Source organism: Cataglyphis hispanica, chromosome 11 (genome assembly GCF_021464435.1).
Source record: "Cataglyphis hispanica isolate Lineage 1 chromosome 11, ULB_Chis1_1.0, whole genome shotgun sequence".
Classification (NCBI taxonomy): domain Eukaryota; kingdom Metazoa; phylum Arthropoda; class Insecta; order Hymenoptera; family Formicidae; genus Cataglyphis; species Cataglyphis hispanica.
In genome coordinates, this window is record NC_065964.1 from 975,277 (window position 1) to 1,047,365 (window position 72,089).

General features: G+C 28.6%; 9 protein-coding genes across 22 annotated transcripts in view; 5 read left to right on the forward strand and 4 right to left on the reverse strand.

Annotated features, from left to right (window-relative positions):
- LOC126853000 (inorganic pyrophosphatase) overlaps positions 1–7,899 on the reverse strand; it is an 11,612-nt gene extending 3,713 nt beyond the window's left edge. The window contains exons 1-5 of one of the 2 annotated variants that reach the window (XM_050598364.1): positions 7,584–7,897; positions 6,666–6,904; positions 4,393–4,479; positions 4,243–4,306; positions 4,067–4,129 (exon numbers count right to left, since the gene is read on the reverse strand). In XM_050598364.1, the coding sequence (XP_050454321.1) occupies positions 4,067–4,129; positions 4,243–4,306; positions 4,393–4,479; positions 6,666–6,904; positions 7,584–7,770 (640 nt within the window). In that variant the 5' untranslated portion in view covers positions 7,771–7,897. Of the gene's footprint in view, positions 1–4,066; positions 4,130–4,242; positions 4,307–4,392; positions 4,480–6,665; positions 6,905–7,583 lie in introns of both variants that reach the window. The other variant, XM_050598363.1, reaches the window with a different exon arrangement.
- Positions 7,900–10,852: 2,953 nt separating this feature from the next.
- On the forward strand, positions 10,853–15,913 carry LOC126852973 (uncharacterized). 3 transcript variants are annotated; one of them, XM_050598298.1, is made up of 4 exons: positions 11,259–11,354; positions 11,914–11,956; positions 12,040–12,638; positions 12,720–15,913. In XM_050598298.1, exons 3-4 carry the CDS (start codon positions 12,051–12,053, stop codon positions 14,949–14,951), a joined length of 2,820 nt encoding a protein of 939 aa, XP_050454255.1. In that variant the 5' UTR covers positions 11,259–11,354; positions 11,914–11,956; positions 12,040–12,050; the 3' UTR covers positions 14,952–15,913. The 3 variants fall into 3 exon arrangements, with proteins under 3 accessions (XP_050454254.1, XP_050454255.1, XP_050454256.1); XM_050598299.1 differs by having other exon boundaries at positions 11,340–11,354; positions 11,929–11,956; XM_050598297.1 differs by lacking the exon at positions 11,914–11,956 and having other exon boundaries at positions 10,853–11,354.
- Positions 15,914–15,992: 79 nt separating this feature from the next.
- Positions 15,993–21,876, forward strand: LOC126852910 (cilia- and flagella-associated protein 91-like). The gene is made up of 9 exons (XM_050598194.1): positions 15,993–16,026; positions 16,769–17,026; positions 17,127–17,335; positions 19,127–19,472; positions 20,313–20,644; positions 20,760–20,981; positions 21,042–21,346; positions 21,419–21,629; positions 21,729–21,876. Exons 1-9 carry the CDS (start codon positions 15,993–15,995, stop codon positions 21,813–21,815), a joined length of 2,004 nt encoding a protein of 667 aa, XP_050454151.1. The 3' UTR covers positions 21,816–21,876.
- A 2,853-nt stretch (positions 21,877–24,729) lies between these two features.
- Positions 24,730–27,038, reverse strand: LOC126852999 (F-box only protein 28). Its single transcript, XM_050598362.1, has 3 exons — positions 26,748–27,038; positions 26,402–26,650; positions 24,730–25,619 (listed from the first exon to the last, which is right to left on the reverse strand). Exons 1-3 carry the CDS (start codon positions 26,913–26,915, stop codon positions 24,843–24,845), a joined length of 1,194 nt encoding a protein of 397 aa, XP_050454319.1. The 5' UTR covers positions 26,916–27,038; the 3' UTR covers positions 24,730–24,842.
- A 1,945-nt stretch (positions 27,039–28,983) lies between these two features.
- On the forward strand, positions 28,984–41,762 carry LOC126852975 (transcription initiation factor TFIID subunit 3-like). 7 transcript variants are annotated; one of them, XM_050598305.1, is made up of 11 exons: positions 28,984–29,476; positions 29,972–30,143; positions 30,396–30,638; positions 30,751–31,949; positions 32,161–32,766; positions 32,997–33,194; positions 33,283–33,383; positions 33,694–33,941; positions 38,687–38,781; positions 39,465–39,578; positions 39,715–39,860. In XM_050598305.1, exons 2-10 carry the CDS (start codon positions 29,978–29,980, stop codon positions 39,528–39,530), a joined length of 2,922 nt encoding a protein of 973 aa, XP_050454262.1. In that variant the 5' UTR covers positions 28,984–29,476; positions 29,972–29,977; the 3' UTR covers positions 39,531–39,578; positions 39,715–39,860. The 7 variants fall into 7 exon arrangements, with proteins under 7 accessions (XP_050454262.1, XP_050454257.1, XP_050454264.1 ...); XM_050598300.1 differs by having other exon boundaries at positions 28,986–29,476; positions 39,478–39,578; positions 39,715–41,762; XM_050598307.1 differs by having other exon boundaries at positions 28,986–29,476; positions 33,694–33,806.
- A 1,073-nt stretch (positions 41,763–42,835) lies between these two features.
- LOC126852996 (CCR4-NOT transcription complex subunit 11) lies at positions 42,836–44,914 on the reverse strand. Its single transcript, XM_050598358.1, has one exon. It carries the CDS (start codon positions 44,355–44,357, stop codon positions 42,996–42,998), a length of 1,362 nt encoding a protein of 453 aa, XP_050454315.1. The 5' UTR covers positions 44,358–44,914; the 3' UTR covers positions 42,836–42,995.
- Positions 44,915–45,623: 709 nt separating this feature from the next.
- On the forward strand, positions 45,624–50,341 carry LOC126852911 (putative nuclease HARBI1; the record flags this gene model as incomplete). Its single annotated transcript, XM_050598195.1, has 5 exons — positions 45,624–45,675; positions 48,102–48,258; positions 48,534–48,820; positions 49,268–49,850; positions 50,204–50,341. Coding segments are annotated over 5 exons (1,089 nt in total), but the record flags the coding sequence as incomplete, so codon positions are not given.
- A 106-nt stretch (positions 50,342–50,447) lies between these two features.
- On the reverse strand, positions 50,448–52,564 carry LOC126853012 (uncharacterized). 4 transcript variants are annotated; one of them, XM_050598388.1, is made up of 5 exons: positions 52,437–52,564; positions 51,945–52,180; positions 51,722–51,835; positions 51,547–51,605; positions 50,448–51,464 (listed from the first exon to the last, which is right to left on the reverse strand). In XM_050598388.1, the coding sequence occupies exons 3-5, from the start codon at positions 51,822–51,824 to the stop codon at positions 51,027–51,029; spliced, it is 600 nt and encodes a 199-aa protein (XP_050454345.1). In that variant the 5' UTR covers positions 51,825–51,835; positions 51,945–52,180; positions 52,437–52,564; the 3' UTR covers positions 50,448–51,026. The 4 variants fall into 4 exon arrangements, with proteins under 4 accessions (XP_050454345.1, XP_050454343.1, XP_050454342.1 ...); XM_050598386.1 differs by lacking the exon at positions 52,437–52,564 and having other exon boundaries at positions 51,945–52,042; positions 52,113–52,272; XM_050598385.1 differs by lacking the exon at positions 52,437–52,564 and having other exon boundaries at positions 51,945–52,276.
- Positions 52,565–65,385: 12,821 nt separating this feature from the next.
- LOC126853006 (transformer-2 protein homolog beta) lies at positions 65,386–71,051 on the forward strand. 2 transcript variants are annotated; one of them, XM_050598377.1, is made up of 5 exons: positions 65,386–65,549; positions 67,538–68,035; positions 68,432–68,646; positions 68,754–68,851; positions 70,247–71,051. In XM_050598377.1, the coding sequence occupies exons 1-5, from the start codon at positions 65,535–65,537 to the stop codon at positions 70,270–70,272; spliced, it is 852 nt and encodes a 283-aa protein (XP_050454334.1). In that variant the 5' UTR covers positions 65,386–65,534; the 3' UTR covers positions 70,273–71,051. The 2 variants fall into 2 exon arrangements, with proteins under 2 accessions (XP_050454334.1, XP_050454335.1); XM_050598378.1 differs by lacking the exon at positions 70,247–71,051 and adding an exon at positions 69,654–70,197.
- The last annotated feature ends 1,038 nt before the right edge of the window (positions 71,052–72,089 follow it).

Genomic DNA, 72,089 nt, shown 5'->3' on the forward strand with positions numbered 1-72,089 from the left:
AATCCAGCCCGAGCTTAAAAATATCGTAGGATTTCACGGTCGCCACCTCTCGGCAGGCAATGACAAAAACCTGCTGAGAGTATCTTGCCTGCAACGGATGGTGGATGAATTAATTCACTATCTAACGCAGCCGGTCCCAAGCCCGGGTTAAAAAAGAAGGGTTCGGGGACAAGGCCAGCAACCTACCCCCGATAAAAAGCATTTGACGCTCACAGGACCGATAATTGTGCCTCGCGAGGCAAAATGATCGGAAAAAACAGGCTCTAAGCCTAATTCAAGAGGAAGAAGAAGAAGGTTTTATTAATGTTAAATTGTGATTTAAAATGTATCTGTCGCTTTTATTAATTCTACCCGCTGCAATTCTGTTCAAAATGTATCGCATTGAATATTTGAAATCACATCAAATCATAATCTTCATCATTTTTTTTGTATAACGCTTAATAACATAATTGTTATTGAGTAAAGTTTGACCAATCATCACTAATCTTTAGCTGGGCGCACGTCGGTGAGTTGCGCGCCTGGTAATGTGCGTGAGCGCTCAGCTAAAGATCGGCGATTTTCATAAAGTACAGCAGATTTATAATTGCTTTGCATTACACTCGTTCATGTATACACTGTTGCCATGTTTTTCCAAAACTAATTAAGTGGCCAGATTCTATCTTTAAGGACTCTAGTATACATGAACGAATGTAGTGCAATGCAGTTATAATTGCGTTGTATAAAAATGTTTCATATGCAAGTCTTATTAACAATTGTTATCAATGTTTCATACATATGTTGTATTGTTTCATATGCAAGTCTTATTAACAATTGTTATCAATCAAGTTTGAAAATTATTAGATGATTTATTTCATATAAAATAAAATGTGCCAAAAGCCGATTAATCAAATTAATATAAAATAGCAAAACAATAACCATATAATTTAAATTAAATAAAATAATATTAAAAAGTTAAATATTGTTATATTATTATTAAAAATATTATTCTTAGAATATTATATTAAATATAGTTATATTATTATATTTAAGTTAATTTTTTTATTCTTTAATTTAAAAATTTATAAAAAAGTACGAGCTATCCGTAATTTTCTAATTTATATAATTAATAATAAAATTACATGAATAACAACGATTATTCATCAAAAAATATAGAAGTATAGATCGTAAATAATAATATATATTTCTGATGCACTATTTTGTAATTATCCGTTACTAATTTGTAATTATCCGTTATTTTTAGATTAAGGCCACTTAATTAGATAAGAAATTTGAAGGATCTGGATATCTATAATAAGCAAAAAAAACTCTTGCATTTTGATGAAAAAAAAGAATGATATGCCTAAAAAAATTACCTTTTTAAAAAAAAGGTAAAAAAAGGCGCCAAGTACACACGCTATGTGAAAAAATATTATACTTGAATAAAAATTTTAAATAAAAATATTTTCTATAAAATAATTATTTAAATTTCCTACAAAAATAATGATATCAGAAAATTGCGCCAAAAGAATAAAAATTTTTATGCTATAAAATTTATTTTTTTTTATTATTATTTAAATAAAAACAATTTAATCAAATTGTATAAAATAGTTATTTAAATTTAAATTTCCTAAAAATAATGATATTGAAAATTAATGCCAACTGAATAAAAATTTATATTGTAAAATATTTTTATTTTATTATTTCCAATATTAAGAAAAATTATATTTAATAAATCATTATAATTAAAGGAATAATATAACTAAAATAAAGTTATTTTGTAAATAACTAAATGCACAATATACACACATCTAAGGCTTTGGGATATAATTATTGAAGGAAAATTTTTCATAAACTCTACATCGCTTAAGACAAACTTACTTACACTTACCTATAATATTTTTGTGATGTAGAGTTTATGAGAAATTTTCTTCAATAATTATTAAATATAATTTTTCTTAATATTGAAAATAATAAAATAAAAATATTTTACAATATAAATTTTTATTCAATTGGTATAATTTTTCAATATCATTATTTTTGTAGGAAATTTAAATTTAAATAACTATTTTATACAATTTGATTAAATTGTTTTTATTTAAATAATAAAAAAATAAATTTTATAGCATAAATTTTTATTCTTTTAGCGCAATTTTCTGATATCATTATTTTTGTAGAAAATTTAAATAATTATTTTATACAAAAATATTTTTATTTAAAATATTGATTTACACAAATACGTTTAAGATATGTTAAAAGAGCTGTGTTTTTTAATTTTCTTAGCTTTCTTTAGGTAGAGGCACAAAAAATTTTTGAAAATCATCTCAAATTTTTAAATGGAAATCTTATTTTTAAATAGATCTTATTTTTGATGAGCTATAATTATAAAGAAAAACATAAGGAGAAAGAAAGAGAGATAGAGCTAATGACCTTTAATATTATGAGGTAAACTTTGAATAAAAAAATCCAGAAAAACAAGATGAATAATAGATGAATATAATAAAAATAAAAATTTCGAACAAAATTAATTAATTTGATAAATATTCACACAAGGTCAGTTCCTTTAAAAGTCAATGACCTTCACATATATTGTTAAGATCATGATCCTGAGTAACCAAGAAATTTTCGCCGTCACTCATTTGTTAAAAAGTTATTGATAAAAAACATGACCACACAAACAAATGTTGAAAATAAATATTTTTCTTATTTATTTGTAATATTACGTAATTACATATTTTTGTTATTCTAATTTTATCATAGAAAATATGTTATTTCTAACATATAAAATATTACAAAATAAATAAAATTTGTTTAAAAACAACTCATAAATTTTTGTTTAAAAGAATTTATTCTTTTGAAGAATTGAAGCATTTTTTGAGATTATGAAACAAATTTATCCAATTAATAATAACATTAATATTAAATATATTTATTGATAACATATATTCATTTTTTAAATATATATTTGATATATATTTAATTATAACACATCTCCATGATAATCATTAGTATTAAATTATTGTCTGTATATCATTAGTCACAAAGTGAATGCGGAAGCGCGGAAGACGCCTCATTTAATAAAGTATTATCTTTTGGAATCATTTGACATTAATAATATGTTTCCTTCATGTCTCTTCCGGATTTGATACATTTCAATGCACTATATGTTTACTTATCACTTCAATAAAATTTTGATACATTTTGTTTCCTTATGTTTATTAACATTTTACTATTAACCTCGAAAACATGAAGCAATGTATTGTCAATGTTTATTAAATAATTCCAAAAGATACATTGCAAAGGATTTGTGCATCTTTTAAAAAGGATATTCAAAAGTATCATGAACAATGGACTTTGTGCACCTTATTAAATAAAATTATTTTGTTCGAAATATTATTTTTTTATACTTTTTTACCTGTCTATGACTTATTCTGTTTTTCTGCATTTTTTCATTTCAAGATCATGATCAAGATATATGGTTGTCAAATTCGTCTTTACGAAATTAAATGGTTTTAACTAAAGTCTATGGTGAGTATGCTCATCGCTCACAAAAGTTGTTTGTGTTAAAAATAACTATGGAAAGATAAACACATTTTTTTATGATATATGGCTATATTAATATAATATATTAATATAATAAAAGTTATAATGCTGTTCATAGAATAAATATAACGACATATGATTTGACAATTGAGGATTATTTTAGGAATGATACAAGTTTTATCAGCTTTAAATTTTATATCTGATATTAACATTTCATTTATGATTCTGCAATACAACTCTCGATTTTCAACAGTGATTAACATCTTTAAGCAGATAACACGTCAATTGCCAATAAAGAAGTTGGAACTTTTGTAAATGATTACTATACTCACAATAATTTAATTAAAACTATTTAACTTTATGTTATTATGGTTATTAATCTATTTACTTTATTTTAGAAGATATGGAGTGACTATTTATACTGGGATATAATATGTTTCATATATAAATATATTATATATGTATAATATAAATATATAAATATATATATATACAAATATATAATATACATAATATTTTATATTTAAATGTATTATATCATATTTACCATTCATTTGGTTTGCCAAAGGATCATTAACATCAATTACAATAATCTTCCAATCAGTCTCACCTAAAATAAAAATTTTTTAGAATAAAATATATGTATGTGTGCTACAATATTTTATTTGTAAATTATTTTAACAAAAATATTTTATTTTTCTTTTTATATTAATCTCTATTTACCTTCATCAATGAGTGCCACTGTTCCAAGAACTTTTACTTTCAATACTTCGCCTCGCTTCGCAACCTATATAAATGCAAATATTTCTTTCAATATTTATTGTATGTAAATAAAATCATTTATGCAAAATATATGCTGCGATTATTTTTTACCCTGTAGCCTATTTCAAGAACATCAATAGGATCATTGTCACCTTTGCAGCCTGTTGCTTCATCCAAAACATCAGGATTTTCCCATGTCTGTGAATTACATATTAATAGCAGTATTATTATATTTTATATAAAAATAATTAATTATAATACTAATTAGCTTAATGATAATTATAATATTGACTTACTAACTTTTATCAAACTTTTTATCAAACTATGAATTATATATTCTTTTTTAAGAAACTTTTTTAAAAACAATGTTAATTGGGAAATAAAATAGCAATACAACTAGTAAGAATATTAATTAAGTGATCCAAAAAATGATCGACAAAAATAATTGTAGAGTCTCAATTACATATACATACATGCATACGTGGTAGTAGCATGCGTACGTGCATGCATGCATGTATGTGAGCGTGCGTGTGTGCATAAGTGCTCGTCACGTACGTACAAGATGTGTAGCAAGACATCTCATACAGTATACAGTTATACAGGTTATCCCATTGTAAGGAATGAACCGATATCTTCAACGAAGCGTTTTCATCAAAAATGTTTCAGACAAAAGTTGTGTCGTTTCAAAGGGGACATAAGATGGTGTCATTAATTTGACCTTAAATAGTTGCTTGAAGGTTACATGAAGGTTACAATTTTTTAAATTGAACTGCCTACTTTTTATTGCTTATTTTTGTAGCTTATCTCGAGAGCTTTCCAAAAACGTATTATAAAGCTAAATTTTTCATAAAGTACTTTCCAAGTTATAAGGCTTGAAAGTTACAGTACCACGGTATTAGTATTACCCAAGATGTATCACGCGGAAGTTCCCTGGTCGGATTTACACCTCTATATATATATATATATATATATATATATATATATATTTAGAGGAAAGGGCCAGATTCAATTTGGGAAGAGCCCAGATTCAATTTGGAGAGATATTATGACTCCCATGGATTATTGTTCCATATTGAAGTAACTACATTAATTATTTGTTTGGTAACCTCCTATTTCGACAGTGGGAAGACAAATTTTGCATTCAGATATGTAGTTAATTTCTTCGTTAAAAAATAAACAACCTCCACGAGGTACACCTTGGATAATGCTAAGCGGTATTGTAACTTTCAAACCTCATAACTCGGAAAATATTGTATGAAAAATAGCTTTATAATATGTTTTTGGAAAGCTGTCGAGATAAACTACAAGAATATGCAATAAAAAGTAGACGGTTCCATTTAAAAAATTAAGGTGACTTTCAAGCAACTATTCAAGATCAAAGTAATGACACCATCTTATATCCCCCCCAAAACCATACAATTTTTATCTGAAACATTTTTGCTAAAAATGCTTTGTTGTAGAATTATCGAGATGCGTTTTTTAAAATGGTACACCCTTTCCACTTTGGGAGAATACTAAATTTTGTAAATAAAAAAATACAACATTTAATTAAACTTTTAATTAAGAACTATAACAAATCTTTTCATTTTAATTTTTCTACAATTAAGTTTCTCAATTTATTTAAACTAATTTTTTATATATAATACAAGAGTAAACATTATATTTATTTAATTATAAATATTAAAAATACCTAATATATACATTATATATACTAGTATACTATATAACAAGTACAAATTTATTTGTACTTATATAAAGTCTCCCAAAACTATACCAGACTTCCTCTTAATGGCATATTCCTTAGAAAATTTCAAAACGAAAATCCTAATACAAAAATAAATGGAAAAACATATAATGATCATGCTATTGTAAATTTATATGATAATCATATCATAAAAAGGACACCCCATTTATAGAGCACTTTTTTTACTTGTTATTTCACCTGAGCGTGCGAAATCTCAGTTCTCTCATTCGTAAAATATAATCGCTTTCCGTTTAAAAACTATTATAGCCTCGACATTTTTGTAATAGGTTTTTCGTCTTGAAATGTTCTAAGAAATCTGCCATTAAGAGAAAGTCCGGTAGTTTTGAAACACGTGTGTGTATGTGTGTATATATATATAATACACATAAATGTACAAATAAATTTGTATATTGTCATTTACATCAATACAAATTTATTTGTTTAGATAAATACATACATACATACATATATATATATACATACATACATACATACATACATACATACATACATACATACATACATACACACACACGCGCGCGCAAGCACGCAACACGCCATACACGCATGCGCGCGCGCGCACACACATACACACACACATATATATATAAAATCAAAATACAATTATTAGAATTTCTACCTGTGGCAGAGCTCCATAATTCCATATGTATCCATGATGAGGAAAACAATTAGCAACAAATCTTAATTTACCATTCTTAACATCCTGCTTAATAGGATTCAAAGTTTCTTTTAAACAGATTTCCATTTTAGCATTTGTCCATCGAGGTATTTCAACAACCATATTCATTATTTTATTCTTTTCATCGGCATAGAGTGGAATGTCATGCATGGGTGAAATTGGTATTCCCAGATCATTTTCTATATAAAAAAAATAAAGATATGTATTAAAAGAAAGATATTGATAATATTAAAAACAATATATACATTTTTACATATGTAAATATCTCTTTTAATATGGAAAAAATAATATATGATTTAAAATAATATATGATAATAGAATATTGCATAAATATATATGCATATATACACGCATGACATGCGCATGCACGTAACATGCACACACATAGAACATAATCAACACTACTTCTTTATTTTTTCCTTATAGTATTTTCACATAAATTAAATGGTGCAGTAACACGCTATGTTAATGCTAAAAATATAGCTGTTATTAAAAAAATCATTTACAGAGCAGTTTTCTGCTTAAAAATTAGCATTCTAGTTATAAGAATGAGCAAACTTGGAATTCTTGAACAAGCTACTATAAAAAAGGCTGTTACAGCTTATGCTATGAATTAAAATTCCTTAATTACTTAATGTTAGAATTTATATATAAAATTGAAGGCAATTGTGTGTCATTGGCAAATTCAATAAAACAGTATTGAATTATATAATACTTATTAATATTAAAAAATATTAATGGCACATTGCGTGCAAATGTTGCGGTCTTGACCTCGACCTTATGAAAATTATATGTAGTTTTCATCACCAGCTTCCGCGATTGTCAATGATATGAGTTACATCAATTATATTTACTTACTAAAAAATATCCTGTAGTCCGTGCTGTTGAGCGCACCTCTCTCAACAGTTGTATACATATTTTGGTAAAGTTTCACAAATGCAGTAAGTCGTTTCGATACCGGTCCGCCGATTGCTACGAATCGCGATGGAGTAACGAGTTTTAATAAACTTTGACAACGTAACATGCGCAACGTTACTAGGGACATTCTATTGTCGAGCGATGCTTTGCAGAGAAAAACCTGAAAGGTGGTGCTAACTAGATCCACATTTAACCCGAAATTGGCCAAACCGGTCGACAGGAGTGACGGCAAAAGCGGGGAGCACACACTTTTGCATAAGCGCATAACAATAGCATAAGGAAATTGATTGGTTCATTTTCTTATGCATACATTTGTGGACCAATCAATTTCTTTATGTTTATGGTTATGCGCTTATGCAAAAGTGTGTGCTCCCCGCTAAACTCCAAATTGATATTGGAGACCTCGCGTGGTGATAATGCGAAACTCTGATTTCAGGGTCACCAATACTGAGAAATAAATTCTCAGTATATTCTCGATGTTAGGTGTATGTCCACATACGTACAACTTATTGCATCGCTCGCGTGGACGCGCATCGCAGAAAGAAAGAATAGAAAAGAATCAAGAATCACGCGATCCTTGTTTCTCTAGCATTCTAACATATTGTTTTACAGCCGAGATACGGTCTGAAAATGCTTTTCGACCTCTCGTAGCAAACAAGCGCTCATTTTTTGAAAATTTTATATTTGTTCATGCACATAATGCATGAATAATATATATCTAATATGTAAAAATTACATATATGATTAAAAATTGTATGATGATAGTAATAATAATAATAAGTAATTACAGTAGTAGTAATTACAAAAATAATAACAGTAAACAATAGTTCACAGATTAAACTATAATATATAGTATATAAAGCACGGGCACTTTTATTAGATTTAGTAATTTATTGCTTTTTATCGATATTTTATACGTGGTCAATACGATAGAGCGACACAAAGAGAACACAAATGTTAATTCTTGACTGACATTATCTTTTAATAATTATAGATTTAAAAACCAACAAGTATGTTATCTTGACTTTCTTTCATTATATAATGTTATCATGTACGAACATCTGTTGCATAAATATTGATAACAAGAAAGCATTTACAAAAAATATGTAATGGCTCAATGCAAGGATATTCAGTTTATCACACAGTAAACTCAAGTTCAAGTCCACAGACATCTCAAAAAATTTTTTTATTTGTATTGTTATATAAACCTTATTATTATATTTTGTGTGAGAATTATATTTAGAACAATTGTTAAAATTTTGAAAATGTATTGGCTATTTTGTAACTACACATATTACATATGTATATAACAAATTTATTTTATGTATACATTAATATCTTGTAATAAACCAATAATAACTTAGAAGAAAAAAGATATTATTATCTTAAATATATTACATATATTAATATTAACATATTTTAAAAATTTTAATAATTGTTCTAAATATAATTCTTACACAAAATGTAATATTTATATATCAAAATATATAAAAAAGTTTTGTTGAGACGTCTGTGAAATTGAACTTGACAGTCTACTGCATGATAAACTTGAACATCTTGTGCGTAGTTATTACATGTATTATTTACGCTTTCGATCATGCTACCAATACTCATATATGTGCTTACATGGTATAACATTGAAAAGAAACAAAATAATATAATTATTAGTTTATGAAATTATGACTGTTAAAAATAATGTCAAACATTATTTCTTTATCCCACTAATATGATACACAAAGTATCAACAGTAATAAAGAAACAAAAAATCATCAAGTCAACAGGCCCCGCAATTTACATATTGTATATTTGTTCACTTTATTATCTATTATCCTACTATTTTTATTGGTCATCATACAATATTTAATTGCATATATAATTTTAACTATAATTTAAACATATATGCACATATGTGTATACGCAAATATAAAATTCTCAAAGAATGGACGCCCATTAGTTGTGTTGCATTACTGCTTTCAGCCACGAGATGCCAGAAAGCATTTTCAGGCTGTATCTCGGCCGTAATGCAATACGCTAGAGGAACAAGGATAGCACGCGATTATTCGCGTCGATCCTTGTCTGATATGATTTCCCAACAATCGCATTCGTGTGCTCAACATATCGATATTTAAGCGAGGAACATACACTTTTGCATAAGCGCATAGCCATAAGCATAAAGAAATTGATTGGTCCACAAACATATGCCTAACGAAATGAACCAATTAATTTCCTTATACTTATGGTTATGCGCTTATGGAAAAGTGTGTGTTCCTCGCTTTATCTTTACGAATGCTACACATAAAACGTAATAATTATACGTGATAAAAGAGAGAGAAAGAGACGTAATCATCTTTCTTTGTCAGGCGGCCAGGATGTTACCACGAAATAGCTCCATGTTTTGCTGTTAGCTGGACCTTAGGTCAGTATTCATAGTTCGGTTTTATATTTAAGATCATCTTAAGTACGGTTTTAAGATGCTACGCAGCCATTTCATTGGTTAAATGGGATCTTAAGACAATCTTAAATATAAGAACGGACTATGAATACAGGCCTTATTATTAAATACAGATGTAGTGAAATTCATAGTCTTCGTTCTACATTTCGAAAAATTAATATTTTTCAATGCAACTTGTTTTGACATATTTCTTACAGCATTAAAATTAGTCATACAGACCGGATTTTGCAATGTAGCTCTTAAAAATTATAATAAATTCAACAATATAATTCAAAAAATCGATTTTTTAACTAAAAAATCGATCTTTTAAATCGAATCGGAATCGAACATACCTAGCTTGTCTTTATAGTACCTTGTTAATGTCTAAGAGATTGTAATGATTGATATCTGCGTAAATATTTGTTGCTGATAATCTTGATATTTCATTTAATTATGATATTTCATACTTTTTAATTAGCAAATATTGTAAAACGATATTTCTTTAAAGATAATCAGAATAAAGGTATGCATTAATTCAAATTACATCTAAAAAGGCACATATATTAAAATTATACGCCCATATATTATATTATATACATATGTTTATAAATCCGCAAAATTTTCGGTGATATTTTAATCCTACTATTATAACTCCTATTATTATAAATCGCTTAAATTGCCATTTTTGTAATCTTATTAAAAAATTTTTAGATATACAATATATATATATATATATATATATATATATATATATATATATATAAATAAATAAAACAATATGTCAATGGTATATCCAAAATTGGCAGTGAGAGATAGCATTGATGATGATGATCTCACTGATATTGATGATGAGGTATTTATTAGAGATGGAAGAAATATTGGATTGAAGTTAGATGATGGTGGTGTCAAGCGGCCGCTTATGCCACCTCGTAGAAAATGCAAGAAATCTTGTAGTTTTCAAACTCATAAATTACCATACAAGGCACTTTTCGTGCCACTGTGTTATGGAATTACAGCGTTAATTATAATATTAGGTTTAATCATACTTTGTATATTCATTGTGAATATATTTCCGATGCCATTAACTATATTGAAAAATTGGTTAACACGTGAACTAGAAGACATCTCTATAAATAAGTCTGAAATAATACCATGTACATCACTTTCATCAAAAATTGTATGGACTAGATCATTACCAAAGTTAACTTCCGAAGCACCTCTAAGAAGTAATGATGTTAATTTTGATGGAATTGAAGATATTATCGTGGGATTTAGCACAGGTATATTCTTAACCAAAATGTTTATTTTTATTTTATATAAATGCATATTTTGCTATATTGATTGTATATTTTAATACTTTTTTCAAATTAAATTGAAGTTTATTTTCCATTATTATACAGAGTGTAAAAAAATTAGACCAACTTTGAAAGGGGGAAAATAGAAGATTCGAAAATAAACGTTTTTTGTTAATGATACTTTTCTTTGCGACATTTTGTTTTGATCTTATATTATATTTAAATGCTCAATATAAAGCAGAAGTCTTTAGTTTCTTAACAAGTTGTGATTTATTTATCTTGGTTATTTATTTATGGTATATTACACATATACTTGACTGACATGATCTTACTTATTGTTAATCACAAACTTTTACTTCAGATCATGTAATATTAAAACTAAACATCGGAGAGAAAAATAGTATTAACAAAAAAAAAATCTTTATTTTGAAGTCCTCTACTTTCCTTCAAAGTGTCATTCTAATTTTTTTTACACCCTACATATATTAGATTGCATTGTGATTTGCAATTTGCTATTTTTATTTTGTTTACTTTATTTTTACAGATTTTGATTTTACAGTTACATGATGTTTGTTGCAACATCTAAGGTGAATAATTAACATTGTTTTATGTTGATATCAATAGTTTAATTGAACTTAATAATGTAACAGCTATTAATTTATAAATTTAGGTCTGGATACAATGGATGCTCCAGAATATATTTGTACTTTATATTTTGGCAATCAAACACCATGTCTAGGCGGTGTATTAGCATTGAATGGTAAAACAGGTGATATCATGTGGACACATTGGACTGCCCATGCCATATTTTCCATTGATTGTGGTGTGGATTTAACAAATGACAAAATTAAAGATTGTATCATATCTGGGCGCGGTGGGATTCTGCAAGCTATCAACGGTCGTGATGGTTCTAATATATGGGAAATACCGATTCAGGATACAATAGCATCGCCACAGCAACAAAGAATTTTAGATGTCTACGATGCTAGATTTATAACAGATATGGATGGCGATGGTATTGGTGATGTAATAGCATCACATGCCATGCAATTGGACGACATCCGAACTAGTAATGTACTTGTAATATCGGGAAAGCATGGGGATATTATACGCGATGTTAATTTACCAGACACAGAACAGCTATTCATAGCACCGCAAATTATGGTACAATCCGACGGAGAAAATATATTCGTTCTAGCTACAAGTAGTCAACAAGAAGCTGGAGGATTGTACATAGTATCCCAAGCTAATATATTTTATGGTGATTTGGTATGTAATCAAATAGAATAAAATCTGTATCAAGTTGTGATGTGAGAGTATTGAACTCATTTTTAATCGCTTTTGTTACAGCAATTACGAAAACTTCATCATAATACAGGAAAAGGTGCACTTTTACCACCGATTTTGATCGATATTACATCGGACGGAATTGAAGATATTGTGGCGGCTATGTTCAATTCTACAATTATGGCATACAATGGATCAACGTTTGAACCTATCTGGAATTACACAGTCCCTAATTCTGAAGTAATTAGCATTCCAATTCCTGGTTATTACAATGACGATAATATACCAGATTTTATGATAAAGCATCAGATAGGTGCTGGTTTTCCCACGTATTATTATACCGTGGCTACAATCATAGATGGTCGTAATGGACAACCTTTGCTCGAAAAACCGATAGAGGATAGCTTGAGCAGACAAATGTCCGGATTGTCGATCACTGTTGACGGATTCGGTAATGATTGGTTTTTGCATTGGTCTGCTGACTGTTTAAACTATGAGGGGATCAAAGAGAAATATCAATTTTTGAAAGGTCAAAGTCTTGCGTCGCAAACGCGCGCTGACCTCTGCCGGTTAAGATTTAATTCGACGCTCACCATGAGGCTACTGGCTTTGAGTCAACATGTTGGCCCACCCGGAATATCGTTGTATTTCTCGGAGGATTGGAAATCATTGGAATTCAATAATTCGATTGATCCACGAAAAGAGGCAGAGAAATTTTTGGATGCCGATCATCGATTCGAAATCATGAATACTTATGTTAACATACCACTGGTTTCTGAGAGATCACCAAAAGACCATAAAAATCATCAGAAAGAAAGTATCTTCAAGCATAAAAATAATCTACTTGCGGAGATCGGCAAATACGATTCGGATGCGGAGTACGATGAAAATTTCGATGAATTAAAGAATCACAAGAAACATGATTTTGAAGACGATGTCATAGAAAATTTGGGCAGCGATGAAGTATGGAAACAAAATAATAATAAATGGATAGAAGATAATGTACAATTGAATAAAAAGTATAATAGTCTATACAAGAATGATAACAGTAACAATGAAGATGAGGAACAAAATGTAGATTATCTTCAAACTGAAATACGAGAACAGAGGAGTGCTGAAATTAAAGATCCATATTTTATAAGTATTTCTCATGGAGAACATGTTTCTAAAAAAATTACCGATAATTTAATATCTAAAATTAAAGCTAATTTAATATCTAAAACTAACGATAATTTAATATCTTCTAAATTAATACAACATCATTCGCAATTGAATAATGAGAATGTTAACATAAAAAAGAAAAAAGGAATGGAAAATATCAATAAAAGAAATTATTCAATGAGCAAAAGTGATGTAATGAATATATCATTGGCAAATATGTCAACATTAGAACCTGAAGAAAATATATCAACCATATTGAATCATAGATTAAATATCGTAAAAACTATTACAATGCATAATACATTAAATACATCAGTAATTACAAGCGAAACAATAAAAGCAAATAATACAAATTTCGACTTTAAAATACCGAAAGTCACATATACCGAAGCATCCAATATTACAACAAACCAAATAATAACTGATCATCAAGTTACAACTTCCAAAGTTGCAAGTATGATACAGCAAAAACAGATTTACAAGCATAGTTTTCCAAATATTGTACAAGACGATGATATTAGTATAGAAAAAGTATTTAAACGAGAATCACTGAAAAATCAAAGTAAAATTAATAAAAAACAACCTTTGATATTATCTGTAAAGGACAAAAATTATAAAATACAACAGAAGCGAAGAATAAAACGAAGATCTGAAACTAACGGTAATCAACCGAACAATATTAATGGTATTCGGAGACAACCACCAACTGGTATTTTGTTGCCATCTATCGAATCCAAAAGAAAAACTTCGGTAGATCTAGTCTTCTCTACATTTTGGCTGCCATCATCTGAGGTGTCTCTAATTTTGTCACAAGTGGATCTGAAATGCATTCATAGGAAAAAAGCATTATCAGAGAATAAGCTCCAGTACAAAAAAGATGATGATATTATCAGCGAATGTTTATCCGATCGAGGTATTGATTATAAATTATATCAAGAATCAATGGATAGAGAAAATACCAAAATTGCACTTGGTCAAATGACAATATACAGAATAAAACTGGAGTGTGTATGTCCAGAGGATATGTTACCTAACCAAACTTGTAGAAATATTTCATTACATCAAAGTTGGCCCGAACATCTAGGCTCTTCTGGAAATGGCTATTTTAAGCCATTACATAGATTAAATAATTGAAAAAATTTCGAGATTTCTCTTTTAAGCTACACATATATGAATTATTAAGAAAAATCTTTCATTGTAACAGTTGATGATGTTAGGTGCTTTTTTGAGATGTGTTATTATGAGATTTCATTATTAATAATAATTTGAATGTAAATAATTATGATATATGAACTAAATAATCTATTGATCATAATTTATGTAATATTAGAATCAAAGGTAAATTGTGTATTAACAGAAACAAATAATCTATAAGTAATAAAAAAATATTTTCTAATTCAATCGCACACAATATACGGGGTGCCTCGATAGTCCCGGAACAATCAAATATCTTGAAAATAAAGCATTTTTCTCAAAAATAATGTTTCAAGTAAAAATTATAGGGTTTTAAGTAGCGCATTAAGCAGCGATATGTGAATGTGAGTTTAAGTAGTGTATTATTAAAATCTCGTAAAATCATTTTGAGATTTTTAAGTAAAAACTCCCATTTTTATTGCATATTCTTGTAACTTAAGAGCTTTTCATAACACTATAATAAAATCCTTTCCATTAAGTATTTTTCGAATTATAAGACTTGGAGAGTACAATACCGTTAGCATTAGTATTATCCGAAAGTGATTTTTACGTAACCTTAACAATGCTGTTTAAAATCACATTAACATATTGCTATTATAATATTAATTTAAAACCTTACAATTTTTACTTGAAATATTTTTCTCCAAAATGCTTCATTTTCGATATATTTGACCTGTTCTGAGATTTTTGGAACATTCTATATATGAATTCATATGTGTATTTTCTATAATTTATGAAAGAAAAAATTTATTTGTTTTTAATTATATAAAGTTTATAAAAGATATTCTCTAAAAACTTATTAATTATATTTGTAAAATAATATATGTAAACATTTATAATTTATATAATCACTGTTAAGAATGTAATATTCAAAGAATATAAAATACATATTATTGATCAATTATTGTGTAATCATTTATTTTTCCTATATGTATATTTTTCTTTATCATAAAATCACAAAGTTGCTTTTAATTCATTGCTATGGCATTGTTTGATCAATATTTGGGTGCTGTTTGTGCTATGACAGTTGTTACATTCTTATGGTTTTTATAATCATAAAGTAAGCATAACATTACATTTGCAATTATATATAATTACATATAAGATTAATTAAGTACAATGTAAATCATAGCAGATAAAAACAGTGAAAAGTCATAAAATACATATGTTATATATAAATTTAATGGTTAATCAAAAAGTGACAGCTTTTTTATGATGCATTTTTATTAGCGGGTATACTTATACTTACATTATATATTGCAAAAAGCATATGTTGCATTTCAGATTATCCAATGTTCAAAAGAGAATGTTCTATTTGTATTCTTTAAAAATTAATAGAGTATATATATTTTTTTCTTTATTTAAAATTTTAACAAATCTATTATATATATATATATATATATATATATATATATATATATATATATATATATATACATTGTTTTCCCAAATCATATAAAATTATATATTTATATATAAAAATTATATATTTATATATATTGATTTTTAAAAGAAACATATGTAATTAAAAGATATATATTCTGAATCTTCAGATAATACATTATATATATCAAGATTATAAGGATAATTTTAAAAAATATAAGTTACACACGTAAATTTTCTTTAAATATTGGGTAAGTTTTTTTTTATTTTACAAATAATTCTTTTTTTATTAAATTCTGTATATTTAAAATATTATTTTCTATATAAAAAGATTTCGATAATTCTCTTCAATTTTCGGATTTATAAAAAAATAGCTGTACAAGGAGAGACAATTGAAATCATGAACGAAAATACGTGTAAGCATCTTCGGAGACCAATATTCCCGGAAATACAGATCATAGACATTCCGCATTTGGAGCATAGAAATTTAAGCGGAATTTTACAAAATGCGCAAAAACGATATTGCACCGTGTCACTTAAATTGCCGTGCAAAAACGCAGAAACGCAAACGGATTATAGAGAAAGTGAAGCGCAGACCGAACCCTGGGAGCCACCATATAAAATTGTTCCAGGTAACAATATATGTTATATATATATATAATACATATATATAATTTGTAGAATAATTTAATCGAAAACTATCATAGAAAAATTATTAAAATTTCTGTTTAGGTCATAATCCTGAAATATTGATGTTGAATCATTTAACTTGGAATCATGGATTACCTGCAGGCGTCCATGAGATACACATTATCAACAGAATGAAGATGAAAAGAGCTTGGGAAACAATTCTTCCATCGATGGATACACCGGTCAACATAAAAATGCGAAATTCAATAATAACAATGTTAGAAATAGACGAATGGGCATTTCGTGAATCGGTAGGTATTTTAATAAAGATTGAAAATTAATGCGTTACTTTGTAACGCTGTCATTATTATAGTTTTTTTTTTCGATAAAATTCAACAGTTACTTCTTTTAGAATTAAACGGCACATATGATTTTTAAATAAACACATACACACAAAAAAATATAAAAAAGAGCATAACATTCTCTTAAAAAAGTAATAGACAAAATCTCGATAAAATTTGGTGACTTATATTTTAAAATTAATCTTAATAAATTTTTGTATGTTAAAAAAAAATTCGATTTGTAAATTATCATATATGTCAGGATTTTGAAATTACATAAAGTTAAAGATGCAAGAAAAGTGATTTTGATTATATTGAAGAATCCATCTAAGAAAAAAAATCCATATATAAAATTAAATACAAATATACATTATGAAATATGTTTATACATGTTTTCTTTTTCGTATATAATTTCTGTCTATATGTACAAGAAAAATAATAAGAAGAATAATTTTTGCATTGTTTTTTTAATAATAACCAATTTTTTTTTTGTAGAAATGAGAAAAAATTGCAATATATAATTATATATAAATAATTTATATTATTTGATAAATAATTTATAATTGAAAAATAATTAGAAGAATAAAATTATCACAGTTTTTTCATTTCAAATTTCACTTAAAAACAGTGATAATTATTCTTCTAATTATTATTCAATTATTCTTCTTTTTCCTGTATATATATGTATATATATATATATATATATATATATATATATATATATATATATACAGGGTGTCCAGCGTCAATCGCATCACCCGTCGTGTGCAGGTAGAGCATGCAAAACTGAGGAGAAAAGTCCTGTACCATTTTTTTCCTATAACGCTTAGTAAAAGAGTTATTATTGAGTGAAGTCTGGCCTATCATCGCCTATCTTCAGCCGGGCGCACGTCGATGAACCATACACTGAGCGTTCACGCACACTACCAGACGCGCAGTTCACCGACTGTGCGTCCAGCTAAAAATCGGCGATGATAAGCCAGACTTCACTCTATAATAACTCTTTTATTAAGCGTTATAAAAAAAAGTTATAAAGGACTTTTCTCCTCAGTTTTACTTGCTCTACCTGCACACGACGGGTGATGCGATTTACGCCGGACACCCTGTATATATATTGTATATATGGACAAGAAATTATACAAGAGAAAAAACACACACACACACACATATTTTAATTATATATATAATTATATAAATTTTTATTATATGTATTTTTATATATGGACTTTTCCTGTGATGTAAGAAGAAAATATCCTTTCTATATATTTGTAGATTTTAAGAAAAGAGATTCTTGTGCAATAATCTTTTGAAATAAACATTTTCTGCTGAAGATATTTATTACACCAATTTATATATCCAAGCAAAACAGAAAATCACAAAAATGACATCATAAATGACTATAAAAAAGTCATTATGAAGATGTCATTTTGATGTCATTTTGATGACATTTGATATTATTGTGATTTTCTGTTCTGCTTGGTAATCTAAATTGGTGTAATAAATATCTTCAGCATATATATATATATATATATATATATATATATATATATATATATATATATATACGTGAAATTGACGTATAAAAAGAGTTTCATATAAAATTTATAGTTTTGAGAGAGAAAAAAAATTGATAATCTTGAATTTTAACTGAGAAATCATTTTTCAAGATCGTGTAGTTTTTTAAATGGAACCATCTTAATATATATATATATATATATATATATATATATATATATATATATATATACATTTATTTTTTAGGAGATTCAGTTTATAATGGATTTGCGATTAAATTTGATGAGGAGTCTTTTGCAAAAACGTGAGTTGCAATATAAAAAGAAAGTGAAAAGTCGTTTCAATAGACTTCAGAACAAACTGAGGAAACATCGGGATGATCAAGTCAAGACTATCAGGCATAATCTTAAACGAAATCTGCGAAAATTATATAGAAAATATTGCGACAGTCAACAATCTCGCAAACCCGATATAATCGAGAGGCATATTGGTCTCAAATCCGACTTATATGAATCGCAAATGCGTTATGGCGAACGTTTTCAAAGACAATACGAAAAGTTGGAGAAGCAATTTTTAAGTGAAAGCTACGAACGTGAGTATATAATTGATTATAATGATATTAATTTTTATATACAAGGTGTTTCACATAAAGTTTTACGAGGTGTTTTCTCTAAAATTGAAGTCATATAAAAAAATGTTTTAGATAAAATTTATAGTTTTCAGAAGAAAAAAAATTGATAAGCTGAAATTTTAACTGATGTGTCATTTTTCAAGGTCAGATGAATATTACTAACTAATTTACTAAATTTTTTTTTAAACTTTTTTAAATGGACTTATCTTAATTTTTTTATAAAAATCTATTTCTCGCAATATTTAGCGTTAAAAGTTAACAATATGATATAATACTAAAAATATATAATTCTAAAAAATGAATATTTTATGAGATATTTTGTAGTTTATGTAAAATTATGTGAGTCAATTTTTTTTGGAATTATTGACTGTGATTAATCAATTTCCTTACGATTAACGACATACGACTTATTGTAGAATCGGCCTTAAATTATAAAATAATCTCGTAAACTATTCAATTTTTTGCTTTCTATATCTTTATAACTTTTTGCGCTAAACATTTTGCGAGAATTTATATAATTTATATAAAAAAAATTGGAGTGGTTCCATTTAAAAAAACTAATGATTGTCACATGATCTTGAAAAATGATTTTAATTAAAATTTAATATTATCAACTTTTTTCTCTTTCAAAACTCACTCTGTCTCTCTCTCTCTGTTTCTCTAAATTTTATTTGGAATATTTTTTGTAGGACGTCAAATTTCAAAGAAAACATATTATAACATTTATTTAAAATACTCTAATTATGCATTCTATATATGTAATATATATTATTCAATTTCGTACTATGTTTATTGTTAAAGAAGAAGAAAAGGAAAATACAATGCTCAACTGGTTACCAACTATCGGAAAACCAAAAGTGATTAAACACAAGTCTAAACCGATAGATATCTGTATACGAGAAACTAGATGGACGGATGAAAAATTGAAGCAACTTCATACTGATCTGAAGGCCATCCGAATGAATGTTAAATCCGTAGATGTAACTCCAAGATTAATAAAGCGTGATCACAAACAATCGGTTTTGCCCGTTACACCACGCAGATTGAGCATATGGGATAATAAACAGAAACAATGTGAAGAATCTGCTACGTTTGTTCAAAAATTGGTTAAAGGCAGAGGGGTGCAATGTCTGGTAAAGTACATCATATAAAATTATCATATTCATTCAAAAAGATATATTAAAAATTTTTCTATAACTACTGTACTACTAATACAAAATAAGAAAAATAGAATTTTATATTTTATAGATGTATGAAGGATGCGATAGATACCGAGAATTGATTGAAGAATTACATTCGATTCAAATGCTCGAACAACAGGCTGAACAAAAACACCGTGAAAAAATATGTATGATCGAGTTACAACAATTACAAAATGATCATCAATCGATACAGGAAGATCGTTTATGCGAGATTCTCAATTCTTTGGAAGGAAAAACAATTTGTGGAACATTAGATTTTCTTAGCAAAGTAAGTTTTCTAATTTTATATTGAAATAATTTGCTCAATTATCTCCTTTATCATCTTCAGGAACTGGTGAGATTAGAAGATGAACGTAGAGCTCATGCTTTTGCTTTACTTGCCGAAAGAGAAAGATGTATGAGGGAAGCTGCTGAAGCTGGTAGACGCCAATTGGAACGTAATCGACGACGAGAATTCGACGAAATGTTTAAACAAATTATAAAAGTAAATCAGGACTCGATAGAAGCTTACTTGGAAGACATTATAAGGGAGGGCGTTGATTGGATGTCCGATAAAACAGCTAAAGAACAAATTTTGCAACTTAACGATAAAGTGGATGACATATCAAAACAAGTCTTAGAAAAACAAGATTGGTAATTAATAGATATAAACAAGTGTATCATTAAAAAGCAACATATGTATAAAAGGCTGCCATATTTCTACAGTGTGGATAAGTTGGCAGAAGAAAAACTGGTAATGGATATGATCTATAATTTTGTTTTACCTGAAGTGGAAAAACACAACATAAGAGGAAAAATTCGTGATCAACAACAAAATTATATGCGAAATGCGTATATATCAATTTGCGAGAAAATTTCAACTTTACCATCTATTAAACCACTGAAAGTTATAAATCAAAATGTTGGTATAAAAAACAAAACTAATATAAGCAATCTACATAACTGATATAATTGAGATTGATGATTTACTTATATCATTTTCCGTATAAAAATGTTTATTTATGTATTTTTCCAGGAAGAGGAACAAGATATTGAGACAGAAGAAATCGAATTTTCATCCCACAAAATCGAAGAAAAAAAAACAGATTTAGAAGTAAATTAACAAATCGATTTGTAAAAACTTAACATTTGATATCAAAAATTAAAGACTATTCTAAGCTTAAAAAAAGCTATTGAAATCATATATATCTTTAATAATAAAAATTAATCATTAATTTTAATAATATGATGTAGAAAATTAAGAAGTTATTTACATGAATTGTTTATTAAACTTTGTCATAGTAAATGTAATTGAATGTGAATTAAATGAATTATTTGTTTATGTATACAAACTTTATCATTTGAGAAAATTTTATACTTGCTATTACAATATAAATATGTTAACATTTTAAGCTAATTAATGTAAAATTTTGATTAAACATCTTTAAATTTTATTTTATTTATTTATCTCATCTATTTTATATCTTTCAAATTATTTTTTCAATAATAGTCTATTATCTTTAATATCTATTTATGCAAATAAGATACTTATAAATTATTCCATTTGTATATTTAGAAAAATATTTTCTTTTTTTCATTTTAAATGTATCTATAAAATCGTGTATCATGAATTATGAATTATATAAATCGATAAAAGGTCAAGCTAAATGTATGCTGATTAATGTTTAATATGAATTACAGTCTTTTTTATATTTACATGTTAATATGATTATATACTTTACGTACAAACAAGAGAAACTAATATTATAATAAAATCAGTTATATACATATTAAAAGATTCGTACACTAAAAATAAAATTAATATTTTACAATGATTAAAATATGTCTAAAATAATATAATATGTAATATTATTTTAAGGAAATCTATATTAGTATATCATTGCAATATATAATTTATTGTCTTTGTTCTATTTATATTCCTTGATATAAATGCACAATAAAATAATATTTTCTCTAATATTAATTAATATAAATTTTTTTACATTTTATATTAGAATTATATGCAGGGTGTTCCAAAAATTTTGACACATCCGAAGTATGACGGTAGATTGGGCCAAACTGAGTCAGAAAGTCCTGCATCATTTTCCTCTATAACGTTTCAGAAAGAAGTTATTATTGAATAAAGTCTCTAATCAGCGCCGATCTTTAGCTGAACACACGTCAGTGAGCCGCACGCGTGGTAATGGCGCGCCGCTGTAACAGCTGAACGCTCGCGCACACTATCCACTATCAGACGTGTGATTCACTAACGTGCGCTTGACTAAAGATCGGCGATGATTGGCCAGACTTTACTCAATAATAACATCTTTCTGAAGCGTTATAGAGGAAAATGATACATACTTTTCGACTCAGTTTGGCCCAATCTACCTTCACACTTCGGGTGTGTCAAAAGTTTCGGGACACCCTGTATAATGCATATGGAAGTCCTACAATAAAACACTATGAATTTGGATGAATACATCATTTTTTTATCCATATTAACCTGGCACCACCATCACGAAAAATCGAGTTTGGCTATAGTGCATAATTAAGTGTTAATTTGTTGCTAATTTATTGCCCTAAGCCCGAATTTATTGCTTCTACCCATGAGCAGGAAAACGATATTAAAGATGAGAGTGTTGACTTGCCATTAAACTAGTACCCTCACTTCCGAAAAATACATATAATTAGTTGCAAATCAAAAAACAAATACACTAGAATTTATTGCTAATTAATTGCTCAAAGAAACTGCAAACAAATTTTGAAAATATTAAATTTTTAATTATACACTAATATGATATATTATGAACATGGAAAGTAAAATCATCACAAATACACAGCTAACAATAATAATTTATCACAAATTGTAATTTATAATATTGTATTCGGCATTAAATGATATCAAAATGAATCATTTCCGCATTTATTGCTTGCACTTTAATTTAAAAAATCGAACCGAAAGAGTGGGGGAGCTAGCTTACACACAAGAGTAAAGTATATCAACGCAATTAGTTGCTGCTAATATTTTGGTCTTAAAATGTTTCTTTAATTTGTTGCTCTCAAGATATATAATACCAAATTTATTATTCAACGTTTGACTTAGAAAAATCGAGGGGGATGCTAGCTTACACACAAGAGTAAAGTATATCAATATGTAAAAATATAAGACCAAAATAATTTGATATTATATATCTTGAAAGCAACAAATTATAGAAACATTTTAAGACCAAAATCATAGCAGCAACTAATTGCGTTGATATACTTTACTCTTGTTGGCACGCTAGCACCGCCATCCTTTCGGATCGATTTTTCTAAGTTAAACGTTGAGCATTAAATTTGATATTATATATCTTGAGAGCAATAAATTATAGAAACATTTTAAGACCAAAATATTAGCAGCAACTAATTGCGTTGATATACTTTACTCTTATGTGTAAGCTAGCACCCCCACTCTTTCGGTTCGATTTTTTAAATTAAAGTGCAAGCAATAAATGCGGAAATGACTTATTTTGATAACATTTAATGCCGAATACAATATTATAACAAATTGTTGTTGTTAGCTGCGTATTTTTGATGATTTTGCTTTCCATGTTCATAATATATCATATTAGTGTATAATTAAAAATTTAATATTTTCAAAATTTGTTTGCAGTTTCTTTGAGCAATTAATTAGCAATAAATTCTAGTGTATTTGTTTTTTGATTTGCAACTAATTATATGTATTTTTCGGAAGTGGGAGTACTAGCTTAATGGCAAGTCAGCACTCCCATCTTTAATATCATTTTCCTGCTCATGGGTAAGAGCAATAAATTCGGGCTTAGGGCAATAAATTAGCAACAAATTAGCACTTAATTATACACTATAGCCGAATCCGATTTTTCGTGGTGGGGGTGCCAGGTTAATATGGGTCATTTTTTTATATTATGTTAATCTTATAATGCAACAAAAGAGAAATAATTAATCAAAGTCATTTTTTGTTTAAACTTTCTTATAATCATCGTTTAAAAATAGTAAATAATTGGACAAAAATTTAAATATTTTTATCTATGACTGCTAAATCTATTTTATTATAATAATCAAAAATTGCTTTATACAAAGAATAATTCTGCAAAAATTTTTGTGCTAGGAATATTAATATAGAAAAGTCAAATTAGCGTGAGCACGATGGACCGACAAGGTACTTATCTAACGCACTTTTCGCAAGTAATTCCGACATAAATTTTTTGAACTTCATATCTTGCGCATCACTCGACGACTTTCTTTCTACTATGAGTTTGCGTTTTTTGGCATGTAATTCATTCGTCTGTTGAAGTGTCTCGACATCAGCATTAATAATATCAATATGTGCTTTTCGTTTGCGATTTTCTAATGAGTCAGGATTCTGAGTTTCTTCTCGTGCTCGACTCAGTTCGGTAGTTAAATCGACCATTTTCTGTTCCCATTCCTCAAGATGCTTTCGCATCTCAGCTAACTGCATGTCTTGATCATGTATCTTCTTTACTTGTTTCTGTAATTTCAAGTTTTGCATTCGTATTTGATAGTGTTGTCTTTGCATTCTGAGCTTTATTCTACCCATTTGATTTCTTACAGACAAGAAGAATATCTTGTTCTTTTTCATACAATCATTAATTTTCTTAAATGTCTGATTAAGTTTTTCCGAGCAGGTTGAGCTATGATTGTTGCAATGTGGCAGTGCAGAGTTATTTCTACTGGAGGAGATCATGACCCCACCAGGTATATCGTACGAATTCACAGTTCCAATCATAGATGTGCAAATATTGTGTTTTAAATCTGGCAAAATCTTTTCATCAAAATGCTCCATGGCCATACTACTTATATCCCGCAGTTCTTGAAGTATCTCATGTGCTCTAGGTGGTGTCTTTGTTTCTCGAATTAATCGAAGGACACGAAATATTTCATCAATTACCTAATGCATAATTAAATGTACTTATTTAACAATATAAGTATAAACAAGACATATGTCAAATTTATGAAATTGAAAGATCTTTTCTTTATTATTATTATTTACTTAAATTATGTGCAAATTATGAGAAATATTCCAAATATGCATATATATTGTTTTAAAGAAAAGATAAATATTTCAGAATAATACTTTTAAATTTTTATCAATACGCTCAATCAATTTCTTTTCATGTAAAAATAAAGATTTGAAAAATAGAAATCATTGCACAATGTTATAAAAAAAAATTTATTAAGCGTTAAAGATAACACTTCCGAAGAAGTTTAAGAAATCTATCATACCCATGAAATACTGATAATCATACGCTTCTATATAAACATAATGTAGCCATATTTAATTAGACAGAATTTATAGATTGAGCAGCCAAGTATGCTACAAGTCATTGGCATATTTCTTATTTTTATATGCAGTATATGTATACTCAACATTTTTCATTGTTTTAGTTTTACTTGAAGATGCCTATTCACTATCATGTCTTGTCAAGAGTCATGATACATCAAATTCTGTCCTATTAGATATGGCTGTGCTTGCATCATATTTTAAACAATTAATAATTCTTAGGAATTCATAATCTTAACAATTTTTTTCAAATCTATTTCTACATGAAAAAAAAATTTAATGTGTTTTTATTAAAATCTAAAAGAATTATTCTAAACTATATTTACCAATTATTATCAGATCAATAACAATGATTGTGCCATGCTTTTTACAAAGTAAAAATCAATTACCTTTCCTGGAATAAAGCAACAAACATTCAGATCCACATACTTAATGAAAGTCATTGATAGCATAGAGATTCTTGTTTCTATCGCTGTTAATATATCACAATGACGCGCAAGAGGATGACTTCTTCGCTCCGATTCTCTCCTTGGTAATTTACTTTTCACTGCGCGAAGGCACTGTGCGTGATATTTTTCCATCAGATTAAAACCACGATTAAGTAACTTCTTGCAAATCCGATTAAATTGTCTGCAAACCTATATCCCAAAAAAATAATATCATGAGATACGTTTTGCGTTTCTGATACAGGAAAAAGAAAATCCTCTCTACAGATTTTAAAATGTTATCTCTTACAATCCTATATTTAGAAATTTCATCATAAGAGAGGTTAGACAGAATCGCCTCTAAACAAACATCAGGAAGATTTATCAATGTCAACTGCATATTATCATCCAATTGTCGCGTGACAGGATTAGACAAATGTCTCAGTTGTTCGTAATTGTTAACCATATCGATTTGCATTCTTCACAATTCTAAGTGTAAATGAAAAATGTCCACTTTCTTCTTTTTAGCACGAAACTTATACTGTGTCTATATTCTATATCGTATTTGACTAACAAACTTCTATCACAACCATAGACATAGAAAATATAGAGGCCGAGCATAAACTAGGATAGAGAAGTAAAGCCACTGCGGCATACATCGTGAAAGGAAGTAAGATGTGCTTATACTGAGAACGCGTTTTCGCATCGTTCTGCGCATTGTACCAGCCGCCATCATTTTTAAATTTCTGTGTTTATGTCGAAAAGCATTAACCTTAATTTTAGACGTCTGTATTGTAATACCAGATTAATTATACGAGTGTGTTGATGGAATTGATATTAAGATATCGTTCATGTGCAGTAAATAGTTGCCAAAATTACACGAAAAGGAATCTGAAAATCTTAGGTTTTTTAGATTTCCTACAGATCCAATTATAAGTGACCAGTGGAAAGTTATTTGCAAAAATAAAAATATTAATGTAAAAAATGGTATGTTAAATAAACATTTATTCTATCTAGTTGCGTTTAATTGTTAATACTATTGTATTTATTAATAAAATTAATAATAACAAAAACAATGATAATAAATATTGTTTTTATAATAATAAATATTTTATATACGTATAGCTCGTATCTGTTTGATCCATTTTAAAGCACATATAAAGAATAAAAAAAAATGAAAAAATTAACAAACAAAAAGTATTAATATTTATATATATTTTTATTGTTGTTTAAATTATACTTATTCTTTATTATTATTGACAATTATTCATTTATTTACTCGACAATTATTGACAAATTATATTTAATAATTTATTTACTGCTTCATTCATTTTATAACATATATATATATATATATATATATGTTATAAAATGAATGAAGCAGTAAATAAATTATTAAATATAATTTGTCAATAATTGTCGAGTAAATAAATGAATAATTGTCAATAATAATAAAGAATAAGTATAATTTAAACAACAATAAAAATATATATAAATATTAATACTTTTGTTTGTTAATTTTTTCATTTTTTATTCTTTATATGTATATATATATTTTATATATATTATATATATATATATATATATGTTTTCCTAGTTACATATTCATCTTATTTAAAATTTGTATTGATTTGTTATTATTTTCTTTATGTAAATATTTGATTTTTTATTATAATTTAATAAAATATATGCATATTAAGAATGCCATTTATTTTATTTTCTTTATTTATTTTATCTTTTTATTAATTTTATGCAAATTATACAAGAATGAGTGATATGTCAGTTTAATTTGCCGCTAAAAAATGGCCGCTGGAACAAAATTGTATGGTTGTTCAGAAATGTGCGTAATAGCACACCTTTGCGTTCTGTTTCACACATGAAACGCAATGCATTGCATGCGCGCATTGGCTCGTTGCCTTTTGTCTAAAGCGGGGAGCACACACTTTTGCATAAGCGCATAATCATAAACATAAAGAAATTGATTGGTCCACAAATGTATGCATAAGAAAATGAACCAATCAATTTCCTTATGTTTATTGTTATGCGCTTATGCAAAAGTGTGTGCTCCCCGCTTTACTGTGCATAGAAAAACGGAACAGATTCATGAGCGCTTGAACTGTTTGTAAACAGATGGTAAATGAGCGGGTTGATTGTATAATATTTTAAAACAATGTGAAATTTACAAAAGTGAGGAAATTCATTGGAGCATCTATGATTTCATTTGTTAAAATCTAGTAAATCTGTTCATTACTCTAATTTTCAATTTGTTTCAAGATATACAATCCACTCCGAGATATCGGTTGATGTGATATCTTCCGTTATTATTTGCAACCAAGTTGATATTGATGGATAAGATAATAATGATGAAATCACTTCAGTATCAGAGACGAAGACGGCACAATCATCTCTCTTTGTCTAGCGATCAGTGTACTATCACTATCGACAATATCGAAAAGTGGATGTAGCACAGACATGAACCAAAATTGAAAAATGGACGTAGCACGGAAATGAACCATTCGGCTGTTTTATTCTGTCTGAAAATGAACGTGGCTATGTAGTTCCAAGCGACCATAAAATGTACATAGAGGCGCTGCTGTACGGGACTAAGTGTTATCGTAGGAAAAACGCCGGGATGGCCGCTCTCGGACTTCTCTCTGCTGTTAATACATACTTTTCGAGGTCAATTTTTCGGTCAATATATAAGGGAGTTGGCAGTCTAGTATTATATAGAAATCTGTGGGATAAACTCTGAACTAGTGCAGCCAGCAGCCAGTTTAATCAGTTGAACTATAAAGAACAGACCTTTATATAGAGTTCAATATGCTCCTATCGACCCTTAATATTTACAGGGGAAAAGTCAGGCAAGACATGGGAATGGCGGCATGCAAGCTGTAAAGTTTGTGTTGCAATTTACGTTACAATTTAGTGCATGTCAAAAAACGAAAATGCTGAATGAGATGACATCGATCACATTAACGATGTGAAATTTGATTCGAAGATTGGAAAATATCCTTTCGCCGTCATATCGCGAGTATCCAAGTGAGTTAACGTTGCCTAATCGCGTTAATTTTCTCTTTTCTCGATCCTGTTGTAAAATAAAAATACTTTGAGTTTGGTATGGTTACCCTCTTTGGCTGATTTATACAATTTATACAATGAGTTGGTATTGGTTACTCAATTGAGAGATTTTTCATTTTTCTACAAAATTTGTTTTGTGTTATGTGTAACATTATTATAATTATTGAGCATTGTATATATAAAATAAATCTGTGTATCTCTCTCACAGCATATAATTTTGGAAATAGTAATATTTTTTTTTTTTAATTTGACTATCGCATGTGTGAATATGTAGTAAATGAGATTTTATTTAAATACAATTAGGTCTATAATATTTTTTTCGTTTCCTTATTGTGTATATTTGTTATATAGTTATATATTTTTATTATTTGCATATTAATATACAGTTTACAAAATGTATTGTTTTAAAAGGATGGTATATCAAAACATTCAAATATATTTTAATGATATTTGTAGGAAAAAATGTCAGGTGAATACAGTCGAAGTGTTTTAAAAATAGTTGTTGCCCAGATCTGTCAGATGATAGGGTGGCATTCCATTAATTCTACGCCGTTAGAATTTATGGTAGATCTTATGCAAGAGTATATGTTACGTATCTCAAAGCTGACACATCAATATGCAGAAGTTTGTGAGTAGTGATTATATCAATTTTGGCAATTATTGCTTTTTTTATTTCTTTATACAGTTTAGCAAATAAAAATAATAAACAAGATTTATATTTTAGATGATATTTTTTACATTCTTAAGATTTTGTTAATATTAAATATTTTAAATAAGTTATTCTTTTATATTTGTTATAGCTAGTAATTAATGTTTTAATTAATGTTTATATACAATATGTACATAGATATTTTGTATTTATGATATTTTTACTTTGCAGTGGGAAGGACAGAGCCAAATCTTGATGATTTAGGACTAACATTTCAGCATATGAATATTGATATACAAGAATTAGCCGAGTATGTTAAAAATGTAGATTCTGTTCCATGTTCTGTACAGATACCAAAATATCCAGTTCGGCGTGAAAATCATTTAAATTTTTTAAAACCGGGCAGTCGTGAAGTTGTCACTAGATCGGTGCATATACATGAACATTTACCAGCTATGTATCCAGATACCGAAGGTACGATGATAAATTATATATTCCATAATGTGCAATATTCTTCATAATAAAATAATTACTTTAATTTATATTTATATTTATATTGATAATATAATATATAATAAAATTACAGAGGAATATGTACCAGATAAGAATGAAAGTTTAATGAATGGTACGGCAGATCTGACATCTAGCAGTGCGACATCATCAAGCAATTCGAATAACACATCACCTCATAGAATGTCACCGCAAGTAGTTTTCAAACGACCCGGCGATCCGATATCTTTCGAAAGTTCCATACCGAAGCGGACAAAAATTTTGGAGGAAGGTAGACCATTACGTGAAATAAGCAGCGTTATGATGACCACTTCCGGTTTTTTATCACCTGCGCGAGAAGGAAAATTACCTGAGGCAAGAACGCCGCATCAAGTGCGATCGGATTCGCCACAACCGAGTTCTTATCCGATGGTACCACCTGAATTGAAATGCGAAAAGAAACCGAAGAAGATTGTAAAGAAAGGGCCAGAGAATCGTAAGCTCGACAAAGAAAACAAGAAGAAGAAAGGCGCGAAAGAATTATTTAAGCCGGATAAGATGGATGAAAGTAAGATAAAAAAATTGGTCGGGATGAAGGAATTGGCCAAATTAAAGCCATTAAAGCCAGGTGGTGGTAAAGCACAATCTACTATGCTACAAGAACTTACGGCCAGTAGACCGTCCACACCGAAAATTGCGTCACCAAAGTTAGCCGTTGGTAGTTCGAAACCATCGAAAGTTGCGCAGCCGAAACTAAAGAGCGAGAAGACGATAGATTTGATAGATGATTCTCCTACTGTTGAAAAGAAAGAGGATACCATTGATAAATTACCGTCGGAACCGGATAAACAGAAATTAAATATATTTAAGAAGATATCGAAACCGCGTGAAGAAAAAGATAAGGACAAAGAGATATCGGAACTGCATAAGTATAAAGATACTCTTGATTCGCGCGAGAACTCGCCAGAGTTAATAATAGATGTTGACAATATGGAAAAGCATATGCATCGTAACGATGTGGATGCGAAAGGAGGACGTGAAGAGAAAAGAACACCGCATACGCCGGATGTGCATGTGCAATCGGACGTTGATTTAGCAGATGTACAGAGTTCGGAGTCAGACGTTTATATATTCGACGATGCCGACATCTCACCGCCAGGTACGCCTAGCACGCCGAAAACTCCGGAATTGAATGTACCCACTGTACCAGAGCAAAAGCGAAAGAAGAAAGAGAAAAGTGGCAAAAAGAAAGAACCTAAATTGAAGAGTCCAAAACAATGTGTCAGCCCAAAGAAGGTAGGATATATCATCATTATGTACTTAAGTATTATACATGCGCGTATATACAATATCAAAAATTTACTTACTACAAACATGCATACTTATAGCTTCTTTAATTAACATGAAATCAATTTTGTCTCTAGCAATAATTTTTTCATTGTGTACCATACTTTTTTTCTCACACGCTTCGAAGTTTTACTGTATGCTGGTGATCGCTATTTTTCAGACAAAGCTTCTGAATGATGCAGCAGAATTGGACATACCAGATCGACCAAAAACACCGCAGGCACCTGAGCCACCGTTACACAGAGAGCCACCTACTCTTCCGCCTACACTTCCGTTCCCCTTTTTCCCTACGTTTCCTTCGGCACCTGGTTTAATACCTCATCCAATGTTCACGCGATTTCCACTACCGTTGGGACGAGGTGGACCAGGTCCTCATCCTGCAATGCCCAATTTACCACTACCACCGCGCTTTCTCAATCCATCTATAAAGCCTGAGGACTTTGCATTGCCAAAAATTAAGCCGGTAGAACGTGAAAAGTTACTAATTCCCTCACCAGTCGAGTTAACATCTTCATCGATTCAAGGCGAAAATGAAAAAGCAGACAAAGAGAAGGTGGATAATAAACTTACGAAAATGTTTAAGCCAAATAAAGAATTGTCTTTCATGAAAGTACCTGAAAAGGTACCGCCTGTAGGCGCTTCACCGCCTATAGTGTCTGCACCTGTCGCACCGATCACGCTTGCTACACCAGTATCAGTTGCGCAAATATTACCATCGAAAAATTCTAAAACTGAAAAAACAGACAAGAATGATATGGTAAATTCGGTACGAGAACACATTCGAGATACCCAAATGTTTTGGCTGTATTTTATCATAAAGATATTTTTGGAGAATTGATGTTTGCTAATTGAATTGATTATATGTGCATGATAATGTATTTTTCTTTACGCCTATCTGTCATACATTATAGTTTTATCCCAGCCAACACTAATTTGGTAGCTTTTGTGTGTTTAATTATTTTTATATTTATAGTATTTTTTATATACAATTTTCAGAAGTCTAAAGAACATAAAAAAGAAAAGAAAGATAAATTAAAGAAAAAGAAGGATAAAAAAGAGAAACACAAAGATAAAGGCGAAAAAGTGAAGGAAAAGAAGGAAAAGGTTGAGAAACGCGAGAAGCTAGAAAAACTTAAAGAAAAGAAGGAGAAGAAAGATAAAAAGAAGGAAAAGAATTTAAATAAAAAAAATATGGTACTTTGTTAGCTTTTGATAAGGATATAAAATAACAATGATAATGATATTAAATAGTAATAAGCAATTTATTATGTATGTATTACAGAAAGAGGATAAAAATCCAGAAGCTGTTCCAAAAATAACATTAAAATTAGGTACTGCTTCTCCTAGACCAACTACACCAGATAATACCCCTATGAAGAAAATGTAAGCCATTATTCATATTTTTGTTAACAATTTTATGTCAGAGAATTTCAATCTTTATTGTTAACTTTTATTATCTTTAAGCAAAATTCTCGTCTTGTAATATTAACATTTATTTAAATTTGTTGATACATTTGCTTATCTGCACATCATTTGCTTATTGGAAACAAAAACTTTTATATCATGAAATTTTTGTATTTTTTACAATTCAGCAAAATCCTGGTAAATTTTTTATAATATAGTTAGTTTTTTATAATATATATAGTTTTTCTGACATAAATACAACCATTGACTACTTGTTTGTTTTGTGCAGAACTATTAAACCACTTGTGAAGAAATCTGATGAAGAGGTCAAGCGGGAACCTAGTCCAGAATTAGCGAAAATATCGGCATTGGTAACACGACCGCCAAAGCAGAAGTCAACAAGTAAGAAAACAGAGGAGGGAATATTAGATGGAAGTCCTGCTCTTCCTACAGACTCTTTCTCTGCTAATCTTACTAGCGTGCCACTTGCATCAATTCCTCGAGCAAAGAAATCTAATTTCCAAAGTCTATCTCAAAGTGAGCCAATACCTTCATCTCAATTTGACAATCCTCCTAAAGTCCTGAAACCTCTAATATCGCCACAACAACCACCGTATTATTTTGTAAGTATCCATTTTGTTACATGATATTTACAATAATGGGAATCATTTAAATTTGCATCATGATACAAAAGATCTTAAAATGTTAACATTATAAATAGCAATTTATGACAAAGAAATGGTGAATAAGTTGAACAAATTATCTATGTAGGAAATAGTATATAAAGTTTTTGGAAGTTCGTGCAAATTCCTAATTTCAAAACACTATTCAGTCTTAAACGAAAATTCTTCTCTCCAACTACTTTAAAATCGCACAAAAAATTTATATAAATTTCCGAATTTAAGTAATATGATTATAATATGTTAGGAAAAAATATTTTTATAAATAAATCAATCAATAGAGAATACAGAGAAAGAGGGAGAAAGAGAGAGAGAGAAAGAAAGAAAGAGAGAGAGTGCGTGCGTGTGCGTGTGCGTGGGCGTGTGCGTGTATGTGTGTGCATGGCGTGTGTTTTATGTGTGTGTGTGCGTGCGTGGTATGTGAATGCGCGCGCGCGCGCGTGTGTGTGTGTGTATGGTGTGTATATATATAATAATACAGACAAATTTTAGTGTTGAAAAGAATAGATCAACATTAAATTTGTAGCAGCAAAATCTTACAAATCAATTCAAGTCATTATGACAAAGCAAATCAATTTAGGGGGAATTTGTTTTTAATTATATTACAATTAATTATATTACATTATATTTTCTTGATATTTTTTTCTATAATGAGGAACCCAACCCATCAACATTGTTTTAAATACAAACCTATCCAAAAATTCCTAATTATTTTATTTTATACTATCTATGCATTTAGAATCTGTGGTGACGGTATCATGTCTCCTTTTTTTCCTTCACGCTTTTGGTATATTGTTATGTTGTATAAATTATAAAAATGTAGTACACGTTCTCTTTTATAACTATATTTAGATTTACTGTGTATTTTACGTTGCAATCATTATTTTAATCAATTTCTTTAACGTTATTGCTCGTATTTCCATTTCTCTCTCTATATCAATCTTGAGTCTTAAATATTTCATCATTCTTACACAAATTGAATTTTAAATATTTGTCTTATTATTCCATTTTTACTTTTCTACCCTGTAAAATTTATAACATATAAAGAGCTTTTCAGAAAAGATCTTAAATAATTAATTTAAATAATATAAAGTTAGATATATACAAGATATTATTTATTTTACATACATATTTTATGATGCTGAATTTATTTTATACAAAAATATATACACTCATGTGCTCTTATATGCAGGTGACCCAAAATTTGGCTTAAAATGGTATAGCAGAAAAAATAAAAGTATTTACGATTTTTTATTACAAGTAGTAGTTTTTGGGATATAATAATTAAAACATTTTTTTGCTAAAACATTTATTTTTTGAGATATTTGACCGTTCCAGAACTTTTGGCGTTCACTATGTATATATGTGTGTATAGGAAGGGGCAAAAACCATTATATGTCCTTTTAATAGATTCTCCGATCAATTTGGGATCAATTTTTCCTTAGCGAAAATGTCGAGAAACGCTGTCATTTTTGCAAGTTACCCCAGAGAGGCTGTCATTTTTCCAATTACTCCAATGGTTTCCATCATATATCTTTATAAACAAATCTTAAGTAAAAATTATATTAAGGTAATTATTACTTGAAGGGTAATTATTAAGAAAGAATATGATATATCTCTTTTTAATCTCTTGAGTATACACAAAATTTGGTTTATGAAAATTTTAACATTTCGAGAAAACCTTTTTTATTTATAATTTTTGTTTATAATTCAAAAATTATTGATACTTTGATTTTTACTAAGAAAGAATTGTTGTAAATTGATCAGAAAACCAATATTAACAGAACATTTAGTGGTTGTTAGAATACATGAATTGTGTACAAAAGCTATATACTTTTAATAAAAAAACGATAGATTAAAAAGACCGATTTCTGCCTCAAAAATGTAATATAAATTATAAATGTAATTATATTACATTTTCCACATTATGTTTTATACATATATAATATGTATTATAAAAGTAATCTGTTTTTTTTAATTGCTGAATATAACGATAACATTTGTTTATTCATCTAAATTGATTAGAAAGTGATCAAAATATGTTTAAAAAAATATCAAAACAAATCTTTTTTGATGATATCAAATATGATTAGTAATCATTTTATTTCAATTATTTAATTATTTATATTATAATTTATTCTGATAATTATAATCTCTTTTTCGCTAAGAACATTTTAAAATTAAATATCTCAGGAATGCTAAATCTAACATAGCAATATGATGAATAAAAATTTTTAAATAATGGTCAGTTTTTTTACTGAAAACTTCTTTTTAGATTAGAAGATTAGATTATAATAAATAAATTTTTACAATTATAAGGATATCTTATAAAATAAAAAAATAGTGATCGTTCATATTATTCTTTTATATGGTTTCATTAAGAAAAAAATTTTATAAAGATTTTATTTTTGACATTTGATATCGATATTTATATCGGATAAATATTTTTAAATACTATATTTAACATCGAAAAATTCTCCTGAAAAAATTTCAATGATAATGAGTGAATTTAGAAATATGCTATATTACCTCTAATAATGAAAAATGTAATATAAAAAATAGAGAGAGAAAACATTTTATATGTTAAAAATTGGATTATTTTCAAACCGTTGAAACTCGGCAAAAAAATTATCGTAGACAAAAAATTAAAAAAGATAGTTTGAAAATTAAAGTTTCAACTTTAATGCGCTATTTGTAATTTGAATCTTTTTATCTTTCTTGTCATATGCTTTTAAAAAGAACACATTGTTTTGTTTATTTAAATTAGTAGTTAGTATCTTTGACAATATGCAGCATGATCAAAATATTTCTCTCGAGAAATTTAAATAAAATAAAATAAAATTTTAAATAAAATAAAATTCCATGAACTATAATCATTTTTTTTTTTAATCAAATTACACAATTTTGAAAGTAAACTTGTATTTTTTAGAAATTCTTTTTTAGAGCATACAACTGAAAAGATAAAACTATTTAAAAAAAAAGAACTATCGATATTATAGTCGATATAACTAACTCGATGTTGTAGTCGAAATTTTAAGCTTCAAAATCATAGACATTGAAATATAATAATATAATTCTATGTCTATGTTCAAAATGCTTTCTTAATTTTTTGTCTGCGATGATTTTTCGCCGAATATCGACATATTCAGTGATTAACAAAGATTATATATGTATAACTTCTGTTCTGCTTTTTAAGTAGAAATGGGCTCTTTTTATCCATTTTCTGCTTTAATCGATTGGTTATATTTTGGGATATTTTAAATGTATATAAATTTTTTCTGAATGGCACAGCAAATTTTTTGAGTTTGCTATTAATAGAATTGATTATATGCACATATGCAAATGTAAGCATTTCTTCATTTGCAAATAAACATTTCTCTTCTTTGCAAATATAAAGTTTTTCATTGAATAAGTAATATTGAATCAGATATGCATTTTAAGGATAAGAAAGCATTGGTCCTCGTCATGTTATCATATTTATTACATTAATATATTTTAAACTACATGATGCTCATACACAACATATAGTATATATATTATACTTGTCTCTTCTTATTATTACAAATTTAAACAGTTAATAAATGATAAAATAACAATCAATATTTTAATGAATTTAACAAATAAATATTTACTTGTACAAGAAGAATGCAGAGTTTTTAGAGATATTACTATAAATATATGTATATTGTGATATCATATATATCAAATATATCATTTTACCTCTAATATAAAGATAATGTATGTGTAACTAAATTGTTATCACATAAATTTTATGCCACTTATTTGATACATCAATAATATACATGTGTATGTGTGTGCGTGTGTGTGCGCGCGCGAGTGTATATATATATATATATATATATATATATATATATATATATATATATATATATATATATATATCGCACGCGCGCGTACACACACGCGCGCGCGCACACACACACACACACATCCACACAAGCTTCCACGTTTTTTTGCAGCATTAATAATATGTAATATAATAATTAATAATATGGTGTTAATGATATCTATAATTTAATAATTAATAACATATAATTTCTTCTTAATATATTTTTATATGCCACAAAAAGAAAATAATTTTTTTATAATATATCTGAGTTATGTTAATTAATAATATATGCCCAAGCTTTTCATTAATTTCTTTTCTCTATTTAGCAAGTTTGTAGTTGCATTAGTGCATATGTATTCTATACAAATGTTTATAAGATACAATTTTTTAAATTTATGTGCTATCTCTGAATTTGGTGTTTACCTATTAATTAGTAATATTAGAGCATGCATTTTTTATAAAGTAGATATGTAACTAATATCATTTTTAGGTGTTTTTTAATTCTAAATTTTATTATGAGAATTTGGTCAAGATATAACAATAAAAAATTTTTTACTCATTTATTTCTTTATTTAATAAAAAATATATATATATGTACGATTTACTGATAGATAGTTTACATTAATAAACGTATATTTATTTTAACAAAAACAGCAAAAAGTATAAAATTAGTTGCATGAGATTTGCACGTTATAAAAATATTTAGCATCAAAGATCCGTTAGGAATATAACTGACGGTTTTAACGGTACAGAGGTGAAAGCAGACCCAGTTACTAAAAAGGATGATGCTAAAGAAGACAAAGAAAATGGCAGGAACATGTTACCTACAACACCAGCCACTACTGTGGTGAGTACGCTTTATACCCCTTTCAAAGAATGTTGCAAGGCATTTTCTGTTCGCCGAAGCTATGAATAATTAGTTTTTATACTTTATAATACGCTTATGTTGTACTATGATGTATACATCATATAACATGAAGCAAAAAAAAATATATGTATAAATATTGAAATATCTCGTCTCGTTAATTATTTTGAATAGGATTTACATAAAAAGCTAGAATATGATTTAAAGAATATATGCGTATCAAATATTAAAAAAGAAGAGACAAGTTCATCTCTGACACATGCCATTGTAAATCATTTCATCAAAATACATTAGTCCCATATATTATTTAAGACTCAAGAAATTTTGAAATAATGCGAAAACGTATTTTCAAATACTACATAACATCTCATTGTTATATTGAAAATATTTCTTTTTGATGGATAAAATTATTCATGGATAGTTTGACAAAATATATGAAGTCTATTGACTACATTTCTCCGCAAAATCAAAACCAATATATTATTAAGAAACTATCAAAAAAATTAAGAAATTATTAAAAAAAAAGAAAGAAATATTTGAATAATCGACCTAATGGCGATTGAAATACTTGAACAATTTTTTACTCTCAAATCTCTAGAATAAATTCATCAAGATGGGTTGGGTTAGCCAAAAATATCTCCAAGTTCTGTTCTGTTTATCTTGAGATGAGTGTTACAGGATCGAGGAGGTCGTCAAGTATGGATATGTCCCGCATGCGGCAATCAGGATGATGGCTCACCAATGATTGGCTGCGATGATTGTGATGCATGGTATCATTGGTAAATAACTCGTTATAAATATGTATATAATTATATGATACAGTTATGTATGTATATATTTCAATATGAGATAAAACCATTAAGTTTGTATATTTAATATATATGCAATAAATTAATAATATTTTCTATATTGTAGGGTGTGTGTTGGTATGCAAGTTCCACCAGCTGACGATGAAGATTGGTACTGTCGATTTTGTATAGCGAAAAAGCAGGAACTTCTCCATGATAAAAAGAAGAAAAAGCGAAAAAAAAAAGTTAAAGTAACGGCCTAGTATAAGCCAACCGGGTCTAACTGTGTGAGACCCGGTGTTACTATACCATTCACTACCAAAGTTAAAACAAAAGATAACAAAATTGGCATTAAAAACATAAAAATGAAAAAGATGTCCAAGAATGATGTTAAGATACAAATGAAGGGAAAATCGATCATGACTAAAGGAAAAACTACAAAGAACATAGTGAAAGTAAAGGCTGTAAAAAAGAAATAAAAACAATTGTTATATTATGCAGGGCAACTTAAATAGTGAAAATGTTCTAAAATAATTTTCTAAACTATAGAACAAATGTAAATAATTCTATTCTATGCTATAATCAGTCATGCTATAATTGTCTGTAACCTTGTACTGCATTAACCATGGTATTTCAAAAATGGAAGAGTCAATCGCTCGAAAGGTGATCAGGAGGCTCGAAGGAAACAAGAAAAAAACAAGAAAAAAAGTTGATATACGTATAGATCTGGAAACGCTTTGTTTTCGAGTTATTATCATTTTTAAGTTGAAATTTTAAATTGCTTTGCTTTCGAATTTGTCAAAATTGAAAGAAGAGATGGTTTTTATGAGCTTTATAACATAATTAAAGTCAAATAAAAATTGCGGGCTGCTTTCACACTATCCAGGATAAAAAAAAAGAAGGAAAAGATAATAAAAAAATACAAATAAAATAAAAATAAATAAATAAATAGAAAAAAAAATAAAATAAAATAAACAAATAAATACAAAACCATTTCTTTATTAAATTTTGACAAAAAAATTCAAAAGCAAAGCTATTCGAAATTTCAACATAAAAATGGTAACTCGAAAACAACGCAGAGCTGATCGAGCACGCTTTCTGAACTATTTCCGATCTCCATCTTTGAAACACTCTGTATATATTTTTGTGTTCGTATTATATTCATTAAAAAATAAGCTATTAACACATACAAACATCATTAATAGAGTATATTCTACAGGTTTTGTAAAGATCTTCAGTTTTCTATTTTGTATACATGTTTATACATGTTTATTTGGTCACACATAATATGTGATTTATTACACAGCGTGATAAATTTGTAGTATATTTTCTTAGCTCTATTCAAATCACATTTCCCGATCCTATCACTGCTTTTAGATTTAACATAGAAAATATTTAAAAAAGAAATGCAAAATTATATCTATTTTTAATGCATATATGTTATGTAAATATATTATGTGTTAAAACCATATTAGCATCATGAGTAACAAAAATATATATTTTTTTTTTTTTTGTTAATGTAAATATATGATTACTGATAAGAGGTATACAACAGTTTGCAAATAAAATAAGCGATGAAACATTTTGATAGACTTTATTGTAATGCTGATTTTATTTTTAATTTATACATTAATATAATTATAGTAATTATACTCATAGCACTATAATTATAATGTGTGTGTGTGTGTGTATGTAGGTGTTTATTATTATAATTTTAGCAATTATACTCTAATTATATATACTATAACTGTGTTGCATGTATAAGATGTCAAATATTAATTCTGACAAGGGATCACAAAGTTTTATATTTAGTTTCGAAGGATATATATTTGTGACAAGTGCTAACTGAGTGCTAAATTCAATAATATATAATATTGTTGTCCCAAATAAGATATGCGAAAAATCGATGATCGCATTTTGGGTTAAATATGAATCTATAGAAAAATATATAGGAAATTGGTATAAATAGAGCACGTATATACATAATCAGAATAGTCGGCTCGATATGGACATAGGAAGAGTATGACAAAATAAAATAAATTATATTGGAAGGTTTAACACATTGACTGGACCATTACTAAACTAGACAAAGATGAATATAAATAGTGAATAAAGTATATTACTCTTGGAATGCACTTCTAGCAAAAAAAAAAAAAAAATACGCGCACTACAAAATTTAAAATAAAAAAAAAATCGATATCCAGTGTAAAATCGTAATTTATATTTTTCATATTTCGCTCAAATCGCTTTAATCTTTAATATTTGGCACATTTGAAATGGCAATATTATATATAGTTAAACTTATCTCAATTAGCACTTCTAAAAAATAATACACTTTTCGAAAATAGATATAACACTTTATCTCTCGTGAGATGTGTTCATAATATTTGAATAGTACAATTGATGAGAGATACATTGGATAATAAACAAAATTATTAATGAAATCAATAACAATAAGGCCAACGCCTCCATCAATTACAATCTAATATAATTTTTCTAAATTTATTTATTAATTTTTTTTTGTTTAATCAATTGGAATCATAAATATCTATATCAATTATAATTGATCTAATTATAACAGATTATAAATATTTATAATTACAATTTGTTACATAAAATTTGTATTTGAATATCTTGTATTTGAATATATGATAGAAATTTATCCAATTATATATTTTTTCCTACAAAACAAACTGTAAACATATATTAAAATAGAAGCTTATTGTAAACAGATCAATATTATGAATTGTACATATATTAATAAATAAGATATTTATAGAATGTATATGAAACGCAAAATTGCATCAATATATAATTGATGCAATATTTATTAATGTAATCTTCTTATACTTGTAAAGTTTGAGATACAATAGATACAAATGTGTAAAAAAATTTTAAGGATTTAAATAAATTATCATTATTTACATAAGTAAGGCATTTATTTGCTTTATTACATGATAATATATATGTTATAAATACAAAAATATAATATTGTAAATTCCAGATTAGAAACACATTTAAAAATTGAAATATATTATTCCCAATATTTCATGTATATACATATAATTTAATTTTTACTTATAGCATATATATTAGAGCTTATAACTCTAATTATAAGCATATAATATATAAATCACATTTTTTCTTTTTTTTTTATAAAATTTATGCATATATATATATATATATATATATATATATATATATATATATATATATAAAGTTTAAAAAGATATATTTATTATATTTGAGTGTGTCTTGATATAATTCATAATATTATCTTATATTCAATCTAATTAGCCATGCAAAAGACAATACAATACATAAATGTATAATATATAATTAAATAATTAGCCAATAATAATTTATTGATAACATACATGCTCTAGATGGTATTTGCATGATAATATATTAATACATATCTATTTTATTTTTTGTAGATGAAGCATTAAGTCCACCAGTATCACCAGATTCAAGTTGTTTTAAGAGTCGGAATAATGCAGCAGCTTCTCTGATTCGACTAAATTCGATACAAAACGCTTGGACTTCAATAAACAGTTCCTGTACATTTATGATTTTGTTCCTTATCAATGATTGTAAAAACACACAAACGAGTCGTACCAACCGGCTTTGCATATAACGATCCTTAATAGTTTCGCAAGTGGATATACAATTGCTGACATACAAATGTACAAATTCCGTTGGTAAATCCACAGTAGTAGTTAATCTGTTTACAACTTCCATAGAATGAAGGGACATTTCCATGTTTACTAAAACGCTGAAATATTCGGTGATTTGGCTAGATTGCATCAACTTTAATAAAACTTCAATTGCAATTAGAGGATTATTCTCAACTAAATCTGGTAATTTACAAGGTGTAAGTCCAATATGATAAACGAGCTTTGGGTCGTTTTCCAATTCATTGACCAGATGCTGCTGTTGCGGCAGTGTTAGTACACCTTTGAAAGCCTTGCCCATTAGTTTGCGAGCTTCTGCACCAGCGCAGTTCGACACACACATGCTAGTATCATACTCAATTGTAAATTGCGTCGGTTCCGTGACATTGAACCAAGCTATTTCATTGATGGAATGATAAAGAGGTGGCACTAGCCTCAGAAATTCAGGACGATAGCTTTGTCTGCATAAAGGTGGATCACCAACAATAAGGCTTTCCGTTATGTTTCTTACAGTCGTTTCATCATATTCTGTCTCTTTAGAATGATCTATATCAGGTAGAATAATAGGATTTCCACATTTACTAACAGAAGGTAATTCGGATTGATGTTCCGCTAATTGCAATTGTAAGTTAGTTAAATCGATAGATGGCACAGAGACAAAAGAGAATTCGTCTACAATCTGCCGCGGCGTTTTCTTCATAATGTCCTTATGATTGTATCTCAGTAAATTGACCAACAAATTCTTCTCGCAATGAGACAAAAGTGGTATATGACCTGTGTGATTGGGTAATTTTGAGTTTCCATCATTAGTATTTTCTTGCTTTAGAACCTGCACGAATACACTGGCGAAAGGCGTGGAAGCTAGTGGTTCTCCTTTATATAGATCGAACAGCAGTGTTAACGCTATGATACGTTGAACATGCTTTGGTAGCAAATCAATGTGCTGTAACTGTAGCAGTAATACTGTTCCCACCTTAAAGCGATCTTCCTTAGAGAAACTTTGATGCAATTGATTGCAGAGACTTTCTAAGCTGGTGTCCAGATTTTCCTCATCGAGAAGATCCAGCAACTTTATCAAAGTTTTCGGAGCAAGCATCTTTGTTATGCGATGAATTGAACATTTACGATAATCGACAACTCGCTATTTGACTTACTATTTGACAAGATCCTTTATATTTATCTCTTTATATTTATTTCGTAATGTCATATACATGAAAAAGATAGTGTGATTGTTGTTTTTTTTATGGGTGAATATCTCAGATATTTACGGATAAAAAGTTTGCACAAGCGAATATCATTCAAGTTCGTAATATATATATGTATATGAAAACGTTTTTATATATACATATTTTTATTCACTAATGTGAACTCACATAATATATATGCATTGATGCTCTTATTTATTCATTTTCTTCTATATTCTTTCAAAATTCTGTCGTTATAAATGAAGCATTACCACAATGTATATTATTAAATTATTGGCTGCGTTCCGATATTCACTGCATAGTTTACGTCACGTTCACTATATAGATGTGTTCCTAGTTCCCATGCATTCCGTTTCACGCATTGAGCTGAAAATCTATAGTTCACGTGACATATATTATAGATTTCCAAACGATCTATGCGCTCTATGCATGAAAAGGAAGCAACCTAAAGGCCGTATTACACTACGGATTGCAAACTCTGTTGCAATTGAGTTACGGTTGATGATTGTGGATTGACCAATCAGAGCAAAATAAATTGTCGGTTAATTGGTCAATTTACAACTGTCAACCGTAAAGGCCGTATTACACTATAGGTTGCGGGCTCTGTTGAAATTGAAGTTACGGTTGATGATTGTGGGTTGACTAATCAGAGCAAAATCAGCACATTGATTTGCTACCAAAGCATGTTCAACGTATCATAGCGTTAACACTGCTGTTCGATCTGTATAAAAGAGAACCAGTAGCTTCCACGCCTTTCGCCAGTGTATTCGTGCAAGTTCTAAAGCAAGAAAATACTAATGATGGAAACTAAAAATTACTCAATCACACAGGTCATATACCACTTTTGTCTCATTGAGAGAAGAATTTGTTGCCGACTGATTGGTCAATTTGCAACTGTCAACCATAACTCCAACTATAACCGAGCCAGCAACCTGTAGTGTAATACGGCCTTAACTCCAATCGTAACCGAGCCAGCAACCTGTAGTATAATAAGGCCTTTAGGGCCAAGCACAGAATTTTTCATAGCGCATAACCATAAGCATAAGGAAATAGATTGGCCCATAAGCATATGCATAAGGAAATTGATTGATCAATTTCCTTATGCTTATGATTATAATTATGCGCTTATGCAAAAGTGTGTGCTCGGGACCTAAATTTTTAGTACAAGAGGCCTAGTACGATTTTTGAAACGAAGTGAAAAATACAAAAGTGAGGAAATTCACTAAAATATTTACAATTTTATTTGTTGAAATCTAGTAAATCTGTTCACTTTTGTAATTTTCTCCTCATTTCAGGGCCAATTTTACCACCTTCGGTTAAGTTAACCAACGGTTAAAATCAGCAACAGAAAATAGAGGTGAAGGAAAACCAAGTATTCTTATCATTTCAGTTCCCACCTTGCCGTCGGTTAATCTAACCGAAAGTAGTGAAATTGGCCCTCAAGAACCGTAATAGTTTCCGAGAACTGTAATAGCTCCTAAGAATCATAATAGCTTCCCTAGAGTCCCTTAAGATAACTTTAGGGACTCTAAATAGAACGATGTTGAAGCGCTGCGCAACAATAATACAGTCTATGCGGTTGATGCGTAACTCGGAACGGACCCATATATGAAATACACCTCTGTATACTTAGCAGACAAATTTAATATTTCTCATTTTTTATTATTGCAATTGTTTGGGAAACGTTTTGTCAAATTTAGGAATATATTCTCATAGTTTAGGAAATAATAATTTATTTATAATAAATGAAAATTAATTGAGCGTATAGTCAGCAGACATAATTTTAAAAAAATTTTTTTTTTATTTTAATCAATGTGAAATCATTTATAATAGTTTATGTTATAATAATTAATTTTCTATCAGATAATAATCCGGAACTGAATACATAAGGTCAAATATGGGAGCGGCGCACTTGGACACAGTACAATTGGACACGGTGCAAATGGACACGTTACAAATGGACACGAGATTTTGCACACGGTTCAATTGGACACAGTAATTTTGGACACAGCATAAGAAGGTACGCATCGTTTACTTGGACTCCGCTCATTTGGACACTATTTATTTGCCCACCGTTTTTTTGGACACAGAAAGACGCGCACTATTCATTTAGATACTGTTCATTTGTTCACCGTTCGTTTGCACACCGTTATTTATCCACCGTTCGTTTGGACACCGTTCATTTGCTCACGGTTCGTTTGGACACCGTTCATTTGCCCACCGTTCATTTGGACACTGTTTACTTGCCTACCGTTCGTTTGGACACTGTTCATTTGCCCACCGTTCATTTGAACACCGTTTATTTGACACACACAATGTAGCATGTAAGCACTTTGTAAGTTGTTATGGGATTCACCTTGCTTACCGGCGGTGTGGGTGCGAGAGGGAAGCCGAAGGCATCCCTTGCACCACACCCCTTGTGTGTGTGTGTGTGTATGGGTGTGCGTGCGTGCGTGCGTGCGTGCGTGCGTGTGTTGTGTGTGTGTATTTGTGTGCGCGTACATACGAACGATGTCCAAACGAAAGGTGAGCAAATAAACGGTGTCCAAACAAACGGTGGGCAAATGAACGGTGTCCAAATGAACGGTGCGCGTCTTTCTGTGTCCAAATGAACGGTGTCCAAATAAACGGTGTCCAAATGAACGGTGTCCAAATGAACGGTGTCCAAGTGAGCGGTGTCTAAGTAAACAATGCGTATTTTCTTAAGTGTTCAAAAACTACTGTATCCAAAATTACTGTGTCCAATTGAACCGTGTGCAAAATCTCGTGTCCATTTGAGACGTGTCCATTTGCATAATGTCCAATTGTACTGTATCTAAGTGAAGGCCACTCATCAAATATACTAAATGGACGGGATCTGATATAGTCCACATTACTAATTGGCCAGTTGTTGTACTAAGACTCTGATTGGTCAATTGTACTAGATTGGTCCATTTTCTTAATGCATACTTATATGGACTAATCAATTTTCTTGCATATTTATCTGCACTTATTTTATCTAAATATAACTTTTACGGTTATATTTTTTTTACGGAATATTTACGGTTACGACTAAAAATTTTTCATGTGGCAGATGTGGTCTACAATAAAGTCGTAATTCGTACAAAATTCAGCAATCGGAGATTACGTTTACACGTCACCCTTAAGACCAATTTCACCACCTTCGGTTAGATTAACCGACGGCAGGGTGACAACTGAAATGATAAGAATGCTTGGTTTTCATTCATCTCTATTTTCTGTTGCCACCCTGCTGATTTTAACCGTCGGTTAACTTAACCGAAGGTGGTGAACTTGGCCCTTAACCGGGTTTAATAATTTAGGCCCAGTTCCACAACTTACTTTAACCGGGGTTTAACTCATTGAACTTGGTTTAAAAGAAATGTTGCGTTCCACACTGCATCAAACTTCGATTAAAATCGATTTCCTACGGTTAAAGTTAAACGCTGAATTTTGGGCGTTTAAAGAATATAAACTAAGTTTAATACTACAATGGCACTGATTTCAGCGTGAAAATTTATTCTATAATTTTTAAGTGTTTCAAAATAATAAAATAAAATAATTGGTGGAAAATAATTGGTGAGAATTAGCAATGGCTTTAGAATATGTGTTATCTTCTGAAGACGAAAATTTTATAGAAATAAAAAATCGACGCCCAAAAAAAATAAGAAGACGACCATCATATTTTGAAGAATTTGATAATATTGATTTTCGTGTGCGATTTCGTTTATCCAAGAAATCTGTTACTATAGTATTAACAGAAATTGAACAGGAAATTTCTCATAAAACAGAACAGTAAGTAGAAAATTAATTTAAAACATAATTAGATTTTTACTTTGACAGATACATGTTGTTACAACAAAACAGAATAACAATAATACATAGAAGTCAAATATTTAATTCAATCAAATCAATAATATAAAATAATTGATATTATTAACAAATTTATGTTGATAATTTTCAAGTATACACTATTTAGTTCAATATCCTTTACATTCTGACCACAAATAAATAAACAAGAGATAAAATGATTAATATAAATTATAGTAAAACTGCTTTTTGTTTACTAGAAACCATGCCATATCTCCAATGAACCAACTCCTTCTAACATTGAGATTCTATGCAACTGGGAATCATTTACTATCAGTAGCAGATTTTTCAGGAGTGAGCAAAACAAGTTCTCACAGAATTATTCATCGAGTGACTAATGCTATTGCTCGTCTTCGACCAAGATACATAAAGTTTCCTATGCTTGCTGAAGAAATAAAGAGAGAACAAATCAAGTTTTTCGATATTGCACGATTCCCAAGAGTAATAGGTTGCATAGATTATACTCACATAAAAATACAATCATTTGGTGAGTAATATCCAATATTTTATAAAATATGCATTTATATTAAAAATATTAGTGCATATTTTTGTGTAAGAACAGACACAAACACACATAAATTTTTAAATTACATTCTGAAGAAAAAATTTTAAAAAATAGTTTAAATTAAAATTATTTTGTTTTTTAATGAATTTAAAAACAAACTTTTTATTTTTACTTTATGTATAATTTTTTATTTAATTAATCACTGAAATATGTGTTTTTCCATCAAAGGTATACTTTATATGGTGTTTATCTTGTTTTATAAAGAATAATATATGCTTTTATAGAAAATACATTCTACATTCCTAGAATTGTTCATTTGTTATTCATTATTTTTTATAATAGATTGATTTATTTTTTACCTTGATCCTTGTTGCATAAAATTTCCATTCTTAATTACAAATATTAACTGATATTATTTATTTATTTCAGGTGGAAACGACGCCGAATATTTCAGAAATAGAAAAGGATACTTTTCTATAAATGTTCAAGCAATTTGTAATGCTAATTTAGAGATAACAGATATTGTGGCCCGTTGGCAAGGATCAGTGCATGATGCTACAATATTTAACAATTCCAGAATACGATCCTTATTCGAAGGTGGAATGTTTGAAAATTCTTTACTTTTAGGTGATGGTGGTTATTCTGTTCGTCCATATTTTATGACTCCTTTACAAAATCCACGCACTCGGGCAGAACAGTTATATAATGAATCGCATATACGAACACGCAATACTATTGAGCGTGTATTCGGAATATGGAAGAGGAGATTTCCTATTTTAGCACTTGGATCTCGATTTCAAAAAGTGGATAAAGTATTACCTATTATCGTTGCAACTGCTGTGTTGCATAATATTGCTCGACGTGCTGGAGATCCATTACCAGCAGATGATCCTACATTACAATTGCCTGCTCCATGGGAAGATATTTTACAAAATGGAAGTATACCTTGTCGAAATGATAGGCTCAATAATAATAACATGTGGCATGTATTAATCAACGATTATTTCCAAAGGTAAGAGAAAGATTATCGTAAGTTACGTATTTATAAATAGTATATTTGTATGGTATAACTATTCAATATTTTATTATTAAATGCGACAAAATATATCAAATTATAATAATAATAAATAAATAATATTGACAATACAAATGCTTCGTAAAAATAATATATGCCATTTATCATTATTATTAATATATTCTTTAAAAAATTGAAATAAAGTTGATTTTAAATTTTATTCTATGTAACTTTTTTAAGACTATAAAAATGATAAATTATCAGTTTTTTTAAATTATTACTTTATTATTAATTTACCTAAAAAATAATTTAAAAATTTATTATTATTTTAACATATTGAATTTTTTCAGTTTATTATAGAGTAATCAGTTTTGGTGTTAAAAACAAATATAGCCTTTACACAAATTTGACGAGAATAGGTCATTTTTATAAAAACGGATCATGACTTTATTAAATGTCACAAAACATCCACTGACATTAGATATAAGAAATGTTACATTTTGAATGATCCAATTATAAAATATATAGGCTATTGCAAAAAGTATCTTAACAAAGTTGAATTATCTGGATATCATGAGAAAAAATAAACAAAAATTTTATCAAATATAAAACTTTTATTTATGTATATATAACAATATGTATGTATAATAACAAAATAAATACTTATTTCTACATATTGTGTATATTAGTTTCTTTTAATACTTCAAAATTTAACAATTTAGTTTTGTTTTGGTATGTAATGTAAGATAATTTGGTACAAAATACTTAGTATAGATACTTAATCTAAAGTAAAGTAACAAGACTATTTTAATGAATGCATATTATAAATATCAAAATTTTTTAACGTATGTTAAATGATCTAAATAAGATCTAAATTAGAATTAATAGAATCTATATAACTACCATATCTAATTAACAGAAAATAAATTATTTCATTATATATTTTGCTTACTGATACCTATCAATAAAAATTAATAAAGAATCTTCTTTGGTACTTGAAAATAAAAATTTATAGTTTCTTTGAAATAAACTTTAAAATAAAAATTTACAGTTTCTTTGGTATTCAGTATAAAATAAAATAATAATTTCAATAAATATAAAAACTTTTAACATAAGAACATGCTCAATATGATTCAAATTGAAACTGTAGACATAAGGAAAAAAGAAACAAATTTATTTTTCATAAAATTTCAATTGTTTTTTAAGTATTTCAACATAAAGTTTTTCTTTTTCTAATTGTTTTTGGTAAATTGATATTTGTATTGGCGATATTTTACGAAAATTTTCTTTCATTAATTCCACTAATTCTAATTTAGATTGTGCAAGATCATAAAACTGTTCATTTTGTTTGGAAGAAGTTACTTCAAGCTGTTTTGATTTCTTACGTTTCAAATTTGGTTGTGATGAATTATTTGTTGGAGGAGCACAGTTTTTCTTACTAGAAGATTGTGTACAGAATGTTTCGATATCTTCAAATGACAATGAGTTGTCAGTTCCATCGTTATTTTCATTGTTGTTTGAAAATTGCAATTCTTTGCTTTTTTCAGAACTCAGCTTAGCTGATGAACATTCAGCCCAAGTTACTGCATTTAAATTTTCTTCTTCTAGCATCTAAAATAAATACAAGTATTTTAAAACAAGAGTTTTTTAATTTCAAATATATATGAAATAAATATTTGAAATATATGTATACTTCAACTTGATAACAGTCTTCATTTTCCAATTCTTTGCTGTACTGTAGATCATCTGTGTCTACGATACATCACATATTATTAAATCTTTATATTCTTTTATTTCAATTACAAAGTTTTAAATCTATTGACTTTAGAAATGTTCTAAGAAAAATATAAAATTATTTTATAGCATACCTGGCATATAATCGCTGTCAAATCTATTTTGTAAACCTTCAACCGATGGCTGAATAATATTTTTGACCATTTCAGCAATAGGGTCATCTCCGATGATATTCATTTTTCCACCACCTGTGTACGATTTATTGAATTTATGTGACACGTGTATACAACAATTTACATTAATATTTTTAAAATCTAAATAAAATAAATAAAATTAATATTTAATAAGATATATTACCTGTTTTGAAAAGTTCACTACGAATTTCAGCATAATGTTTACGAGTTTTTTTTTCAAGTTGTCCCAACAATTTTTTAGACAACCCATATCTCGATGTCCTGAGATACAACCACTGTTAAATTTCTTTGTGATGTTTATCCAACATTTCTCTTTGTCTTTTACACTTACGTTATCAGTCTTTTTATTTTCAATGATATTTTTTTCTTGCTCTACTAATTCGATTAGTTTTATTTTTTCTACATTTGAAAAATTGGGTAATCTTTTTTTATTAGATTGCACTTTCGACATTTTACTGTATTTCTCTGATGGAAGGTGGGAAGATGAAAACAAGCACACTGTGATCTCATGCACATAACTTGTACATGAGATTACAGTGTGCTTGTTTCATCTTCCCGCCTTTCATTAATTATTAACCAATCACATTCCGTGTTTGAGAAGAAAGTAAAATTTTTAAGACTTTCTTCATACAGAGTATAAGTTTATGTAACCTACAGTTAAAAACACATTGTAGAACGCAATACTAGTTTAACTGTGGTGTTAAACTTAACGACCGTTTATTTAAACTCAGTTTAAACTCGAATTTGTGGAACCGGGCCTTAGTAGTTCTAAAGCTGATCAAAATCACAGTCATTCCATTCTTCAGAGGAATAGCCGTAATTGGTCAATTTTACAACACAGATATTATTAAATTTGATTAAGGGTGACGTATAACGTAGTCACTATAGTATAGACTATTAGCGTATTCGATTTGTTGACTCTACCCAACTCTGGGTCGAGTCGAGTCAGATCTCAAGTTCGATTTGAAACTCAATGACTCTAAACTATCATGGCGGAAAGCGGTTTATGATTGGATTCGTAATTCATAACCTCCATCAAAGAGTCTTTAACATTATTCTTGATCATCATCATCATTGAAATATAAGTTTATATTATATAAAATAAAAAGAAGAATAAGTAGTAATAATGAAAATATGATAAATAATAAGGATAGAGTCAACAAATCGAATACGCTATATGGTTGCGTTCCGTTTCATAGAGCGCATAGATTGTTTGGAAATTTATAATATATGTTACGTGAACTATAGATTTTCAGGCGATCTATGCGCTCAATACGTGAAGCGGAACACTTCCTGCGACTCGACGCTAGTCGCGCTAGCCTCAAGAAAAAAGAAGTTGGATTTTCTCAACTTCACCCACACGGAACAACAATCTCTAATAGATGTCCAGTAGGCATCATGAGAAGATTCAAAACCTTTATTAGACGTCTATGTAATCTCTTATAGACATCTACTAGACATCCACAGTTCCACATTTCTTCCTTCCATTCGATATCTATTAGACGTATTTATAGATGTCACATGGACGTCACATGGTATAATCATACATATTTCATGAAATTTTGCTGAATAAATCCCTCACAACAGATCAACATTTCAATAGAAGTTAGAGTCACTTTAAATTGTAAGATGGTAACATTTCACGGAGAAACTGCCATTAACCTCCCAGCAATATGAAAATGGTTATCATCCAAACTTATTCCGTTATCATCCCAGAAAGCTAGTGCGTAACGTTGTATTAATATTCATATAATGTCACAAATCTTCTAATATTATTTTTATTAAAGAACCCTTACAAAAAAATATTGATAAAAATCGATTAAACACTATTGATTTTCAATCAATTAAGTTTTTTCACCAATAATTTAATAGTTCGAATTTTCTTTTCTTCAGTATATGGCATTTCACAAAAATACAATTAAATAACACAATAAAATTAAATAAAACTCTTCAAATCTCTTTAATAATGTATTTTTGGAAAACATATATTTGAATTTCCTATGGTAGGAATATATCAGAAATTGGACTGATAGAAATAGTTACATTTTTAATCTTCTGCCAATTGCTCTTTGCAAGTTTCATATAATTCTCATGACTGAATCTCAAATGCGAGATAGATGCATCGCGCGTCGCATAGCGGTAAACAAATGAACTAGCGATTGAATACTACATATTTTTTTTATAAAGTTTTTGAAATGTTACGCGCAGTAACATTTCTCATGAAATATTAAATAAATGATATTTTTGAATCTATAAAAACATGCACATCAATTATTAATATTAAACGATTTTCATAGTTTTATAATATTTTCAGCATACTCGAAAAATGAAATGATTGCTCAAGTTCGCTGAAATATTAAAATAAGATTCCATTAATTTTCCAACAATATTATAAAGATTTTATTGTAAAGTAAGTGGTAAATATCAGTAATGTGATCATTAAAATGTGTAAGTTTGTAACTTCCTTATAATTTTATTACAATGTTCAATGCTGCGAGGGACACATTCCTCAGATATAAATGTTCAAAAAAGTTAAAATCATCCGTGATCTACTTAAAAAAAAATATACAATATATACAATATATAGACCTTATCAAAAAGATCTTTTCAAAAATACGCTAATAAAGAGCTCGTTTTATTTGATTTTATGGATTTTTTGTGAGATTCCATATACAATAAAAAAAAAGTTTGAACTATTCAATTATTGGTGTAAGAACGATTGAAAATGATGATTTTTGCCAATGTAATATTTTTTTGTAAGAGTTTTTTAATAAAAATAATATTAGGAGGTTTGTGGCATGTTATATGAATATCAATATAATATTACGTGCAAGATTTCTATTAAGAATATATTAATGAAATGAGTTTGGATGAATATTTTCATGTCGTTGGGAGATTAATGATAGGTTTGTTAATCTCCGTGGAATGTTATCATTTTATGTACAATTTAAAGTAACTGCATCAATCTTATAACTAATTAAATAGATTTATTATAGATGTTTTTCTACAAAAATTAAAAACTAAACTATCATTTATAAATTTGTTAAATTAATACTATTTTCTTTTCTTTGTGTGCTTACTAATTGTAGAGAGAGAAGAAGAAACTTATTTTATAAAATCAAAATTTTATAAAAATCAAGAAATCTATTTTATAAAATCAAAAATATATTAGTTGTTTTTAATATAATTATTTAGACAATTGGATATATTTTATTTATCTATTTATCTATTTTTGTGCGTAAAAAAACAACTAAAAAATATATTTTTGATTGTATAAAATATAAACCAATTATATAATTCAGAAATCTGCAATTTTAATCTATAAATTAAGAATTTTTTTGGTTTAATTTTCTTTGTTAAATTCATGATATATATTATATGGATTTTGTAAAATATTTTGATATCAAAGAAATCTTTTATCTTAGTATAAAAATTTTGCTGATTATTAAAGTTTAATAAAATTTTTTAATAAATTTGAATTGTCTATAAATTAAAAAAAAATATATATATATATATATATATATATATATATATATATATATATATATAATATTATTAAATTTTAAATATTTCCTGAGTAAAATATTAGATGAGAATTTTAAATAACGCTTAAATAAAAATTAAATTTTATTTTGTTAGAAATATATGTGTATAAATCTATCATACATCCATAATAAAGATCTAATGGACATCTATGATGGATTTATAGATGACATCTACCCGACATTTTTTGTATATTCTGTGAAGATAATATGAATTTCTATTAGAAATCTAAACAATATCCACTGTGGAAAGATGCCGTATAGAGCTATGAAGGCTTTATGGACGTCCAATGGATGTCATATTCCGTGTGAGCAGCGACAAGCGTCAAGCCATATTATTGGCCAGTATTGACACTATAAATTGACTCTTTTCATACGTTTTTCACAATATTCAATTTTAATGATATGACTATTTTGACGCTAAAAATAAACGTCGAGCATCAGCGTGAAAAGGCACCTTAAGAAAATGGATCAATCTAGTACGATTGACCAATTAGAGTCCTAGTGCAACAACCGGCCAATTAACAATGTAAACTATATCGGGATCCTATTAATTTAGCTTTACATATTTGACCTTACGTATCCGGTTTCGAATTATTAACTGTTAGAAAATTAATTATTATAAAATAAAAACTATTATTTCCTAACCGTTAGAAATATTACAGACGTGTTTTCCAAATGATTTCACGTTGATTAAAATAAAAAAAGAATTTTTTTAATATTATGTCTGCTAACTATACGCTCAATTAATTTTTTTTATCATAAATAAATTATTATTTCCAAAACTATGAGAATATATTCCTAAATTTGCCCAAATAATTCCCAAACGATTGCAATAATAAAAAATTAAAAAAAACAAATTTGCTAAGTATATGGAAGTATGGAATATCATATATGTAATACCAGAGAGAAGCCTGAGAGCGACCATCGCGGCATTTTTCATACGATAGCTCTCGGGGCCAATTTCACCATCTTCGATTAGATTAATCAACAGGGTGGCAACTGAAATGATTTTTGTTTTTCAAAGCAACCAATCATAAACCGCTTTCCGCCATGATAGTTTAGAGTCATTGAGTTTCAAATCGAACTTGAGATCTGACTTGACTCGACTCAGAGTCGGGTAGAGTCAATAAATCGAATATGCTATTAATTTATGGAGCTGATTTTAACTATCGGTTAACTTAACCGAAGGTGGTGAAATTGATCCTCGGTCCTCTACGTCCATTTTACGGCCGCTTGGAACTACATGGCCACGTCCATTTTTAGGCAGGATAAAACAACCGAATGTTCATTTTTGTGCTACGTCCACTTTTCGATATTGTCGATAGTTGTAGTACACTGATCGCTAGATAAAGAGAGATGATCGCGCCGTCTCTCTTTAATCGCGTGTGTAGCGTCCATGAAGGCCAAGCAACGATATGTTGAGCACACGGATGCGATTGTTGGGAGTTGGGATGAGAATATCAGACAAGGAGCGACAATCGCATACTGTTCTTCTAGCATATCGCTTTACGGCCAAGATACGGGTTAAAAATGCTTTTTGGCCTTTCGTGGTAGAAAGCAGTTACAACAAGGCTAATAAGCACCCACTTTTTGCAAATTTTATACTTGCGTATATACATATGAATATATAATATATGTTCAAATTATACAATGCAATATTAAAATTATACAATGCAATTAAATATTGTTTGATGATCAATAATAATAGTCGAATAATAGGTAACAAAATGAATGCAAAATATTTAAGACACGGGTGCTTATTAGACTTGATGATTTGTTGCTTTGTGATCGATATGTATCGATATTATATTTTGTGTATCATATCAACGAGATAGAGAAAGAGCACGATTGTCAATTCTTGTTTGATATTATTGTTTAATAATTGTAATTGTAATTTCATAAACTAACAATTATATTATCTTTTTTCAATTTTTCAGATATTGTGTAAATACAGATACATTAAGTATTGTGGATCACTAATACGTCCCGCATATAAATATATTTTTTTTATCAAAGTAAATATATATAACCAATAAAACAATTCTAGAAAAAAAATTTTTATAAGATAATTTTTCTACAATAAAATAATTTATTTTTATATAATATTTTTATTATTTTTATAAAGTGTTACGTATAATAAAATATATTTTTCCTTTTATTATACGTATATATACGTATAACATAGATATTTTTTTAAAATTATTTTCTGCCTTTTCATTAGCTTTGAAATAAAAGTATTATAAACGTAAGACGAATACAAGTATGTAACATAAGTAATGATTAAATTGATGTTATTTCTAAGAATACGAAGTAGTTAAATGAGAAGCGTAGCGTTTGATTTCTCACGCCGTAGATCAGAGTTCAAATTTCCCGAGTTTGGTGAGATTTTTTTTTTACTTTTTACTTATTTTTTTACTTATCATGTGCTCATATGCATTTGAAAAATATAATTATTTTTAAAATTTGTTATATTTTTTAGAATAAAGTTGATTTAAAAATGACAAACAAAATGACAAATAATTTTTGTGCTATTTCTCTATACCGTTAATATGATACACAAAGTATCGATAGTCACAAAGCAACAAATTATCAAAGTCTAAAAAGCACCCGTGTCTTACATATTTTGTATTTGTTCATTTTGTTACCTATTATTCGACTATTAATATTGATAATCTTACAATATTTAATTGCATTGTATAATTTTAATTATAATTTAAACATATATATTCACATATATATACGCAAGTATAAAATTTGCAAAAAGTGGATGCTTATTAGGGTCAATTTCACCAATTTCGGTTAAGTTAACCGACAGTTAAAATCAGCAGGGTGGCAACTAAAATAATAAGAATGCTTAGTTTTCCTTCATCTCAATTTTCTGTTGACACCCTGCTGATTTTAATCGGCGGTTAATCTAACCGAAGGTGGTGAAATTGGCTCTTAGCAGAGAGAAGCCTGAGAGCGGCCATCTCGGCGTTTTTCGTACGATAGCTCTTAATCCCGTACAGCAGGGAAAAGCATATTAAGGAAAGTTTATACAAAAATGACAACCAAATAATTTTTGTGTTATTTCTCTATCCCATTAATATAATACAAAGTATCGATGACAGTCACAAAGCAACAAATCATCAAGTCTAATAATTAAGCTCCCGTGTCTTACATATTTTGTATTTGTTCATTCTGTTACCTAGTATTCTATTAATATTGTTAATCATACAATATATTTAATTGCATTGTATAATTTTAATTATAATTTGAACATATATATTCACATATGTATATACGCAAGTATAAAATTTGTAAAAAGTGCTTATTAGTCTTGTTGCATAACTGCTTTCTACCATGAAAGGCCAAAAAGCATTTTCAGTCAGTATTTCGATCGTAAAGCGATCGCTAGAGAAACAAGGATAGCATGCGATTATCGCTCCTTGTCTATTATATATTATCTCATCCCAACACCCAACAATCGCATCCATGTGCTCAACATGTCGGGCTTGTGCTTGTGCTTTCATGGACGCTACACACATACGCGATGAAAGAGAAACGAAGACGACGCAATCATTTCTCTTTATCTAGCGATCAGTGTACTACCAGTATCGACAATATTGAAAAGTGGATGTAGCACAGACATGAACCAAAATTGAAAAGTGGACGTAGCACGGAAATGAACCATTCGGCTGTTTTAAGCGAGGAGCACACACTTTTGCATAAGCGTATAACCATAAACATAAAAAAATTGATTGGTCCACAAATATATGCATAAGGAAATGAGCCAATCAATTTTCTTATGCTTATAGTTATGCACTTATGCAAAAGTGTGTGCTCCCCGCTTTATCCTGCTTGAAAATGGATGTGGCCATGTAGTTCCAAGCGGCCGTAAAGTGGACGTAGAAGCTGTCTGGGACCGAGAGCTATTGTATGAAAAATGGCTGGGATGGCCGCTCTGAGGCTTCTCTCTGTTATTAGCCTTGTTACTACCATGAAGAAAGAATAAAGGCCATTGCACGTTAAAAAATTTTAGTCATAATCATAAGGCCGTAAGAAAATTGACCAATCACAATCAAACATTCTAAAACATAATAAGAATGTTTGTACTGTGATTGATTGATTTAATTACAGCTTTATTATTACGACTAAAATTTTTTAACGTGCAATGGCCTTTAGGAGAGTTATCTACCTAGATTGAAAGTGGCCCCGAAAAATGTTCCGTGTGTGATCAGGTTCGCTGAATAGAATAACTTGGACCATTTTGTCGCTATTTTGAAAATGTAAATGACAGGTGATAAGACAAAAAACAAGGTTAGAAATGCATGGTTGCAGAGTGAAACATGTGAATATGAAATAAAAATCAATTAAAAATTAATAATGTTATAAATCTTTGAAAGAAAATTTTCAACATCTTTAGTAAAATAGTAAGTATATGAGTAAAAATAAATATGTAAATTAAAATTGAAAAAAATAAATTATGTAATATAAGTTATGTTTACCTTAATTAAAGTTAATATAATTAATTATATTTTAGAAGGAAGGACGCCAGAAAAGAATTTTGAATATATATCTAATATATAGATATATATAACCATTTTCAACGAAATTAATTGAAATTAAAATTGAAATATATATATATATATATATATATATATATATATATATATATTGCTGCAGAGAGAAATAGATAATAACATTGAAAGGTAATATAATATATAAAATTTTATTTATTTACAATAGAAATAGTTATAAAAGAAATAATTTTGAAATAACATCCTTGATTATTTTTTCGCTACGTTTTTAGAACATTTATCTTTCAAATATATCATTTTATTGTACAATTTTACAATCTATACAAAATTATATTAAGTTAGAATTTGAATTTCAATAAAAACTTTAATTGAATCTTATAAAAATATATACTTAATATACTTTGTTTCGAAGCCTTTTCTCCCGACGTTTATAATTTAAATTTGATATTTTTAATTTTTTATTATTATTTCTTAATTTTTGCATTAGTGTTAAATTATGCTTTTTCCTTAATCTTTTCTTACTTTTCTTACAAGCCAAACATCTCATTTTTTCTTCTACTGTGTACTGTTCCTCTTTCTTTTAATTACAAAACCATGACAATTTGTATCTCCGTAAAAGAAATCAGTATATTTTGTTTAAAATACATTTTATTTGTATAATGCACTATAATTAAATAAGCAAACTTCCTAAAAAATAAAAATAAATAAATTTTATAAATATAAAAAAAAACTAAAATCAGATTTTGTCGTTTCTCTAAAACATAAAATATAATTTGTACAAACCTATGAATCCGCTCGAGCGGTACGCTCCGAGACAAATTCCAGGAATACCGATCCTTTGTTTCGAAGCCTTTTCTCATTTGTACTATCTTCATCATTAATTTTTTTATAAAGAAAAAAAGTTTGTAATTTTATCAAAATTTGTTTCATGTATGTTATTAATTATTTTTGTATCAAAAAAAAATTTCTTTATCTCGAATAAATACCTATTTTTTATACAATGATAAATTAATTCATTTCAGATGATTCATGTAATACACACACACACACACACACACACACACACACACATCACACGCACGCACGCGCACGCATACACACGCATACATATATATATATATATATATATATATATATATATATATATATATATATATTAAATAATATTGTTACTTTATTTAATTATATTTACTTACATTTTCATATTTGTTTTAATAATAACACGTCTCAAAATATATGACAAATCATTTGCCCAACATATCCACATCATACAACTATCATTAATGTTTGCAAACCAATAACTTGTAGGAGCCTCAATATTTTTTGCAATTGATATTTACAGTAGAAAATTTTATTGTTTCTTTTTCTTGCACAAAAGATTTATTTTCTTTTTGTAATACGTTATTTATCCCATGCGATGTAGAAGAAATTTGTTCTTCCGCTGAATATGAAATTATTTCTGAGGATTCACATTCAGTTGAAAACTCACAAAACATAATATCATCACTATTATTTTGTTCTATCTGCTGACAACATGATATATTTTTTATTGGAAAAATTGAAGGAATTGCTCCTTCTTTTAACTTTGGATTTTTTCTTTTTACATAGATAACTGTTCCATCATTTTGTAAAAAAGCATCTTCTTTAATAATATCTTCTGACTTAAAGTGCAGTTCACAAATTCTGCTATTCTTTTTTATTTTTATATTTTTAGTATACAAAATATACCAAATTTCTACTTTTAGATTTAATATATATAAAATATATATTCATATAACTTTGAAAACAATTTAAATAAAGATATTAAATTTAGATTATATTATATTAAAGATATTATATAACATAAATAACTTACTGTGCGAAGTGTAAAAAACTTTTTTGCTAATCTACTTTGGTCTCTTCTGGAATTGCATCTCTTGACGCAACAGGCCATTTTACTTCAGAATCTATTATTTTATTTATGATGTTATATTAGAAATTAAGAATATTAAAATATGTATTTAAATTATTTAAAAAATTAAAAATATTAATATCACTAAAAATTATTTATATTAATATTTGAATACACTTGGAAAATATGAATATATTTAGAAAATATACCTTTTGATTATTAATAACATAAAAGATATTGCTCATAAAGTATTAATATTAATTAATTTGATATGCAAATAATTTTAGGTTATAAAAATTAAAAGCTTAGTTAAAATTTACTAAAATTTATTATACTAAAGCAAATTCTATAATTTTCTTCAAAGTTTTATAATATCATGCAATTACAAATAAAATTGTAACTAAACTATACTCACTTTAAAATGTATTATTAGAATTATTTATCACTCATACTAAACACTTGCTAATTATTAACTAACATAACATTACATTTATATGACGATTCAACATGGCGACAAAATAGTACAAGTTATTCTATTCGGCAAACCTGGCCACTCACAGAATATCTTTTGTGATTACTTTTCTGCACTCTACATCTATTGAGATGACTCTCCTTAGAGCCAATTTCATCACCTTCGGTTAAGTTAATCGACGGTTAAAATCAACAGTGTTGCCTCGCGGGGAGGCACTGGATTTTTCGGGATTCACCACCAAAGCTTGGGAGCCGAGAGCCGAGTTGAGAGCCGGCAAATGGGGGAACAATATGTTTTTTAATTTGAATAAACAATTTTTATTTCTCTATATTGAGTTGCTTCCTTTTGCCTATCGTACCCCTTCACAGCTGTGCGTATCACAGTATAGTGTTACGTCGATGCGAGCTTGATATTTCGGTCACGGTCGCGAGATCAGCTGTGACTTCGTTCGAGTAACAATTCGTGTCGCGGCTAGACTAGCGATTCTTTGAGTTAGGTTGATCGCGATAACTGTCCAATATCACTCATTAATAATGACTGCCCGCCGCGTATTCGCGGTGATATCTTTTATTGCCTCTTATTTGGTTGATTTTTTGGAGAGGATCCCGTAACGACATGACCATATATGGTTGTGTCGCTTGTTTCGAATCGTTAAGCCAAAATGCAAACTAAGATCGTTCAATCGAAATTCCTTGCATTTCCGATCCTTCGATCCTTTTCGCAATCGCTTAGCCTCGGCGGGTGTCTCGCTTCGTCAGCATTTCATCCAGCGCTGGTAACATTATACGCCTTTCGCGATATCTCGTTAATCCGTGTTAAGAAATATTTCTATAAGCTATTTAATATTAATAATAATTCGATTATAGCATTTTGGGCTATAACATCAGGGTGGCAACAGAAAATAGAGGTGAATGAAAACCAAGCATTCTTATCATTTCAGTTGCCACTCTGCCGTCGATTAATCTAATAGATACTTCATGGTTACTACTTTTTACCACGAAAGGCCAAAAAGCATTTTCACCCGTATCTCGGCCATAAAGCGATACGCTAGAAAAACAAGGATAGCATGCGATTGTTGCCCCTTGTCTGATATCTCATCCCAACTCTCAACAATCGCATCCGTGTGCCCAACATATCGTTGCTTGGCCTTCATGGACGTTACACACGATTAAAGAGAGACGAAAACGGTGCAATCATCTCTCTTTGTCTAGTCATTTCTCTTATCTAGCAATCAGTGTACTATCACTATCGACAATATCGACAAAAGTAGATGTAGCACAGCCATGAACCAAAATTGAAAAGTGTGCGTAGCACGAAAATGAACTATTCGGCTGTTTTATCCTGCCTGAAAATGGGCGTGACCATGTAGTTCAAAGCGTCCGTAAAATGGACGTAGAGGCGCTGCTGTTTGGGACTGAGAGCTATCATACGAAAAACGCCGGGATGGCTTTTCTTTGTTGGTAGTGTTATGACTCTCGCAGATCATTCATATGATGTTATTGATGTTAGCCGATGACTAACACTTTTTTTAAATAATTATGTGTGAAATCAATTATTTTGTTTGTAGATGATTGTAGTGCATTTATTTTTGTTTGTTAGTTCATAATTAATTTTTAATTAATTATTTAATTGTAGAGCTTAAAAAACTAGCCGACGCATACTATAAAATTACAAAAATAGATGTGAAATCGATTGTATTTTGTTTGTAGATGACTGTAGTGCATTTATTTTTGTTTGTTAATTTATAATTAATTTTTAATTAATTATTTAAAGTTTGAAATACCAAAGTACATGCATGGACGATAGAAACATATGCGCAAATTGTGCTCTTACAGAAAAGGTTGCAGGTTGATTGGCTATTGCATGGCTTTTAACTGATCAACTTATAAATTTCTCATAGGAATGGAATTTGCACATAATATTTTGTGAATGCATTCCAGAATCGGGCCCCAGTGCGAAGACGCGATACAAATGATTATATTCTGATATACATTATTAATACTAAAAATTAACTTATATTTAAAAATTATTTACTGCCCGTACAGCACAGAAAGGTTGCAGGCATATTGCAAAATAATTTTATTAAAACATTGTAATATTGCAAATTGGTTGCAAAACGTTGCTACATCATTGCTGTACGATTGCGGCAACATTAAGATGTCTGCTTTTTGTAATATTTCAATGTAACATTGCAGTAATTCTCTAATGCATTAATGTAATACATTACTGTGCAATTATATTTATAATAATAAGTACATATAGATGTTTTTCACCTTTACATTTATATACGTTTTCTAAACTAGCTTACATTTTTACAATTATTACTGTATACATATACATATTATATGATAAAAACACTTTAACATATTTAAACATAATAACATAATTAAGTAATAATAAAATAATTAAATCTAAATAATTTAATTTGAAAAACTTAAAATCTTATTTATATAAATATTAGACTCTATTTTATATCTTAAGGAGATAATGAACAAACAATTTTAATTTTTTTAGACATTCATCTGCCTGATTTCTGAACAATCAATCAAATATCTGAAATCTCTGTGTTAAGGTCATCAAACAAATTGTACTATCAAAAATAGTTATTATACTTTAATCTTATCAGCCGCTCTTTGCAACCTTTATATAATCATCGTGACTAAAAATTAAATGCGAAAGAGATAGTGCAACCCACGCCGCATAGCGATAAACGAATAAACTAATGATTACCAAATATTGGTTTTTGTAATGTTTTTGGAAAGTTGCTATTACATTATCATTCAATATTACAATTACATGTTCCAGTAATGTTTGTTTAAAGATTGTAACATTACTGCAATGTAATTGCAATGTTCTGTGCTGTATGGGTGACATTATACACAATAAATAATATTATTAAAATATTTCAGCTATTTAAGATCTTTTGCTGCATTTTTATTTTAATTTTATTTTAATTTACACTGCCAGTGATATTATAGTGATGTTTTATAATAAATTTTTGATAAAAAATTAAATAATAATATACACACAAATTATTATATAATAAGAAAATAAATAGAATTCTGAACAACAATATTCTGCGCAAACGTTTAACGCTCGACGCTTGACGCCCATTTAAAACCGCCTTAAGGCTTGAATCGTCATTTTCATATCCATAGCAACGCTGCCGGATGTTGCATGCTCATTTGTGTACATCTAGGGTCCGACGTTTCCTGTGAAGAGATACGCCATATTATCGTGAATCGACGACACGGAGTGTTTGCTTGTTGGTGCTTTCCACACATTCTTTCTTTCTTCGATTAATATTTCTAAAAAAGAATTAATAATGAGCGACATCGAGGTGAGTACAAGATGTTGCGAGTCTCATAACAATAACGAGATTTGTATCGCATGAAATACGGTACGAGTAGACTTCTCGAGACAGCCATTATATTGATCGAACAACGCGGTTTTGTAGTCATTATCAATAACACGCAAACACGTAATACTCAATGCGCGACTTTCTTTTGTCTATTAATCTTAAAATGTATTTTAGCAGTAAATATGACTTTAATATGTTGAATTCCCAACGCCATATGATAATAATTGTAAAAAACATTATTTTAATAAAGAATGTAAGGTTATAAATATTGAAATAGAATTGTTTCCAGCAATTAGTCAAGAAGTTTATATTGTTCTGTGATATTTAGAATTATATATGTAATATGAGATGTGCAATTATTATTGTTAATAACATATGGTAAAGAAAATTTTTATATGATAATTTCTAGATTTCTAAAATTTCTATATTTAAACTAGACGCATAATACGTATACTTTTGTCAACATCATTTTTTTTAATAAAAAATTAATATGTAAAACAGTTTTCATATTATCTCACAATAGAAGAACATTTTTATAATGATTTCTGCTATTTAAATTCAATTTAGTGTACTAAGAGTCATCTTTTGTATTTTAAAATAATATGATTATTGAAAAATTTAACTCTGTTCTTATACTTAACATTTTTCTTATACTTTTCATTATATTTAAAAGATGTAATATGTTTGACTATATCTTGATAATTATAATAATATTAGTAATACTCATTATAATGGCATTAATTTGAGTTAAACAATTTTGAGTATTACATATTTCTGTAAAATTATATATATATACATATATATCTATATATAAAATAACATATATATACATATGTATACATAGATATGAAATGTAATTGAAAAAACATACATTAAGCATCATTAAATATCATTTTGTACAAGAGAAAAATCCAAATCGAAAAGTTCTAAATCTTTTTTTGAGCTGAGCTTCCTTTTTGTTGATATACAATGTTAACTAATCATCACCTTTCTGTAGCAAAAAATAGGGAAGATGGGGGTCGGAGCGAGACAGCTTTCAGCTGTATAGACAAGCGCCGATTAGTTAACTTTAACATTGTATAACAATGAAAAGAAAGCTTAGGTCAAAAAATAGTTCAGGACTTTTCGATTTGGATTGTTGTCCTGTATTTGATAGTGTGCTCCATGTTTGTTTTTTTAATCACATTGTGTATATAATATATACATACAAAATGTCCCAGACTTGCTGCACTGCCTGTCAATGACAGATTCTTGAGGTCATTTTAAGATGATTTTTCCTTAGCAAAATTGTCAAGGCATTAATAATTTCCATGTTATAAGCGATTCTAAAAGAACGGCTTTTTGTAAACTAAATTTTATAGAGAGATAAAACTATATTCTTTAGATAATTGCAGATAGAATTTACTTTAGAGAGTGAGAATTTTCATTTAAGGTCTAGTTACAAAGATATATGATGGAAAAAATTGGAAACTTGCCAAACATAATGAACTTCCTTGACATTTTTGCTGAGGAAAAATCATCTCCAAATAATCTCAAGAATTTGCTATTAGCAAGTAGTACAGTAAGTCTAGGACATTCTGTATATATAATATATATATATATATATATATATATATATATATATATATATATATATAATAAAAATATAATAATAATTTAGTTTTGGATCTCTTTATAATAGATAAAATATAATAATAAAACGAATAGCAAAATAAAAATTTGAGTATTGACACTATAATAGTAAAATTTTTCATGTTTTTGCTATAAGAATAAAGTTACATAATTGCTGTTTTGCACTCAACATATATATATATATATATATATATATATATATATATATATATATATAATGTTGTCTATATAAGAAAAATATAATAAAAATTTAGTTTCGGATCTTTACATTTCTACATAGAATAAAACATAATGATAAAAGGAACAGTAATAACGTAATTGTTTGTAATTTACAGAGAAGCGGTAGTCGCAGCGCAAGCCCACGAAGACCACGAACCGCAGACGGCGGTCTAAGGGACTCACGATCGCATTCAAGATCGCGTAAATCACGCGAGCGGAAGGAGACGCATAGGGAGGTCAAGTACTCGAGATCTCGAAGCCGTTCCGTGTCACGGGGCCGAAAGTCTTATCGCGGCAGCAAGTACACAAGCGCCGGCCATCGCGGTAGCAGTCGGAGTCGGAGTCGCTCGCCATATCGTACCGGCCGTTACTCCCGTAGCAGATCCCGATCATACTCGCGATCCCGGTACTCCCGCGATCGGCACGTGTATCGATCTCATTCTCGCAGTCCGATGTCGTCTAGGCGGCGACATGTCGGCAATCGCGACAATCCATGTCCCTCCCGATGTTTAGGTGTGTTTGGACTGTCGATTTTTACAACTGAGCAACAAATTCATCACATATTCTCCAAGTATGGTCCTGTGGAACGAGTACAGGTTGTTATTGATGCAAAGGTATGTACAGTTATCCATTTATGTTACATACACACCACATGCGCGTACACACACACACACACACACACACACATATATATATATATATATATATATATCAGAGATATATATGTATATATAGATATATACATGAATACATATAAATAGCTTACTAATGACTGTTATTCTAAAGATATATATATTGGGGAATTAAAAACAATATCAAAAATTTAGAATGTTTATATATTTAAAAGACATATGATATGTTAATAACTTCTGGTTACATTATACATAATTAGAAATCAAAAATTAGTACAACTTACTGACATATTGCAGAATTAATAGAAACAATAATATATTTTGAGATTTTCAAAGAATGAATAAATATGCTGCATATAAATTATTTTTATTATTTAGACTGGAAGATCTCGAGGATTTTGCTTTGTATATTTTGACTCATCAGAGGATGCCAAAGTTGCTAAAGAACAATGTACTGGCATGGATATTGATGGAAGAAGAATAAGGGTAGATTTCTCTATCACACAACGTGCTCACACACCCACACCTGGCATATACATGGGAAAACCTACGCATCTGCACGATAGAGGATGGGATGGACCCAGACGTAGAGAGTAAGTGTAAACCCTAAACAATAGTTCAAACTTAGCACTTTTAAAGATGATTATATTTTGTTACACATAATGTTCTTTTCATTTTCTCCGCTTGCGGTGCAATCTAGGATCAGCTATAGAGGAAGTTATCGTCGCTCCCCCAGTCCATACTATAGCCGTCGGCGTTCTCGTTACGATCGTTCCAGATCTCGTTCTTATTCACCACGTAAGTGTAATTTCTATTTTAATTTGTGTTGTAATATAAGCAGTTTACATTCATATGTTTTATCATTGCATTGAAATATACACGATTGCTGCTTTTCTATTACAAACTTAAATATTTACTTACATGACTTGCACAATATACATTTGTTCTTATTTAATTTTTTTAGTCTATATTTTATTATATATACAGCTTTTTTCATGTGGACAAAATCATGTGAAAACTTTACAGAAAAAATTTCATAATCATATTTATAACATTGATATTTCTTAAGGAAGATAATTTTTTATATTTATATTTATGACCAGACCGTTTGCTGTATTATACATATATACGAATATTAATATATCTGATTACTTTTTTGAAAATAATTTTGAAAATGTAAAAGTTTGGTTTATAGAATATAAACTTATAAATATTTTTGAGGACAAAACATAAAAAAAAATAATTGAAATTGACAGACAAATATGTACATATTTATATGTATATATTGTAATTCTAAAAGATAAAATATCGATAAATAATGCTTTTTGATATATTGCATTAATGAGCGCTTTAAATTAAGAATTGTCGGATACTTATGGTAAAATATTTTTTTAGATCCATATTTTTGTAGACTGCTTATATTTCTAATTGAAACAATAAACGATTAATTGGATTGCAAAGTAAGTACTTAAGTTAGCAAGAAATGGCAGACGGATGCGTCAGAGAAATGCATTCTATAAATCGTACGGTAGTAATTAAGCAGCAATCCATAATTTGCGTAACAAAAATCATGGTTTTTTTGTTCCTTAATGAATTTCAGGTCGATATTAAGTGACACGAGTGTGATGCGAGAGGCCAGGTGTTTTGGGAGAACCGTTGTGACTTTGACCCAAATATTTCTCTCTTCTAACAACGGGTCAAAAAATTAGAAATTATATTTAAAAAATATGTCACGATATTACTATTCTTACCTTACCAAAATTCTGCATCATATGCAATTAAATTATGCAGCATTTAAGTTGCAATATTATATAACAATAATGTTTCAATGAAAAAGTATCATATTGTTTGCATGAAACTAGTAAGGTTGGAATAGATACAAAACCTTATTTTCATAAGTTTATATTTCTTCCTACTAGTATTATGAAGATAAGGTTTAAATTATGTAAAAATAAATGGCTATAATGTGAAAGCTGGAATATAATTGAGCGCTCGGTGTTTTCTTGATTGCTAGCTTATAGTTGTATCGGTTGTATTCCGGCCATTGGGCTGAATCTGATAAAAGTACAGAGATATTCTCTCAAAAAAAAAAAAAGAAAAAAAGCAAGAAAAAGAAACAAAAAGTCACAAAAAAGAAATAATAATGAACCTCGAGTAAAAATAAGTTCTCTAACCTGTTTGTTTGTTTATAAGGTTTTGAATCAAGAGGTATTGGATGATAGAGGGAAGTTTGAAGTTTCTCTCACTCTGAAAAAATGAGTTTTGAAAAGTTGAAGACAAGATATCCGAAGACACGTTTATCTTGCTCACATTATCAAGAATACGAAGGTTTTCTCGGTTACTTGTGAAAAAGAATATGATCTGCAATTCATTTCCGGCTGAGAAGTCTCAAGCCTAGAAGAGAACTTCAAGCGTTCAGTAATGCAAGTCCGAAGACAGTCGAGTTGATCGTCAGACCCCCGACCGGGACAGACGAATCGTTTGGTTGGGGGTGAAACAGGGGCCGACGTGTTTCCGAAAATATTCAAGAAGCATCGAAATCTTTCATAATAGGGACGAGCGTAAGGTGCTCCCAGACCTTTATACCGATCATATTCTTTATCAGTTGGTTTGGTTGCCATGCGCCATATTCGCTTTAGAGAAATGCTTATATATATATATATATATATATATACATATACATATACATATACATATACATATACATACACATACATACATACATACATACATACATACATACATACATACACACACACATACATACATACATACATACATACATACATACATACATACATACATATACACAGGATATCTCAGATTAATAGGGATAAAACTCGTGTGCAGATAGAGCGAAATATATATATATTTATATACACGCGCGCGCGCACGCATTCACACACACACACACGCGTGTGTGTATATATACACATTATATATATATATATATATATATATATATATATATATATATATATATATATATATGTACTGATATGTACAAACCGAGTCGAAAAGTCCTTTATCATTTTTTTGTATAACGCTATAATGAAAGAATTATTATTGAGTAAAGTCTGACTAATCATCGCTGATCTTTAGCCGGGCGCACATTGGTGAGCCGCGCGTCTGGTAGTGTGCGTGAGCGTTCAGCTATTACACGCAGCTCATCGACGTATGCCCGGCTAAAGATCGGCAATGATTGACTAGACTTTACTCAATAATAATTCTTTTATTAAACGTTATATAAAAAAATGATAAAGAACTTTTCGACTCAGTTTGGTCCACTCTATCTGCATACGAGTTTTGTCCCCATTATTCTGGGACACTCTTTAAATATATGTGTATATATATATATATATATATATATATATATATATATATATATGTATATATGTATATATATCTATATATGTATATATACACACACGCGCGTGTGTGTGTGTGTGTGTGTATATATATATACACACATATATATATATATATATATATATATATATATATATATATATATATATAAATTGTATATTTCCTTTATCATCTTCTCCCTCCACCATCCTAAAACCTCTCCAAGAAAACATCGTTCTGTTATAAATTTTATCTATCCAATAGTGAGATTTTATCATAACATTTCATAAATAAATGTTTTTCTACCGTGACCGACTAATTCCTTTACTTTTTACATGATTATGTTCTTCATAATATGAACAACTTTTCTCATTTACGCTAAAAAGAACTCTAATTCTAAGTTAATTTATTTCAATAATTCTACATTAATATTACCTTTACAAATTTATAGATTTTAATCTTGTAGATATGTAATACCTATATATTAGAGAAATTCATCTATCGTCCTAATTTCAAATATAATGCCAATAAAACCAGCTTCCAATAAGAAAAATTACTCCGCGAGTTTATAAATCCCAATCTACTACAAATCATTCCATAAAATTTTAAGACCTATGAATTTTCATTCTTTTTTTTTATTTACGTCTAATGTTCACGTAAAGTCAAAAACATTAGTTTGTCATAGTAC

Bases quoted from the DNA above. Each gene is read 5' to 3' on its own strand.
- LOC126852999 (XM_050598362.1), bottom strand. From the start codon at position 26,915: ATGCAAATCGATATGGTTAACAATTACGAACAACTGAGACATTTGTCT. The intron at 26,651-26,747 runs GTAAGAGATAAC...TTTGGGATATAG, and splicing joins AAATTTCTAAATATAGGATT to GTTTGCAGACAATTTAATCG. The intron at 25,620-26,401 runs GTAATTGATTTT...ATTATGCATTAG, and splicing joins GTTGCTTTATTCCAGGAAAG to GTAATTGATGAAATATTTCG.
- LOC126852975 (XM_050598300.1), top strand. From the start codon at position 29,978: ATGTCAGGTGAATACAGTCGAAGTGTTTTAAAAATAGTTGTTGCCCAG. The intron at 33,195-33,282 runs GTACTTTGTTAG...TATGTATTACAG, and splicing joins ATTTAAATAAAAAAAATATG to AAAGAGGATAAAAATCCAGA. The intron at 38,782-39,477 runs GTGAGTACGCTT...TGAGTGTTACAG, and splicing joins CAACACCAGCCACTACTGTG to GATCGAGGAGGTCGTCAAGT.
- LOC126853012 (XM_050598388.1), bottom strand. From the start codon at position 51,824: ATGAATATCATCGGAGATGACCCTATTGCTGAAATGGTCAAAAATATT. The intron at 51,606-51,721 runs GTATGCTATAAA...GATGTATCGTAG, and splicing joins TGACAGCGATTATATGCCAG to ACACAGATGATCTACAGTAC. The intron at 51,465-51,546 runs GTATACATATAT...TATTTATTTTAG, and splicing joins AAGACTGTTATCAAGTTGAA to ATGCTAGAAGAAGAAAATTT.
- LOC126853006 (XM_050598377.1), top strand. The intron at 68,647-68,753 runs GTAAGTGTAAAC...GGTGCAATCTAG, and splicing joins GATGGACCCAGACGTAGAGA to GATCAGCTATAGAGGAAGTT. The intron at 68,852-70,246 runs GTAAGTGTAATT...TTTGTTTATAAG, and splicing joins ATCTCGTTCTTATTCACCAC to GTTTTGAATCAAGAGGTATT.
- LOC126852973 (XM_050598297.1), top strand. From the start codon at position 10,853: ATGTCAATGGTATATCCAAAATTGGCAGTGAGAGATAGCATTGATGAT. The intron at 11,355-12,039 runs GTATATTCTTAA...TTATAAATTTAG, and splicing joins TATCGTGGGATTTAGCACAG to GTCTGGATACAATGGATGCT. The intron at 12,639-12,719 runs GTATGTAATCAA...CTTTTGTTACAG, and splicing joins ATATATTTTATGGTGATTTG to CAATTACGAAAACTTCATCA.
- LOC126852996 (XM_050598358.1), bottom strand. From the start codon at position 44,357: ATGCTTGCTCCGAAAACTTTGATAAAGTTGCTGGATCTTCTCGATGAG.
- LOC126852910 (XM_050598194.1), top strand. From the start codon at position 15,993: ATGGCATTGTTTGATCAATATTTGGGTGCTGTTT. The intron at 16,027-16,768 runs GTGCTATGACAG...ATAAAAAAATAG, and splicing joins TCAATATTTGGGTGCTGTTT to CTGTACAAGGAGAGACAATT. The intron at 21,347-21,418 runs GTAATTAATAGA...ATATTTCTACAG, and splicing joins GTCTTAGAAAAACAAGATTG to TGTGGATAAGTTGGCAGAAG.